At 35.3% G+C, this 72,089-nt stretch overlaps 3 protein-coding genes and 1 long non-coding RNA gene across 9 annotated transcripts in view; 3 read left to right on the top strand and 1 right to left on the bottom strand.

Moving 5' to 3' along the window:
* The first annotated feature begins 13,985 nt into the window (after positions 1 to 13,985).
* Positions 13,986 to 37,361, top strand: LOC145643152 (protein farnesyltransferase subunit beta-like). Of its 2 annotated transcripts, none has more exons than XM_081694314.1 (15): positions 13,986 to 14,161; positions 14,586 to 14,709; positions 14,802 to 14,888; positions 15,827 to 15,932; positions 18,884 to 18,919; positions 20,490 to 20,572; positions 20,934 to 20,987; positions 24,471 to 24,522; positions 26,003 to 26,067; positions 26,225 to 26,281; positions 26,384 to 26,456; positions 27,572 to 27,658; positions 27,746 to 27,887; positions 35,596 to 35,723; positions 36,739 to 37,361. In XM_081694314.1, the coding sequence occupies exons 2-15, from the start codon at positions 14,588 to 14,590 to the stop codon at positions 36,973 to 36,975; spliced, it is 1,329 nt and encodes a 442-aa protein (XP_081550440.1). In that variant the 5' UTR covers positions 13,986 to 14,161; positions 14,586 to 14,587; the 3' UTR covers positions 36,976 to 37,361. The 2 variants fall into 2 exon arrangements, with proteins under 2 accessions (XP_081550440.1, XP_081550436.1); XM_081694310.1 differs by having other exon boundaries at positions 13,987 to 14,161; positions 14,568 to 14,709.
* A 6,638-nt stretch (positions 37,362 to 43,999) lies between these two features.
* On the top strand, positions 44,000 to 49,825 carry LOC145643147 (phenylacetaldehyde reductase-like). Its single transcript, XM_081694305.1, has 3 exons — positions 44,000 to 44,552; positions 45,551 to 45,900; positions 49,311 to 49,825. Exons 1-3 carry the CDS (start codon positions 44,055 to 44,057, stop codon positions 49,456 to 49,458), a joined length of 996 nt encoding a protein of 331 aa, XP_081550431.1. The 5' UTR covers positions 44,000 to 44,054; the 3' UTR covers positions 49,459 to 49,825.
* A 486-nt stretch (positions 49,826 to 50,311) lies between these two features.
* LOC145579165 (uncharacterized) lies at positions 50,312 to 53,056 on the top strand. 2 transcript variants are annotated; one of them, XM_081636448.1, is made up of 4 exons: positions 50,312 to 50,633; positions 51,035 to 51,290; positions 51,694 to 51,999; positions 52,738 to 53,056. In XM_081636448.1, exons 1-4 carry the CDS (start codon positions 50,572 to 50,574, stop codon positions 52,855 to 52,857), a joined length of 744 nt encoding a protein of 247 aa, XP_081492574.1. In that variant the 5' UTR covers positions 50,312 to 50,571; the 3' UTR covers positions 52,858 to 53,056. The 2 variants fall into 2 exon arrangements, with proteins under 2 accessions (XP_081492574.1, XP_081492641.1); XM_081636515.1 differs by lacking the exon at positions 50,312 to 50,633 and adding an exon at positions 50,747 to 50,944.
* Positions 53,057 to 70,615: 17,559 nt separating this feature from the next.
* The window catches only part of LOC145579021 (uncharacterized), a 3,308-nt gene continuing 1,834 nt past the window's right edge, over positions 70,616 to 72,089 (bottom strand). For 2 of the 4 annotated variants that reach the window (XR_014098985.1, XR_014099028.1), the window contains exon 3: positions 70,849 to 72,028. This is a non-coding gene — a long non-coding RNA (uncharacterized LOC145579021). The other 2 variants (XR_014099045.1, XR_014098998.1) reach the window with 2 other exon arrangements.

Here is a 72,089-nt window from a genome sequence, read left to right as displayed (position 1 = left end):
TTGGATTCTTTTGTTATAGTTCTTAGGCTTGAAATGAACGCATTTGGTTTACCTGGTGCTTGTGTTATTAATGATGAAGATGTCAATATTGTTCTGTTGTAAACCTATTTGACAAGTTGCTAATACAAGGCGCCGTCAATCCCAAATTAATGGGTAGGCCAAAATACAAAGGAAATTCTGTCGAAATTTGTATTTGATCTTATTATTTTTATTATGATTTTTTTTTGTCTTGCACTATTGTATAATATCATATATGAAGGGATACAATTTGGCAAATTATAATGTTGTTTTAATGTGGATTAAATTTTTTTTCTAAGAAGCGACACAAATAGCTCATTTTCTCTTCCTCAAACCAGTCATTTGCGTCACTCGTTTATTAAAGAAGTGACGCAAATAATAGAATATATGTTATTAAAAAGAGTCATTTGCGTCACTCGTTTATTAAAGAAGTGATGCAAATAACAAATATAAGTTACGAAAAAAAAGTCATTTGCGTCGCGAGCAGTTGCGTTGCTCATAGAAGTGACGCAAATATAGCCTAAATGAGCGACGCAAATGAATGTTTTTGTACTAGTGATAGCCTCCTTTAGCTTCCAACAGCTCTCAGTGGCATGACCCCTACCTTGATGGTACTTGCAGCGCACATTTGGATTCCAACTAGGCAACCTCTTCTCAAGCGGGGGATCTTAAAGAGGTCCAATAGGAGTAATGAGTCCCTTGGCATGGAGTCGATCGAAAGCGTCATCGTAGCTAATTCCAATAGGGGTAAAATCCTTTTTTTGTTGCTTTCTAAATCCTCGACTATCCATGGCTAAGATCTCATTAAGGTCGAAAGTACCAACACTGTTACTAGAGTAGGTGTTTTCGAAAGAAGAAGGATAGTCGTTCTTCTTCCCTTTACAGCCACTGTTACTATCGTTACTAATCTTGGCCTTCTTGTCGCGCGGAGGAACATGAAGGATATTTGAATCAATGAAGTCTTGAACACGATCCTTGAGGGCGAGACACTTTTCGGTAGTGTGACCGCGACCTCTATGGTATCGACAATAGGAATTTGGATCCCAATTGGGAAAACGTTTTTCAGGTGGAGGGTCTTGACTGGGACCAATGGAGTGACTATGACCTTGATCGTGAAGACAGTCAAAAGCTTCATTGTAAGTCATTCCTATTGGTGTGTATTCTTCAATGGTCCGTTTTGCCCGTGGCTTAGGAGCATTGAGTTCTTCATTAAACCCTTGGCGAGAATTTCGTTCGATGACCATCACCCGATTTGCTAATCCTTCTACCATATTCAAGAGCATGGCAACGACATCTTGCAGTTTTCGAACGTCCTCTTTTAGACTTGACGAGTCTTCCCTGTTATTATCTATGAAAAGACTTTCATCCTCCCCAATCATGGCCACTTCATCGAGAGAGGTTATATAAGCTGTCTCGATCATGGGCTCTCCTACAGGTGTGATAAGAAGTGATGGATCGAAGGGTGTTTGATCTTCTTCAATGGCTAGAACCTCGGAAGTTTTATTGTCATCGATCAGATCTTGAATAGCTTCTTTGAGTTTCCAACACTCCTCAGTGTCGTGACCCTTTCCTTAGTGGTATTTGCAGTGTTTATTAGGGTCCCACTTGGGTGGCCTAGCCTCTGGAACTGGATCTTTGATAGGCCCTATGGGCATGACTAGTCCTTTGTGGTGTAGCTTCTCGAAAGCTGTTTCATAACTCATACCAAGTGGAGTGAACACTCTTTTTGACCTTTGGATTCGCGATTTAGAGGTGTTCGTAGCATGTACCTTATTAATGGGAGAGGAAGAAGAAGGATGGTCGTTCTTCTTTGCTCTCGCACTATTATCTTTCAGAAGGTCATCTTCAATGTCAATGCCAATATTATAGACAGCCTTGAAAGTATTCAAATTGTGTTGGTATTTTAAGTGCTTTGAATACTTCCCTTGGATATTCTTGATAAACATCCTCACAGATTCTTTTTCAATAGATACTTTAACCATGTTAGCGGAAGTTTCCCTCCATTTGTTGAAGAAAGAAGTGAACCCTTCGTTTTCTTTTTGTTTTATCATCTCAAGTTGTTTGTGGTCTGTCTCGTCTTGGATGTTGCACTTATATTTATCTATGAAAGCGTTTGTTATCGATTCCCAAGAAAAGGTTTTCTCTTTGTCAAGGGAAAAGAGCCATTGTTGACAAACGGTCTCAAGAGATAAAGAAAACAAAGAATGAAAGAATTTCTTATCGATCCCCTTAATGCTCATTATAGTTTCAAAAGCTCTTAGATGAAAGTAAGGGTTATCTGTTGCCTTGAATTTAGGGATGTCAGTGGCATTGAACTTATGCGGAAGAAGCTCCTTGTCCAGCGAGACCCCTTGTGAACTAATGCCCTGAAATTTATAGTCACTAGATAGCTTTCTCAAGCTTTCTTGCATAAGGTTCATTTGTTGTTGCTTCACAGGGTCATTGATTTTGAGGTTTAAAGCCTTTAACACCTCAGTCACGTCAGTCAATTGACTCCTAAGTGTAGACACCTAAAAATGTCTCCCCAAAACCAAACCCGATGATGAACAACCTTTCACCGCCACTATTGGTCGGGTTTAGTATTTAATCCCGAGAGTGCTTAAAAAATCGTATTTTATTAAATTCATATTTTTGAACAGTCCATGGATTAGTCTTGATGTTTGGTAAAAGCATAGTTTTAATTTCAGCCCAAACTTATTAATTAATTTTTAGCCCAAGCCTTTTTATTTTATTGTTTTATTATTTATTTTTGGCCCAAACATTTTATTTATTTTTATTTAATTATTTTCTTATTTTAGCCCGAATAATAAAAGTCAGAAAAGGCCCGAAATTATCAATCGGCACTTAAAAAGCCGAAGGAAATTAGGGTTAAAAATGTATTTAGACGGAAAATGGACTGGAAATTCCCGCGCCACGGCAGACTGCCACCGTGTCACGGGAATCCTTCCCGTCTGACGGTGGATCTTCCCGTGACACGGGAGGTCTGCCGTGACACGGGACATTCCGTGTCTTTTCCGCGTAAACCCTTAACGCGTTTTTTATCCCGTTGTCTGAAAATTTCCCGCGTCACGTCAAAAATGTACCGTATCACGGGAAGATGTACCGTCTAACGGTGGAGCTTCCCGTGTCACGGTACAGTCTGACCGTGTCACGGGATACTCTTTTAGGGTTTTTATCATTTTAGGGTTCCGTGTGCTCCCTCAGCACATTTTCCCTATAAATATCCCCTCATTTATGATGTACGGGTCACCGAGGAATTCTCTTATTTTATTTTCTCTCTTCTATGCTTTAGCCTAAACACTAGCCTACCCCTTTTCTACTTCAAAATACCTTCTTCAAGTACTCAAAGGAGTCCATACTTTACTCGTGGTTCTATCCTTAAGCCAAGGCGTGAAAGGTAGAACTGTTTGAGGGTTTGGCCCCAAATCTACCTTACTTTATTTAATTTAATTTAATTATTGCTTTATTATTTTCTTGAAGTTAATAACTCGTTTATTATTTTGTAGTTGCAAACAAACAGAATCAAAGTAAGAGTCATGCTCCTTTTATTTTTATTATTAAATTTTTCTAACGATTTTATGTTGTTGGAATTGTGATTAAATTGGTTTTAATATTAATGTTGTTCTATAATTGTTATTGATCACCATATTACATGTTTAAAGGAATATGTAATTGAAAATCACCCCTAATAAGATAATTTGGACAACCGGTTTAGGATCCTTTTAATCTTATTATTAATTGAAGTGATCACCAATATTTTAGAATTGTGTGTGCATTAATCTTAAACCAATTTAGTTAAATACTAGTTTGGAGCGAATTGAATTATTGTTTGTATGCCTTTGAGATCACATGAATGCTTTTCAATATAAGAATCGAGTAGAGGCCAATACGGGCGAATGTGACTCCATGACTCACTTCGTACCATCATCCCCGATCCTCCTTTCGTGGTTCCGAATTGAACCATATGGAGTTAGTAATCTCATGGATTATGAATGGGGTGTAACCTTCACGGGTCAATCGTTGTTGCCTATCGTTGTCCCTTTATCGTGGTTGCCTTTTATGATCCGTGAACGGTTTACAAGTTCCTTAAAAACTTGTTGGCGGCTCCCTACTTTATTTGTCCCTAATCGTAATGTCAATTCCCACTTCCTATGAGTGCCAAGCATATTCACAACATGCTTTTTACGTAGGCGCACTTCGAGCGACGCCTACACTAAGTTCATTAACTTCCTCTTGAGTTGCCATTATCTTTTTAGCCTTCCTCTTTTGACGAATCGGTTTATCAAAAAGTAAGACTTGAATAAAGAGGTTATCCTTGATTAATCGCTTCTCTCCTCGACCAAGTACTGTGGAAAAGGAATTTGGGGATATTCATTGTTAATTATTTGACTCAAACTTTATTCAACATGCAATGGATGGAGGAAGTGAAGAAATATTGGAATAAAATGTGAAGAAAAATGATGTAGATGGAGGGATATGGAAAATTAGGAATATAATGTACCCCCAACTCAAATGACGGAAAAAACCGACTCATGCATGAACCTAAGACATGGTCATGGTGATATGTACTCAAAGTGTGTGCTAAGACTAGTGAGTGCAGGTGACATACTTGGACTCGTGTCACGACCATGTGGCTAGACTATGTGACTAGATTCAATTAATGTCTTAACAAGGCATTATTGACAGTAAAATTTAACCGAATTAATTAGTAAACTGGTTAGTTGGACACACAGTGATGACTCGATCAATAATCCGAACTGTCGTCAAAACGACAGGACTGGCGTCTCTCTTTGTAGTGTAGCGCCAGACGACAGAGTTGTCGCCAGGCGCCACACTCCACAGAGTGGCGCTACAGTTCAGACTTTGGCGCCATTGCTGGAGCTTCAATCTGGAACTGTTTTCGGAGTCATTAATCAACAGGGGTATGCCTAAAGTCGTACTAGGTCGATTTTGATTAAAATATTAGACTTTATTTACTCAAATTAATTAATTAATTAATTAGGCAAAGTTCTTTTAAGTCATTAATTTATTTAATCTCAACACAAGTCAAACAAACGGTTAAGAAAACATAGTATATGTACAACAAATAATGCACAATTAGTCAAGTAGACACAATATGATGCAATGAGTTTGCAACCTAACCATGACTCTAGTTCTCTAAAGTTCGGGATATGGTTTAGTCAATAGAGGGTCCATGGTTAATTGTCCAGATGCACCGCGCGGAAGCCTAACCATGAAGGGTTGGCACGAGTGGATGGGACACCGCGAATTTAGAAAAAATTCGCTTCCTTGGTTTGGTGAATTCAACAATCTCGGATGTACCCTTTGTTGCTCAGAGCGTTCAATCGGGTAGATGGAGCATGAATTCCCAGAGGGTTATGTCCATATGTAGAACACATATGGGTTTCAGAAAAGTGAGAAAAAACTCAATCAGGAAGTAGGATCGAGCAAACAATGCGAAAAACTGGTCGAAATTAGAACGCATATTTCTGGCTCGGTATTGGATGAATTTGGCGCCAGCAAACGGAGATTGGCGCCAGGTTTTAGCTGTTAAACGTCTGGCGCTACAGTTAAATGCCTGGCGCCAATACTCTGGTCGCTGACGCTAATTCCTACATGCCTCAGCAGCTTTCTGTGCTCGATAAAATTTTCCAGTTTCACGCAGTGTTATTTCGATCCTAGTTGTGAAAGATATTTCTCAAATTTCCTACGTGTACAAATCCTATTTTTTAACTCATTACGGATGGTCTTTCCAATGAGATCTTTTTTATGCATATGACAATAATGTTAATCAAAATTACGCACATGAAATACTTAGAACGTTTCGAGTCTCATCCACTCATTCTAAATCATTGCCAAAACAAATTCAGGAATTAAAATAGAAATCCTCCCCAGCAGAGTCGCCAAAAACTGTAGGGAATATTTCAAGCGTTAATCCCCTAGCTTGAACCCCACTGTGATCATACACTAAAGTACGGTGGCGTCCAAAGGGAAAGAAGATAGAGCAAAAGAGTCGCCAACAAGTTTTTTAGGAACTTGTAAACCGTCCACGAGGTGAAGGTTACACCCCTTAACGATCTAAGAGATCGTCAACTCCATAAGGTCTTGAACCAAATAGGGTTCGGAGATGAAGGTACAAATCCAACCTAAAAGAGATTGAACCTGCCCTAATAATAGGTCTCTACTTTATTTTGATCGTATTCATGTGCGCTTTCTAACTAACATGCAATGAATAGGTTTACCCTAAACCTGTTTAATCTATGTTGGTTGAATATTAATGCACAAATAAAACTATTATTGGCGATCGCTTGAATTATAATCAAATTAACCCTAACAAGATTATTAATTATCTTATTAAGCGTGATTACAAGTACAAAATTCCCTTTAAACATGCATAAAAGGCGTGATCAAGCAATAACAATAATAATCAAGCAACATAATAATAATCATCATCATAATAATAATAATAATAACAAATTATAATAATAATCATACTCATCATAAATCATAACAATTATAATCATAATCATATTCATGTTAATATTAAAGCATAGCAAGATCCTAGGCATGATACTAACAAGATTAATAAAAAAATCCTAGCATGTCACTAAGCAATAAAAATCATATATTTAGCCCTAACATGATACTAACAATCATAAATATTAGGAAGAAAATAAAAGGCATCATAGCAATCATACTTAATATTAAAGTTACCCTAGACATGATACTAGGAATATCATAATAACAACCTAAGCATGAACTCTATATCATAACATCAATGCAAACCATTAAAGTACTTACTTTGATGCCTCGTACCTCTTTCTAATAACAAAATACACACGTTAGTAACTTCAAGGAAAATAATAAACAAAACAATTAAATTAAATAATTGAAAGAGAGATTTGGGACCAAACCCTCAGAAATTAAACCTTTCACGTCTAGGGCGAAGGCAACTTCGAATGTGGCTAGGTGTATCTAAATCTAATGAGTGCGGAATTTTAATATTTGAGAGAAGGCTAGTTTAGAAAAGAGAGAGAGAGAGAGAGTAAATAAGAAAATCTGATGAGAGTTGGTGAGAATTAGAAAGAATAAGAACTGATGATGAAAACGGAATTTTTATAACGCTATTTATAAAGAAAATCAACCAAAAAGATAAAAAATCAAAATAGAGTTCTGACGCAGATAAAACTTGATTAGCGTCGACGCCGGCAATTGGCGCCAGACGCTAACATTAGCGCCAAACGCCAACGCTAGCGCCAGGCGCTAATGTCTGGCGTTAGGCGCTAATCCCGTTTTTAACGCGTTTTCTAAAATCAGATATAATTTAACCGTATAGGAGGATAAAATCGTATTTTCTTCAAAAACATTCTTTTATTCTGATTAAAACTCTAAAAAGTCAACGAAAGTCAATTTATCAATGCTAATTGAATTATGAATGAAAAGAACCTTCTAGAAGAATTTAGAAGACTAAAATCATTCCTAATTGCATTAGGAATGATAAATCCATATTAGACCCTCCTCTAGATCATTGGGCCGCATATAAGGCTCAAACCAGGTCCAGTTTAGTAATTTGGCCATAACTTCCTCAATATTCATCGGAATTGGGCTTATAATATATCGTTGGAAAGCTCTTTTCAAGCCCCATCCAAATACACTATTATTGGACCTATATCATGGACCAACCAAACTGGATTGGCTGTTCTCTCAAAATAGGTTTTCAAAAACAGAGAGAAAAGAAAAGAAATTAAAACTATCCGCAACACTAAACTTTCCACACTTTCACTTCATTCGATTATGATATGATTCGACGTGAAAGGTACTCATCACTGGGTTTGGTTTTAGGGAGACACAAATGGGTGTCTACAGTATGTAAAGACCATTATATGCTTATTATTTTACTTTATTCATTAATCTTCCTAATTTACCCTTAATTATTATAATTCCCAATATTTTCAACCTAATTAAATTATATTTATTTAATATTTATACAGATATTTTTTATTTTTATTTTATAGTATGAATTATTTTGATGAAAGAGTAACAATATTTTCATTATTAGTGAGCTAAAACTACTAAGTTTCAATTTAGTTTATAAGCCTCTCTTAACTTAGTGGCCCAAAGTTTGATTCCTACTCAAGGCCAAGTTACACAAATCCTACTCCTAATGAAATTAGGAAACAAAAACCCAAATAAAAAATAAAATAAAATAAAAAAACCCCTCACCTATTCTTCCTCTTCCTTTCACATAAAAACACACAAAAAAAAAGGAAAAGAAAACCCTCAATTCCTTTTCTCCTTTTTCACGGCATTCACAAAGAAAAAAAAGTTCAAACTCCTCACTACACTCGCTGCCAACCGACGCCACCACTCTAGCCTGCCGCCTGCTGACAGCCGCCGCCGACCACCAGCCCAGCACCTGTCGTTCGCCCCTTCTCTCTCTCCTTTTCTTTACTCTTCTTTGTTTTATTAAATTGATTAAAAGCTTCAATCTTTACTCAAATTTTGTTCTAAATTATTATTATTATGGTTTGATATTATACATGGGTTATAAAACATAATAAATTTATGAAGTTAATATGTTTTATTTACAATATAAAAATTTTAGATTTGTTTAATTGGGAAAATAAGGGTTTAAGTATTAATGGTCCATGTTTTAGGGCTTGAAAACTTGATAACCAAGTTATCTAATCATATTATGTTTAAATTACATTAAAGTATAATTATTTTGATTATGTATAAAATTTCTGATTATTAAGTTCCAATTTTTATGAACAAGTTGTGTTAATTTCATTTTTTTATGCTTCTAATCCTATAAAATAATTATTGTGGGTATTTCATGATTAAAAAGCTTTGAACTTTAAAATATAACCTCAAGAATAAATTTTCAGATTTCATACTTTTTATTTTGAAGCCTCTAATTGCATTGAATTGGTATTTTTTGGGTTTTTAACACACTAACCTACTATATAATGATTATTTCAAGTAATTATGTTTTATGGGGTTATTTTATACACTTAAACCAAATTTTCAGATTTATTCACTTACTTTAAAGTTGCTGGAATTTTATAATATAAGTTATATTTTTATGATTTTAGCACATAAACTTATATTGAACTAATGAATTATTTATTTTGACTATTAAGAGTAATTTAAAAGCATTATTTTGAAGGTTTAAGAGGTTTTAGAGTATTTTGGTATTGCTGTAAATTTACTTGCTTGGGTGTTGATTTAATTCTTGTTGTTTGGTTTAGGAGAGGACTTTGGAGAAGGCGATTTCTAGTTCCTAAAGTGGCCAATCGAATTGTTTACACAAGGTACGTACGAGTTACGAAACCTTGCTTTTAGATGCATGTTTAGGGACGGATCGAGAACTTAGTATCATGTGTAGAGAAGACTAGGCTAAATTGTTTGGTTATACATTGTGATTTCCGTATGTTGTGCCCTATTCTACATTGCAAGTATTGTTTAAGCTAATTATGCAAGGTGCGCTTAGAGGAAAAGGTATGTGATTGGTGAAATGATTCATTTATTACTCGTTCATGATCATGGAGATAGAATAAGTAAAGGAGGAAATTTAAGTCTTATATGACGAGGTTAAGATTGTGGGGTGCTTTATGCACTCAAGGTGTTTATACACCGAGGTAGTTAAAGGAATAAATAATAAATGTTTCTTGTCACTAATAAATAAAGAATTGAAATTGGAAACTTGCTTTACTTGATTGAATTGATATTGGATTGATTGTATTGTTTTGCAAATGAGTCATCACCAAGTCTAAACTTGTAAATCACGTAAAGTGCAAGATGGATGAGCAATAAAACTCTAGATTTGTGCACATCTGGAGTAATGACAATCAAGGGTTGGGGTACACGGGGTATTAGCCGTGCACTTTTCTTGAGGTCGTCTGATCCACGAATCTCTTATTTCAAATACTTTTCAAAAACTAGGAGTTAGATGAGATCTCATACTAGCTACGGTCACGGAGTCGTGCCCGTGGTCGTTGGATGTTTTATTGATGTTTCTAAAAGGAGGCATGGGGTTTTTCTTTTATTGATGTTCCAAATGGAACATGGGTTGGACAACCTTGTCTATTGCTTAATCTAATGAATAAAATGATGAGGTAAATACTTTGAAATAGTGAAGTCTTAGTAAACTGATAGTTGATTCGTGTGTCGAGTCTATAGTTCGATAATGTGTGATGATTTAATATTAGTAGCATGTTAGGGATTTCTTATTATGTTTTGCAGCTTGTATGTACTCAGCTTTGCTAATTGCGTGCTTTGTGTGTCTTTCTTTGGTCATGGTCTTCGCCTTTCAATGACCCTGTGACGATCCAATTTTTACACTTGTAATATTGGGGAGCAGATAACCATAGGTTGTTACACATGCAGCATTCGTATCTAGGTGGTGGGATCTTGAGTGGAGTGTTGGTTGCTTTTCTCATTTTATTTGCTATTTACTTAATTACTTTTGAAGTAACTTAAACTCGATTTCATATTTATACTACTTCTACTGGTTTGAGTTTTAAATAAGGGTCTTAATGGTTCCAAGTTGTAGGACTTAATTTGGTTTTGTTTGTTAGTTTTAAAACTTATTTATAACTGATATAGCCTTAACGTTTGAACACGTGGCGGTAGCAAGCCATTAATTCTCTTGAATATTGTTCAGGGTACTTACAAGTTTAAAGAAATAATTATTGGGGTGTTACACTTATCCACTTGCATTGTACTTTTTTCACTTTATCTCTCTAACTTTTGTCTATGATTGTACTTTTCACTTTTTTTCCCCTGAAATTATCCACTTGCTTGCCTTGTAATTTTGTCTAACTTTTGTCTAGCTTTTTACGCTTCTCCTCCCATTTCTTAAATACCGTGAAAAAAGCACAATAGGAACTATATTATGGGACAGAGGAAGTATAAGATATGATTTTGTCAGATCGCAAAGAAATGTGATTGACATGTATGTAGCATAGATCTCAAGGGATTTTATCCATTTGAATTATTTGGGTCCCTTAGGGTAAGGCATACTGATTTTGGTTGTCTCCGTCATTTCAGCAACATTCATAGACTTTTAATTGCATGTTAGAAAATACCTAGCACAACGTGAAACACCATCACCAACTTCCCTCGTTCTATCAATAGTCCCATCACATGTTTAAATGTATATTGGTAAACCTTATATGTGTTTTCCTCACTTGTTGTAATAACTTAAAGGTAAATATCGTTAATGACCTTAATTAGTATTGTGTAAGGGCTTCTTATGCCAATAGTAACTTATGTTACTTTACTGTCCTTTTGTTTGTTGAAAATTCAGTTTAATTACTCCTTTCGTGTTTTAGTAAGTGTTATAGTTTGACCGACACATAATTTTAGGCAATCTAATTGACTTAAATAAAATAAGAGGTGAGTGGGGTAGTTGGAGTATTAAAAAATTATAAAAGAAAGATAATGGAGTTAATATTTTATTGAAAAGTAATGAATTTGAGAGGAAATATATAATAAAAAACTAATAGTGGGTTTGAGTGAGGACCGTGAAAGGAGAGAAATATTATATTTAAAAGTAGTTTTTAGCCTTTTTTTTAAAAAAAAAAAAATCTAAAAAACTTACAAAGAATTGATACAAGCTCTGGTGTATGGAAATATTTAAAACATGTTTACTTAAAACCTTTACGGGGCATTTGGTTGAAGGGATGGGAATAAGAGGAATAAGAAGGGAGGATAAAGATAGGGGATTGATAGGTGGGACAAGGATAATTAATTTTTATCCCATGTTTGGTAAGTATGGGAAACAAATTAGGGATAAGCAATAAATTTATAAAAATACCCTTACTAACTTCTACTCTTCTCTTTACTCTTTCAATTTCATTAAGGGTAATTTGGTCTTTTAAAATCCTTTTTTTTTATCCCTTCCCCTTATACCCCCCTAGTTATAGAAATGGAGGGATAAGTGGGTGATTTTATCTCTATCCCTAACCCCCTTCTAATCCTAATCCCTCTAAACAAACACTACATTTCTTCTATCCCTATTTTTTATCCTTGTCCCACCCCTTTTATCCCCCTAAACTAACACCCTCTTAAAGTCCACCTGTCTCATAATTAGTCGATCACTAGGTTAGATTCCGTGCTATGCACGATAATTTCTACCATTTATCATTAGTTTAATTAAAAATTTTAATGTAATTGCAAAATAAAATGAAAGTTTTGTAATTACAAAATAAAAATAAAATTATATCATACTAAATAAATACACTAAAACTTAAGGAGTATTACATACACAACTAATAAAAATAATTATGAATTACATACATCAAAAAGTTATATATAGAAAAATATTATTGTATGGTATATAGTACTTGTATTAAATATTTCTGGTTTTTCATTTAGTATATAGTTATATTTAGATAGTCAGTCATTGATTTTTTCTATGTAGATATTGATCATCAAGGTAATTTACTTGGCAAAAAAAATTTATATGATATTTTCCTAAAGATGTGATTGTTTATTATTCTTTCTATAATTAAAGATTTGGACAATAATTAATTTATTACAGTTAAATTCGTTATTTATAAAAGATTTTCTAGAAGGAAATAAAAAAAAAAATTATTGTTAAAAATCTTATGTTGATAATCTATATGATATTTTCCTAAAGATGTGATTATTTTTTTATTCTTTTTATAGTTAGAGATTTAGACAATAATTAATTTATTACAATTTAGGTTGTTATTTATATTTAAGTTAACTTTTTTTATTTTTTTATTTTTTTATTTTTACCTCTTTAAACTTTACTCATAAAATATTTACTAAAAGAAAATAAAAAAAAAAATCATTGAAGGACACACCTGGGTAAAAATTATTTAAGTCAACTTTTTATATTGGCAAATTTGTCAAAAAAAAAAAAAGAAAAACCTTTTAGATGCAACATTTTGCGAAAATAAAACCTTTTAAGAGCTTTTTGGCAAAAGAAAACCCAAATTTTAACATTTTAGCAAAAGGAAACCCGATTGTGAATTTTTTTTTTTATTGAAGACAACCTAATCCCTCTAATTCACTTAATTAAGTTCTAATTTCTTCTAATTATTCTCTAACTCTCGCTTAGCCATTTATTAATTAACTTAATTTATAAATAATAATAAAAAAACCAAAAACCACCCCCCCACCATACCAGCCAGCCACTCCCTCCTTTTCCCCCTCCTATGGCAGCAGCTCCTCCCCTCAACCGAGCCGCCGCCTTGAAGCCCTTACTCCCAGTGACCCACCTCAACTCGACCTCCGGCAACCCTCCTACCTTTCCCGTTTTCCCCCGTTGGTCGCTGCAACCTTCCCCCTCCCTAAACCCTAACACCGAGCAGGTGCCTCACGCTTCTTCTCCCTCTTCATTTTCTCTCCTTGACTCACTCTCTCTCTCCCTCTTTCTCGCCGTCGTCGCCGAGGATCTTCCACCACTCGATGTTGTGCTATCATCGATATCTCAGTTAGAGAAGAAATCATCAATGTTAGGTGATTGGTCGAGGTTAGGGTGGTTTAAGGAAGGGGGAGGGTTGTAGCGGGGGTAAAGAGGAAAGGGAGAGGGCCCGCCGGTGGTTCAGGGTCACGGCTCGGTTGGGGGGAGGGGGGATACTGCCACTCTGCCAGAGGAGGAGGAAAGGCTGGCTGGTGGTAGGGATGGTGGTTTTTATCATTATATTTGTTTATAAATTAATTTAGTTAATAAAGGGCTAAGTGAGAGTTAGTGAATAATTAGGAAAAAATTAGAGCTTAATCATGTGAATTAGAGGCACAAGTTGTTTTCAACAAAAAAATTAAACTTTGGGTTTTCTTTTTCCAAAAAGCTTTTAAAAGGTTTTTTTTCGCAAAATGGTGCATTTCAGAAGTGTGTTTTTTTTTTCTGTTTTTTTTTCAAATTTACCTTTTATATTTATTGATTGATTGATGATATAAACTTATAAAGACCCGCCCAATTTATTTATCAGACGGATCTAACCCATATTATAACTATGGCGGGTCATGGCTCTTAAAGGCCTCCGTTCCTATTTCCTACCTCTCTCAGACTCTCAGTTACGTTGAAGCGCACTCAACGTTCTCCATTGAAGCGTTCTCCGTTGAATCTTATCCTTATATCCCATCCCCCATTAAAGCAGCTTCTAAGGTAAGTTGTTTTTTGTTGTCATCATCATATCAATTTCACAATCTAGGGTTTATATTTGATCTAATCTAATTTAATGATCAGTGCTTTAATTTTAGGGTTCGTAAATTCTTAGATTATGAAATATAAAATCCAAAAGATAAGAAATTTATGACCGTAATTTGATTATTGAATCAAATATCCCTAAAATTATGTATTTTTCAAGATAATTCAATATGAAATCAAATCTCTTTACCCTGGGCCTAGGGCGGCTACCCCTCCTGCCCTGCCTCAGGGACGGGCCTGGGTTATTCTAATGTGGATTATATGAGCACCTAATCAACAGAGATTTTCTTCCTCTTTGTTGTCTTTGCTGTCGAAGCTATCTAGCGTCACATACAAAGCTTTACAAATGTAATTTTTATAATAGGTTGTGAGTTTTCCTTAGCAATGGATGCGGCACCGGAAGCGAACGTCACGGTGACAATGAGAGAGCAAGGGATGGTTGAGTCTAAAGTCTTTAGCATCTACCAACATTTCAATGATCTCCCCAGGAGAGCTCAAACTGTCATGTATTCTTTGCTATTTTTTTTTTCTTTTTTCTTATGGAGTATATATATATAAATATATATGATTCTCAATTGATTATTGCCTCTTTTTTCAGGATGGAAATCGCGAGTGATAAGCACGCCGAGTATCTCACCAATGGCCTTAAATGGCTTCCTGCTTCGTTCTGTGTTCTTGATGCCAAGTGTGTTTTCTTTTTCCCCTTGATACTTATGCACTTTTAAGTTTTAATTTTATGTTTAGATAGGTACGGACTACGGAGTAAGAGTTAAGATAAGTTATGTTAATACTTCAGGATATGGTCTTGTTTTTTAAGTAACGGTTGAGGTTTGATGAAATATGGCTGTTTGGCTAAGCACTCCATAGTGTTTAAGGTGGTGGTTAGTCGTACAAGTTGTGTTTAAACTTTTCTTGTTATTGTTAAAGTGGCAGTGCTGCTATTTATGTAGTATCAAAATTGAACTGGAAAACAAAAACCTCTAGAAACTTAGTCTTGGTCCTTCAACTAAGTTGCCTCCCTTTGCAAAATAGTAGGTATAAAAATTGAAAAGAAAGGTACCCATGGAAAGAAGTACGATTTGGGTATAGGTGCCATTGAATAGGAGTCATGTGGCAAGTAGAAGATAATGGCCAATCTCCATAATTGGTTTTACTTTACATTGGAAAATTTTGCCACAAAATAATTATCATAATGTAAATTCTCAGTTAAAGTACATGGAGGATGAAAGTTAACGTACCATAATAAAAGTAACACACATATATTACAAAGTATACAAATTCAACTTCTAATCTGCCTGACACTCATATTTTGAACTGCTAGTTTTATAGCTAACAGTCACCACTCACCAGCTAGTATAACCTACTCTTGTAGCTTAAAAAACCACAACTGCTAATTTAAAGACTGATGCCGAAATGGTTAATGTCTATGATCTTAGGAGCTACTAGAACGAACTGACAAAATAAGCAAAACCAACAACGTATTATAGACTACAGAGTATCGCTTACAGTGAAAAATCTATGAGAACTAACTCATACCTTCATCATCCTTCTCCCACATCCCACAATCTCATCCAATGGCGCCACCTATGGAAAGTTTTGAAAGATGATACCTTTGTTGTGCAGTCGACCATGGCTTTGCTATTGGATCCTTCATTCACTTGCTCTTTTGGGTGAATCTTTTGATGACAACTTGGAACATGATGTTGTTGCTTTTCTCAGTCAGTGCCAGGTTTGGTTTCATTTCATTTCATTTCATTCTTGTTCATTCAATTTGTTACATAGTTTGGGGGAACTTTTTAACTGATAATGGTGGTGTGACTTAACAAATTGTAACTTTTCAAAAACAGTTTACAATTTATGCAAGGTTTACTTTTTCACAAGTTTTTGACTTTTCGTATTACTATTGTTTTTGTTGATTTTTTTTTTCTTAGATTATTCCTAGGTTATTATGGACTACAAACTCATTGCTTTAAAATTCGATATGAACATTTGAGCCAAGCTAGGCCTTTTTTTTTTTTTTTTTTTTCCGTGGCCCTCATATTGGAGATATGTGTATCTTATAATATGGATTGATGTGATGTAACAAAGACACACATGTTTCATAGATGATTTGCTGTTATTTCTTTTCTTAGGAGGATATTGCGGTTTAGTTTTGAACGAAGTTCAGAACGCATATCTTTAAGTTCAGGAAAGGATTGGATTATATCACATGCGTTGGTGTCCAAGTGTAGGTTGCGGCTTTGTTTTTCGATGGTATTGTTCTCATAGATATGGAAATTGTCTCATTATGGTTCGGGTCCTTTGTGCTTAGAACCAAAGCATAGAACATACTCCCTTTGTCCCTTTTTTGTTTATCATATACTTCTTTTTGAAATGTCCTTTTGAAGTTCCATTACAATATTTGATAAATTTTACCACTTGTAACTTCACTTGCTCTCTCTACCTCTCTCCTCATCAATCCCACTCGTAAGTCGTAACCCATGTACATACTTTTACTTTGCTTCTTAGAAAAGTGAACTTTGCTCTATGGGGAACCTTGTTTGGTAAAGTTAACCACTTGTAACTCCACTTGCTCTCTCTTATCTTTCTCCTCATCAATCCCACTAGCAACCGGCCGTGTGCTCAATTTTACTTTGCTTCTTAAAAAACTGAACTTTTCTCTATGGGCAATTAAAAACGGATGGAGGGAGTCTAGTAGTGCATAGTTGGCATGTCCCTACAAGAACATATCAATGGCTCACAGCACAAGAGGCACACCAGTTGGCCTAGCATGGACTTCATTTTAAAATTTGGCATGAGCTTGTTACGAGCATGATGGGCTTGGTTGGCCTGACTAGTATTCTTCTGTTTTAATTTTAATCGGTTGATTAAAAGTTCAGAAGTTCTTAAAGGAGTTGGCACCTTGATTTGCATGACCCCTTTTTATGGAAGATCAACACGAATTTGGCAGGATACAAATATTGCTTGCCCCTAACCTGGTACTGTTGTACCATGCTATCCAGCTTTGCGTGGTGTATACTGTTCATTTTTAAATTGAAGATTTGTTATGATAAATTTTTTTAATCCGTTCATGAGCTTACCATTACATTGTAACTTTGGCATTGCCTTGGTTATTAAATGGTGAAACATCCTAAACTTAACTGTCAATCACTCTAATAAAAGCAAAGTGACGAACCTGGTTTCTCTAACTAGGCTCCAATTTACGGCCATGAGTTAGGGGAGAGGGCTGAGAGATATTTATAGTTTTGCCTCCATGTGGAGGAGTCATGGAGAACATGGTTCATCCTATGGTGTTTGGCATCAGTTTATCTAGGAATCTCTTCTTCCGTTCGATTGCTATATAGATTGGTTGGTTGTTTATTTTTTGTTTATTTATTTTTGTTTATTTATTTTTTTATTTTGTACTTACTAGGGTTGGAGATTTTAGATGCTTATGCTGTTGCGGATAGAGTCACCTCAACGCTATCTTCCAAATTTCTTTAGTAGGATCATACATGCATTTCATACTCTCTAAGTAACAATTTTTTGTGCGTTTTTCGCACTTCAGGTATTTGTGGTTAATATCCCATTTAAAATTTCTTTACTTAGGAACTTTCGATTTTAGGAACTTACTGATATAGAAATTTGCTAATGTAACAAGCTCAAACATGGTCTGAGTTAATGTACATGGTCAAACATAGCAGTGAAGGTGGGAGCATGGGTAAATATCAAGTTGGATGAGACTTTAAAAACTTATAGTTGAATTTCATATCCTTGAGTCACTAGAATCGTAGTTAGTTTAAAATTTTGTTGAAGTGAGTTCTTATCTTGTTGAATTCGGATTCGATATGATTAGTTTTACTGTTGGAATAAGGAACAAATCCTAGGCTTACTAGGAGTTTGTTAGACTTGAATGGTTTTTGATAAGCTTATGCCATCTCAGTTTAAGACAATAGATCATATACAACTGCAACTTGTATGAACCCTCTGACCATGAGTTTTAAGATCTATCCAGTTACATGATAAAATTCACAAGTACGCAGACCAAATCCAAAAGTTTCTTATACTACGTGTCTGGAGACCATGGTACTGTGTTTTTTTTAAACTAGAAAGTATCCTTAAGTTCAATTTAGAATGAGAAAAGTGAGGAAATGTCAATTTTATTTAAGCTGATTGTAAATTTAGGTAGTTCTCCTCTTGCTTTAGGCGTAAAACTAGGAACAAGTTGGTTAGATAACATTTTGACACTGCTTAACTCTCATACTAGGAAACATATTGCAATTAATGTTAGAAGCTTTTTGTTATATTTGCTTCTCCTTACCCTCTCATGTTTGTTATTGAAGACGACATTGTAAAGAAGTTTTAGTAACAAGAAGTGTGGTGGATTAAATTATGAAAGGAAAGTGGGAAGTGGAAAATGGCAACCATTGAAGACAATGCAAATAGATAATTCTAATTTGACATAAGTAGAGGGTTTTTTGAGGCTAAAAGATCACAATTTAGATAACGGCCTAGTGCCTCTAAATGTTTGTCTTTCGTGTTTTTTTAACTTCTAATGTTGCTTTCATGAGTTGAAATTTTGGGTCACCACTTTTGATTTTCATGTGAACCCCAGCTAGTGAGTTAACATAGCAAGTCTTTTGCTGTCTTTCTTTGTTTGGCTGATACTAATTTTATCATTTTTGTTGAATTTGGATGCAGGACCCACATGGTGGATATGGTGGTGGACCAGGACAGGCAAGTATCCTTTTCAAATTGCATATAGCTTATCAATCTATCTTGATCATTTTAATTTGTATCCTTTTTCAACCCAACTAATAGTTATAAAGTCACTGAGCAAATAGTTACAAAATAATGAGCATATAGCTCAAATCTTATGAACATATATACTACTTACATAATTTTGAGCTAAATGTTCAGTTTCTTTGAATTGTTCATAATTTTAAACTACATGCTTATTTTCTTATGAATTGTTCTTATATATTGAACTATACAAATTATATGCTTGTAATATATGAACTGAATGCTTGTAATCTATGAATTAAATTCACAGAATCATAATTTTGAGCTATCAGTTCATACGAAACAACTTGTTTGTTCTGAGGTCGTGAGTGCAGGAGATAATTCTTAGGTATCATCCATATCATCCATATGCAAAAAATTCTTGTGCCAGTGAGTCGTTATGAACTAATATATCTTCAATCAAGAAAAGTCAAGTAACACCCAACTTTGTTATTCCCACTCCATTTTTCCCCAAGTAGCCTTGTCAAAAACTCTCTGAAAAGTTTATGAAATGCTTAAATTAACCTAAGACACACTATCTTGAAATACGTATTTAAGTGAAATCAAAGTGGGAACAGATGATAATTTAATGTGAAATATATGCTTATAAATGCTTTGGAGATCATACGAGGCCTGGAATACTTTTTATGAATGTCTTGTCCTTGCACCCATTAAACTTAGCACGGCCTGCTACAGAAAATATAAACCCTAATGTGTCTAATTCTCGAACAGTTGAACATGTATCCTTTTTAATTTTTTATTCCTAGTGTGCCTCCACATTGCAAACAAAATCTTTATCCTCTCTTAAGCAAGCCAGTATTTTATCGTCCTTAAGCCTATCAAAGCTCTTCCCAAACAAGGCTATAACAGTACAAGCACCAAATAGAAAAAAACATGGAATAGAGAGTAAATGATTAATGTAGTTTTCCTCCTTAATGCACAACTCCAATGTCTTGCAATAAAAAACTCTTTCTTAAGAATCCTGAGTCGAGATCTGCTCTTTTACAACTGCCCAACAGAGAATCAAAATATTTAACGATGAGTTTTCGAACGACTGTGAGGTTTCTATCACTAACATAAGAGGAGGACTACCTATGTGGATATTTTTTCTTCTAGGAGGAGAAAGTGTTTAATATTATTTTATATTAAACACTTATTATTTTTTTTATTCAGAAAAACAGCTTGTCACTTGCTACATACTACCTCCGTTTTTTTTAGTTGACACGTATTCCTTTTTAGGAAGTTTTTTTTAGTTGACATGTTTCCTTTTGGGGTAAGTTTTTTACCTTGCATTTACAAGTTACCCCACTTGTTTTATCATTCTCTCTCATTCTTTCTCCTCTCCTTAATATATGTGTCTAAATCAAACGCGTCAACTAAATAGAAACGGAGGAAGTATTTCTCAGTACTCTTCTCTTTTATCTATTTATTAATTAATTAATTAATTAATTAATTAATTAATTTATTTATTCATATATGTGTCTATTTACATACGACTGAGTGTCTTAACAATTCCAATTTTCAGATGCCTCATCTGGCAACTTCATATGCTTCTGTGAATTCACTTATCACACTGGGAGGGCGCAGTGCATTGTCATCTATTGACAGGTGGCTATTTTACTGAATTAGAACTTTGGTTTCCATTGTTATTATTTCATGCATACACATGAACGAACACCACACACATTCCAAGACATCTAACTTGTGAAATAATTGGCTCGCTAGCGTAAGTGGCCTAAGTGCTTAATTTTTTTTTTTTTCATACATATGCAATGGGGAAAGACTTTTTTCTTTCACTTCTTTCTTGGAAACCCAAGTATACTCCATAAATTAAGGGTATCTTGGGAACCTGTGACCTAAAGACATGATATCCAATTGTGGAAAAGTGCATTAACTTGTGCACACACTCATGCGCATAGTATCAACATCAGTTATCAAGGATACTAAGACTATATGTTTTATTATGCAGAGATAGATTGTATGCGTTCTTGCAGCGAATGAAGGACCCAGGTGGGTCGTTCAGGTATAGTAACTATTATCTTCTTTCTCAAAAGCTTCTCTGTTCGTTGCTATAAATTATGTCCCACCCCTCTTTTTTTTTATGACAAATATAGTTCGATGGCTATTTTGTTCCCCACCCTCCCCCTTTCGTGGTTTTTTTTCATATTTTTGTCCCACCCTTCCTGTAATGGTTCATCTTTCATATGCAGTTTCATTCCTTTTGCATTTGAGAAAGAACACTTTGTTTGAATAGCAAAGTGGAAGGGAAGGAAGAGGAGGGGGAAGGTGGAGCTCCATTTCACCTCTAAACATCTAATTTTGGAGAGATAGAGCTATAGGGGGGGGGGGGGGGGGGTGAAGGAGAAAGGGGAGGGGGAAGGTGGAGCTACATTTTCCCTCCAATTTTATTTATTTATTTATTATTATTTTTTTCTAATTTTGGAGGGATGGTGTTATAAAGAGGGAGGGGAAATGGTTCCCTCCCATTCTCTCCCCTTCTCCAAAATTACGTTCATCCAAACAAAGTGTAATGATTACATGCTTCCATTAGTGTCATAGTGTTTTAATGGCTGGATTTTTTAGGTGATCATTGAGTTAAAATATAGGAAAAATTGGTAAATCTAATCCCAACTTTTGCCTGTTGCTCAAAATAATCTCAACTTTGTATTATTTTTAAATAATTCGAACTTTGGGGGTTATTCGTTTTAAATGGTCCCAACCGGTCACCCATTGTATCAGGTTACGGGACACATGGCACCACATGATTTTTTTTAAAAAAAAAAAAAGAAATAAACCCAGCCCTTAGGCCCCGCATCCACAACAACCACCAGAATAAACGAACTATAAATGCAGGTCCAAGACCGAATCCAAGTCTGGGTTAATAACCCCCGAGTCTGATTCCGATGGATTTTCGAACCTCCAACCTGCCAGCCTTAGAATCCAAAACCGGCAGACTTACACCATAAGCTATAATATCAACAAACAAAAATGTATAAATTTATATTCAACCTTAAAATTTTATAGCAAATGCAAAAATATGAGTGTGTATATGAAATCATACATATTGTGAAAAAAAAATTCAAACAAAAAAAGTAAAAAACATCCCAAGTTGGAGATTATTAGAAGGCACCCAAACACAATAATCTTGTTAAACTGCTAAGTAGTAGTGACTTTGATTCTTCAAAATATTATGATAGATATTCTCTTGGATTACAGTGAGAAATTAAGAAATTGAGAGAGGAGAGAGGAGAGAGAAAGAGTTTAGATTAAAGGAAAATGAGTAAATGAAAGAGGGGTGGCAGCTACACGTGAAAAGTAAGGAAGGAGGGCTGTTAGGGTTTTAATATATGTACAATATTTAAATAAAAAAATAAGTGCATGTCTTACTCTTTGTCGGACTCTAGTCAATTGGATCGGACCCTACATAGGATCCGAGTTCGATTCGGCTCCCATTTGTAGTCGGACTTTATTTGATGGATTCGGATTTTTGTATATTAGATTCGGATCAAACTTTTTTCTTTCGATCGGGTCAGATCCGAATCAGAACTAAATTACCATCCCAAACTACCACGCACCGTCTGCATATGGAGCCCCTAACCACTGCTGTCTACCCTCCCTCACGTCAGCGCCGACTACCAGACCCTCCCTCCCTCATGGCGATGCCGATGCTTCCCTCCTCTTCCCCCCTTAAATCACCTAACCTCCACCGCAAAAAAAAAAAAAAAAAAAAAAAAAAAAAAAACCAAGACAATGTATAACTCGAGCCCCATCGCACAATCCCCCCAATCGGTGCTCCCCCACCCTTGGAGCCTTAGCGCTAGGGTTTCGAGGGTGGGGAGCGCCGATTGGGGGGGGGGATATGTGGTGGGTTGGTTTTTTTTTTTTTAAAAGGGTTTGGGTTTAGACTAGGAGGTTTCACGGTGGAGGGTTTGGTGGTTTAGGGGGAGGGGTAGCACCCGCGTCGGTGCGGTGTGGGGGAGGGGGGGACTGGGCGCAGCGGCGAATAGGGGCGGAGGAGTAGTTGGGAAGTGGGAGAAGGGGGTGCCGGAAAGTTAGGTGGTGGCTTGGTGGTTTTTTTTTTTTTTTTTTTTTTTTTTTTTTTTTGTCAAGCATCACATGGTGACACGTGTCACATAAACAAAAAAAAGAAGTTTACCTCTTTAAAAGGCCACTTAGGTTCGTTTAAAGCGAATAACCCCTAAAGTTCATTATTTAAAAATTATCCAAAGTTGGGATTATTTTGAGTGAACAAGCAAAAGTTGGGATTATTTTTATCAATTTTTCGCAAAATATAAAGGTAAGCTAAAATTTATAGGAGCATTTGAAACTTATTTAAATTATTTGTTTCCAAATCCTACCTAATGTGATTTTAGGTTATTTCTAGTACCATCCCACCTAATATGAGATATATTATTTGATTTAAGGCTTCATTTTGTTGTCTAGAACCTAGATTAAAAGTTGTTTTGGGCTATTTTACATGGACTTGACACTTTGACTCCTTTGTTTCTGTTTGTGAACACGACATAACCCGGTTCGGGTATGAAAACTGGGGTTAAACCCGACATTGTCCATTCGGACACAGTAGAGAGAATAGAAAAACTTATTGCAAAATGAAGAGAGAAAGGGAGAAAGGTAAAGACCAAATTGCAAGATAATAATAGTTATCACGGTGTGGGGGTAGTTGAAGATGAAAGTTGGGTGGGAGTGTGGGATAACTATTATGTAGTCACATGTTGACTTTGGTATCTTTTAGGAATTGAAATTCATTTTTATAGCTTCTAATTTAGACGCTAGTTCATTTTTTTTTATTGGAAATTGAAGATATTTTAGTTTTTACACACTATAAGCCTATAACTTATTGAATTTTAATTTTTTGATAGATAAAACTAAATGAATTAAGTCTGCATCTTTATTGTCAAATTGCCTTTGTAAAAAAAATTCTTAGAAGTAAAGATTTTTGTTGTGCTCCTTTATCCGTGTCCAAATCTCGAATAGAGATCCTGTGCTCTAAAGGATTGATTTATTGGACACTATTAGATCCTTCTATCCAAGTCCATGTAAAATAGGTCTCGGCTTTTAAGTTATATGTTGTTGTCCCTCTAGATATTGGACTATGAACTATAGGGGAATGCTTACCGTTGTAAAAATCCGATTTGGAATGAAAAAAGAGTTTATCCTGATTACCTTGTTAGATCCTTCTTTTTTGGAACATCCTTTATTTTGCTGGTTCTTTCTTGACTCCATTAATGTCTACCATCTGCATTGGTTAGTGAGCCTAGCTCTTGAATCAAGGGCTTTACGGTCATTGTAAATATCTACCATCTCCATTAATATCTACCAACTTTGTAAATAAGAATAACATGAGAAAGCCAAAAATGTGTAGTCAAAGAGGCATAAGGATGGTGACAATGTGACATTCTTGTAGGAATGTTGGAATTGTTATTTAAAATTTTCTCTTGTAATCGATATTTTATGTAGCATGCTTAGTTGTCTTTTGCCTTTTCAGAATGCATGAAATGGGGGAAATTGATGTTAGAGCGTGCTACACTGCAATTTCTGTAAGATTTATCTTATTTTGCAATTTGACCTACATTGCTTTTTCATTGTGTGATTTAATATACAAGTATCTTTATCTTACTATAGAGAACCTAAAGTCAAGTGTTAAGACCCTCTCCAATGGTGAGACTCAAGTGAGTATTTTTAGGAGAGAGAGAGAGAGTATTTTTTGCAATGTATACCAATAAGTTGGGATCTAAACTTAGCAACTCCAAAAGAAAGTTGCTAAGTTTAGATACTCAACTTTGAGTCTTATTTGACAAAAAGTGTGGGCCATTGTCAATATTCTAATATATTTTGTAATTTATTTAAGTTTTACCTTTTTATTTTTTTATTTTTTAATCTTACAATAATCGATGGGTCATAAATTGAAAGTGACATTTGTATATTTTAAGAGAGTCTCAGCATTGAGAAATTAGACTTTACATGAGTTGCTAAATTGAGAAGTGGGTATGGTATCACCATTTGAGGTAAAAAAACAACTCATTTTGTATTTCAATACTCAAATTTGAGTCTCACCATTGGAGATGGTCTAACTTAAATGATTGTTGGTTGAATGTGGGAATATTATTGTCCACTACTTGGGTATTAGGAATTCTATTTTTCATTTGTGATCATAGGCTATCTCAAAATGCATTAGAAGGTTAATTTATGCTTCTCACATTCGCTATTTGGTGGCTAATTTGGTATTAATAGATGGTTGTTATACTCTATTTTGAAAAGATGGGATCATTAATTTGTTTTAAGATGTGAGAACTTATATCTTATTTAAGAATAGTTTATGAGATAACTATGGAATTTCTTGTGAGATAACAATAACAACTTCAATTGTCTCTTATTGTTGCAGCCCATGTTACCTACCTCAATTGTTCAAACTTAAGGAATAGATATAATTGCCAATATTTAGGTTCAGTTCTTTCATTTATGAAGTTGGGAAACACTTTTGAATTGGGGAGTTACATATTAGCTTTATCTTATAAGATAACGGTTTCAATTGTTTCTTATTATTGCAGCCTATGTTACCTTCATCAATTGTTTAAATTTTAAGAATATACATCATAATTACTGTAATTTAGGTTTAATTCTTTCGTTTATAAAATTTGGAAACACTTTTGGATGGGGGAGTAAAATATTAGCTTGTAAGAGGACAACTGGAGTGTCTTATAAGATATTCTGATTGCAAAGTGATGAAGCAAAGAGTCCTAAATACTCCATAATTACAAATGATTAATCAATCAATCAATCAAAGCTTTAGTCCCATAATTACAAATGTTCAAGTGGCATGTAAATGGATGGTTGATGTTTTAGTTGAATCATCCAATGAATGCAGGTAAGGAAAGCTAAGAGGTACTCATCATTGGAATCAAGGCTTTGTAATTGTTTTTATTGATGCTATCTACCTTGATAAAAAGTAGTTTCTTCACCATGCCTGGATTATCATCGTGATTTCGTCTGTGTCTAATAAATTCTTTTCCTTCCAAGGTTGCAAGTATTTTGAACATCTTGGATCACGAATTGGTGCAAAATGTCGGGGATTACATTATGAGGTTTGTTGCATCTGGCTTTTGTTTTGTTTATTTTCAAGTTATTTCTGAGTTCATTCCTGTTTCCTCTTTAAATAATTAAAGATTGGTATATACATTAATAAACAAATTGTGGCAGACTACATTAACTTTTCTTGATGTGGTGTGGATGTTTCTCCAGTTGTCAGACATATGAAGGTGGCATTGCTGGTGAGCCTGGTTCAGAAGCCCATGGAGGGTAAAGTACTATTAATGACTATATGTTGTTGATTTTAACTCTGCTGTTTTTCCCCTTGTTCCTTGTGCTTGATATGACATAATGTATTTTGGCTTGCAATAGGTATACCTTTTGTGGATTGGCCACAATGATTCTTATCAACGAGGTTCATCGATTAGACTTGCCTGCTCTAATTGTAAGAATAATTCATATTAAATCTATTTTTTTTTTATCTTCCTCCCGTTGGTGAACAAAAGGAGGAAGATACTGCCTTTTCCCTTTGAAATATTATTTTGATTAACGCTTTGTTTGGATAGCAAAGAAGGAAAGAAAAGAAGGGGAGGGATAATGGAGGAAGGGAAGGGAAAAGAAAGGGAGGGGGGAGGTGAGCTCCATTTTCCCTCCAAATCTCTCCAATTTTGGAGAGATTATGGTTATTATAGAGAGAGGGAAAATAGATCCCTCCCTCTCCTTCTCCTTCCTTCCCCCAATCTTTTACCCAAACAAGAGATTTTGTCCCTCTCCATTTCTCTTCTCTTCTTTTCCTTCCATTTCTTCCTATCCAAACAAAGTGTAAATATCTTAAAAACAAAAGTATCCTTTTACAATTTAATATGTACGATTCAAAAGTTATCATGATGAAGACGCAAACTTGAGGCCTATGTCATTGGATAGAAAGTTTGTGTATTTTGGGAGAAAAATAATAAGTAAGGAGTGGTTTATCTTTTTTTGTTGGTTGGACAGTCTTTTAATTTTGTTTCCTCTCTTAAATTTATTCCTCATTCCCTATTTTTTGGAGAAAATAAAAATTAATTTTTATGACTGAGAAATTTTGTCAATCTAGTGGCAAAATTGTAAATAAGCGTATTTTTTTTATTGTTCATGGACAAAACCGCTACTTGAATTAGCGGTTTTAGGGTATAACCGCTACCTTAAGTACGGTTTTGCCCATGAACAGTAAAAAGTGCACCGATTTACAATATTGCCTCTAGATTGACGAATTTTGTCAATCATAAAGACTAACTGGGTTTGCCTTTTTTTTTTTTAATTTTTTTTATCTCCTTTGAACTACCTTACTTTATTCTATGTTCTATATTTTCCCGAAACTAGTTGGGATATGTTGCAGCAATGTTTTAATTTTTTTTATTATTGAAAAAATAAGAGAAATCAAGATATTTGATCAAATCTTATAGAGGATACGCATGTGCTGAAAATAAAATAAACTGTACGTTTTTTTTTTCAGCCAAGTGTTGTGATCTTTAGTATGTATAACTCATGTATTTAGTGCTGATTTAATGAATCTCTAACCAGAATTGGGTTGTATTTCGTCAAGGAGTTGAGGGTGGATTTCAGGGGAGGACAAACAAATTGGTGGATGGTTGTTATTCCTTTTGGCAGGTGATGTTTTATATGTTGATCTGTCTTTTTTTTTTTTTTTATTTTTTTTTTTCATACAAGGAACTGACATGTATTATCTGCTTCAAGGGAGGTATCTTTCCACTAATTCAAAGGTTGCTGCAAATTATTGAGAAGCAGCTGGGTATGATGTCAAATGGTTCTTCCAAAAGAAATCTTAACTTACCTGAGGAAATATGTCAAATGGATAGTAGCCACATTGGACAAAAAAGTGAGGATATTACTGGGTTTGTTTGTTTGTTTTGTTCTGTTTTTTTTTTTTTTTTTTTTTTTTTTTTTTTTTTTTTTTTTTTTTTTTTTTTTTGGTTTTTATGGTCACATATATAATCTTTTTGTACTATCATTTCTGAAAGTTCTTGAAACCGCTCTTTCACTATAATCCATTTTTGGCAAACCCCTATTACTTACCTTATCCCTCTTTACACTTGAATATTATCACCTTTCTACTCACTCTCTTCTTTATCTACATTTTTTCCCTTAACCCCTCCCCCCCACCATTTTACACACACATTATTTACCTTTTTTTTTTTTTTTTTTTTTTTTTGGGAAATTCTCTTTGGTAAACTTCACTTTTATAAAATTCTAAGTGGTGAACAAAGTTTTATAAAATTATCTTTGGTACTCATAAACTTTTTATAATTATCAATGGTGTCATTAATTATTATATTTTATTAAAAATTTAACTATAGTTAGGTTTTTTTATATTTTTTTAACAATAACATTTAACTATAGTTAGGTTTTTAATTATTTTTTTAATAATTTAATAATTATACTAAAATTTTTAAAAAATAAAAAATCAACCACCTCTTCCTCCCACCCACTGCTAGCTCCCCCTCCCCCTGCCGGTGGCCCTACCCAACCCCCGGTGCCGGCGACCCTATCCAGCTGCCGGTGACTGGCGACCCTACCTTCTCTCTTTCCCCCCATCCCAACATCGCCCAAACCACCACCTCCCAGCAGCCACCCCGAAATTCCAAAACCTCTCCCCGTCCTTCCACCTTAGCCGGAAGCCCTTCGTCGGAAGCCCAGATTCCCACCCCCACGTCGTCGCCCACCATAGCCAAAAATACCACCCTGAAACCCTTAAACCCCAAAATCAAAACCCTAAAAATCGATTTGGGGCTTTTAATTTTGGGGTTCAATGTGGTGTTTCGGAGGGTGGAGATGGCAGGGCTAGGGACGGTTTGGATTCGCCGGTGCGGGGATGACAGTTTGGAGAAGGGTTTTCGAGGGAGAGAGGAGGTGATTTTTCAGATTGGGGAGTTGGTGGTTCATGGGAATTGAAGGTCTCCCGCTGGTGGGTTGTCGCGTCGGGTTCTGGGTGGCGCCGGTAGGGGGAGGGAGGTCAGGCGTCGCCGGCAGGGGGAGGGGGGGTTGCTGGTTGGGTTGGGGAAGGGTTTTTTTTTGTATTTTTTTTTTGAATTATTAATAAAAACTAACTATACTTAAGGTTTTTTATTAAAATAACACTTCTCAATGGTAAGCAATAATTTAAGTCTACCATTGATAATAAATTTTACGGCTATTTCATCAAATGCCACTGACAAATTTAAAAATTCATCAAATGCCATTGCACTTTTCAGAATTCACCAAATGCCACTCACAAATAGTAAAATGTCACATCGTGCCATTAATGAGGCCTGGACGTTAACAGTCCGTTAATGGGATTCCTAATTCACCAAATGCCACTGAATATTTACTAATTTCACCAAATGCCATTACTTATTAAAGTTATTACACAATATACCTCTAAAGTAACGGCTAGTTTTTTTTTAACAATTTTGAATTATTGATGGGGCAAAGTAGCCGTTGCACACACATTCTTGTATAAATGTAAGACTTAGAACACACATTGCATCCCTCCTACTTGCATAATCATGAGTTTGATATCAAACACATCTTCCTCAACACACGAGTGTGCATATGTGCGCGTTCCAAACAAATTTTGCGGTTGTGGCAGAAAACACGCGATTAGAAGTTCGGAGTCAACATTAAATCCACAAAGGCTATACTACAAGTGTGACTCGTGTAATAGCTTCAAATGGTGCAAAGTTTTGAAGGCACAAGAAGGTCAAAGTACGGGAAGCTACTATGATAGGGATGGACTGGGACATAGCAATTTGCATGATGAATTGAAGCAATTGAAGAAGAAAGTGAAAAAGCAACACTTTTAAATTCTGTTTTGAAATTAGGTGTATTGATGTGTGTGATATTTGTGATTGTAATGATGAAGTGAACAACATGTAATTGAGATGAAATTGAATAAAGTGTTTACTTAAACATGTCTTCCATATATTTCTTCCTGTTTCAATCATGTTCATCCAAAAAATAAGGCCACTGTTCATCCAAAAAATTAAGGCCACTGTTGCCAATGTATTTGTCTAAAGTTTACACAAAATTTTTCCCAAAAAAATACATCACAACACAGCACACATTGGAATTATATTGTTCAACAACTAGACTACATTAACCTAGGTTGCTGTGCAGTCAAAAGGGTAGGGCTTTGGAGCTCAAGCAGCTTTCTTTGCTCTCTTCTTGGACCTTGAAGTGCTTGCTTCAGCTTCTGCATTGCTGTTGGTTGCTGCAGTTGTTGCTTCAGCTGTTGCAATCTTTTTCTTTGGAGCACATGTCAACATGTTGTGCCCCAACTCCTTGCATAGGCTGCACTTAACTGTGCTATGCCTCTTCCCTTTTCTTGCTTCACTTGCACCTCTTCTTCTCTGCTTTTTAGGTCTGCCTGCAGATCGTTTCACTGGGGGTGGGGGTGGTAGTATGTCAGGTAGGTTGAAAGAAGGCCACTGGGTTTGGTCAGGCATTGGGTGCATATGCTCAGCATAAGTGCTTTTGTATGCCCTCCCTTTGAAATAAGGTGACACAAAATCTACAGCCTGCAGCCTTTGGTGGTAAATCACCCTAAGCACATGCTTAAAGTTGCCACTTTCCACAACCACAAGTTCCAGCCCCAAGTTTAATGGGAAAGTACACATGTTGATCCACCTCAAACTCATCACCCCCACATGGTGTAGCATAGCAGAACCTAGACTCATCTGATCTTGTTTGCAAGATCTTAGTAGCATACTCAGTGAGCTCCCCATCTCCCATTGATGTTGCTTTATCAAACCTTGGAGCCATCCTTTTCATGCACCATTGCCTAATAGCTGCAAAATAGAAATCAATATAGAAATTATAGTAAGAAAGGTAGAAATTGCATTTTGAAACTGACTTAACAACAGAGCAAATTCAATTTTAAACCTTCAAGTAGCTTTAACACAGGTAGATCTCTGTATGGCTTGGTGCAAGAGTTGAATGATTCCACAAAATTTGTTGTGTTATGGTCACAACAAATTGCTGGCTCAAACTGATGCCTTGACCAAACCTCAGTGGTGCTGTTCAAGTAATCAACAGCCTTTGGATTGTAGGCATGAATCTTCTCCATTGCTTTGTTGAAGACATGGATTGTAGGCATCAGCAGCAACCCAAAAGAGCTTGTGAAAAGTTGTTCCACTAAAACCATTTGTTTTGCAGTTGTTGTACAAGTGTTGACAGCATATTCTTCTACTGGCTCTGGGGAATGTCTCCATAATTGGTGCATCAACTCCCTGCATAGGAATGTAACAAGTGAGAAGGGAGAACTTTGCCCTTTGAAATAAAAAATTCACAGAAAATTGAGAGTTACCTTCATCCTGTCAGAGATAAAAGTCCAATCATCTCTGTTGCATCCCTCTTTCTGAAAAAGGCACTTCAAATTCCTCATAAAATAACCCCAAGTCTCAACACTCTCTGTGCTTACTATGCCATAAGCAAACACAAAGATCTCATTGTTCACATCAATTCCAACTGCTATTAGCAGAATCCCCTTATAATAACCACTTAGATGGGCCCCATCAATGCCAATGATAGGCCTACACCCTCTCAAAAAGCCTCTAACTTGGGCAGCAAAGGAGAAGAAGCATGCCTTGAACCTAGGTTGGACATTTGCAGATAATTGTGTCCATGTCACTAGTGCATAACTTCCTGGATTGGTCTCTTTCACCATCTGAGCATATCTTGGAAGAAGACTGTATGCCTCTCCAAAGCCACCATGAATCATCTCCTTGGAAACTGCTTTCACCTTGTAAAACAACCTTTTTTTCACATGAATTATGTACCTTTCCATACAGATTCTTTGCAAAGACTCTACTGGAATGTCTGGATTGGCTTGAATATCTGACTGCAGATGTCTGCAAAGCCAATCACAGCTAACAACAGGGTTTACCTCAAGCCTACCACAGGTTGCATGCTCCCCTGTCAATGTCTTGATTGCCCAACTGACTTTGTCAAGGCATTGTTGAAGCATGAATTCTCCAGTTGCAGCCATCAATAGCACATCTTGCTATAAACCTTTGAGGGTCACTCTTTTCAACAAAGACTCCAAACCCTTCTTGGACACAAAAATCCTTAAAAACTTCAGTGCAAAAATCAACCATGGCTCTAGTTTAATGCTACCAAATTCACAGTGTCTCCAAACCTTGCCATTCTTGTATGTTTTATCCATTGCTTGGCTCCCATCAAGATAATCTTCAAATTGTTTGTCTAGGATGTCATCATACAAGAATTCATATTGTTCCTCTTCTTCTATGAAGTCCCTTAGATCATCAGCATCATCAAAGTCTTCACTACCAGATTCTATGTAATCTGAGTCCTCACTGTCATCATCATCAGATCTATCATCCTAGCTGGATCCCTCCTAATTCTTTCAGATCTCCTTAAACTGACCCTCTCATTGCTTCCCCCAACAACCCCTTTCCCACTCTTCTTTTTTGTTCTGAACCCTGGTGGTCTTGACCTACCCACCTTTTTGGATTTCTGAGGCACAACATTTCCAGTTGGTGGAGGTTCAGATGTTGCTGCTTCAGGTGATTGAGGTGGTGGGGTTGTTCTTGGTTCAGGTGAAAGTGGTGGTTCAGGTGTTGGGGTTGTTTGTGGTTGAGGGGAGGGTTGGGGTGGTTCAGGTGTTGGGGTTGTTTGTGGTTGAGGGGAGGGTTGGGTTCTTCCGGTTGACATTTTTTTGGGTGTTGTTTTTTTCCTTTTCTGTGGAGTCCTTTTTTTGCTTGCACTTGAGGATTTGGGCTGGTTCATAGGAGAAGTTTGTTGAGGGTGTTTAGATGGAGTGGAAGGCTGAGTACTCTGTTCAGGCTGGAAAACCTCATCAGCTCCTGGAGTGTCAAACACTCTAACATACTCCATATCACCACCATCAACATTAGCAACAGGCACCTCAACTGCAACTTTAAAAGGTTGCTGTTCCTCCGACTCTCTCTCGGCCTTTTCCTCCTCCAATCTAGCTTTATCAGCCATGGCCTTAACCCTTCTTTGCCAATTAGCCTCAGCATCAAACATCTGCCTAGGACTTTGCTCTTCCTCCAAGAATATTTCTACTGTCTCCTTCCCTTGAAACCACTCCCACATTTTAAGCATGTCCCTATCCCCAGCTAACTCCAACTTCCTATTAGTTCTAGGTGGCAATACATTTGGGAAGGATCACATTTTGTTTCACAGAATCCTCAAACATAAACTCATACAAGTCCATTAGACTTGTTCTGTCAGTATCATCAACCAACACATCAAAGCCCTGATCTCTGTAATGGACATCAAGCCGCACTCTACTCATCCTATCATCAACAAATTACACATAACATCAACACACATCATTCAAATTCACAACCACATACCAACACATCAGTCATATCACAAAACAACATACCAACACAACATTGACCAAATTGAATTTCAAGCACTTCAGAAACCCAAAATTCATATCAATGCAAAATCAATACCCACAAATTACCATCTGTAACATGAATTTTAACAATAAATCACACAGGTCAAGTCAAATAAGCGCATAAAACTGATCATTTCATAAAACCCTAACCCTAACTCAATTTTCGATAAAAAATTCAGAATCAAAGCGCGAAATGAAGATCGAAAGGGAAAATAATACCTTGATTGCTATTTCCAGCACCCCGAAAAAAATTTGAACTCAACTGTTTTCCTTCTAGTACCCCGAGTACAATTCACCGATTTTCAGGTTCGCCCAAGTTCAACAAACGATAAAGCGTCAATGTAGTTGCGTCTGTCGTTCAGGTGTTCGAAGAAAGCTTCTTCCTTGATTATGGTTTGAAGGTCTGTGTGTTGCTGAAAGCTAGAAGAACAGGGGAAGGTTTGAGAAGAACAACGAGGGAATTTTTTTTTTTTTTTTTTTTATCTAAATTTTAGAAGTCAGAGAGTCAATGCACTTTAGGGCGCCATAAAAGACAATAAGGGCATAGAGGTCATTTCGCGATAACGGACTGTTAACGTCCAGGCCTCATTAATGGCACGATGTGACATTTTACTATTTGTGAGTGGCATTTGGTGAATTCTGAAAAGTGCAATGGCATTTGATGAATTTTTAAATTTGTCAGTGGCATTTGGTGAAATTTCCGTAAATTTTAAGAATGTTTATCACTTAGAATTTTAAAAAGTTGGAGTTCACCAAAGAGAATTTCCCTTTTTTTTTTTGGAAAAATGGAAATTAAAAATCCAACCTTTGCACTTTCTTCTCTAAAAAATCCAACCTTAAATTTATTCCACAAAAATCCAACCTTTATACCCCATCTTCATCTAAAGATCCATTACCTAGTGGTGACTTGTTTTTATAAGTTATATACCACGTGTTAGCTTTTTATTGGTCTATTATTTTTTAAATAATTAAATAAAAAATAATTAAAAGAAAAATAAAATCAAAGCCCACATCCCCCTTTTACGGCCAAATGACCACCTCTATGCCGTCGTCCCAAACAGAACGAACAACCCATCCCCTGTCGTTTCCCTTCCCCCCCTCACCTCTCCTTCCCCGGCAACCCAACCCGGCCTTCAAAGCCCTAACAACCACTCGAATCCCCAACAAACCCCCACCCCCTTAATTTGAAATTGGCTGAATTGGATCTTTTTGTTGGCTGCTCTGCTTTGGCGAGGGAGATGGTACGGTTGTCGGGATTGTTCGAGTGAGGGAGATGCGAGGGAGGTGTGGTTGTCAGGGTTGGTGCGGGAGATGCGAGGGAGACGGTGCGGTTGTCCGGGGTTGAGTGAGGAAGTGCGAGGGAGCAGGGATTGGTGAGTGAGGGAGATGCGAGGGAGCAGGGATTGATGAGTGAGTGAGATGCGAGGCAGCATGGGTTGAGTGAGGGAGAATGGGAGATGTGGTTGTCGGGGGTTGAGTGAATTGAAGAAGATGCGGCTGGAAGCTAGGTGGGCTGGGTTTCTGGGTGACAGGCAGAAGGGTGTTGCTATGTGTTTAAGGACGATAGAGGTGTGGGACGGGGTTTCAGGCAGGAGGGTGGCAGCAAGGGGTGAGTGGCAGTTCAGGTGTTTTTGGGGTGGTGGTTATGGTGGGCATGGAAGGAGGATGGGGAGGTAGGAGGAGAGTGAATAACAATAATAAAAAAAAAAAAAATTTTACCGATTTAACAGGTTTCAGGTCAATTGGATCTGTTGGTGAAGATGGGGTATAAAGGTTGGATTTTTGTGGAATAAACTTAAGGTTGGATTTTTGTGGGAAGAAAGTGCAAAGGTTGGATTTTTAATTTCCATTTTTCCTTTTTTTTTTTTTTTTTTTAAAACACTAACTCACTCTTTCTTTCCAATCTATATGTAATATAAGCGAGTCTGGTTGCTCATTTTTTAGAAGTTCTTGGGTTCAGTACTTTTGCTCTCAAGCCTGAATTTGATACATGCCTCACATAGGCATATGTTTAAAGCCCATATATATGTCTAATTCTTGAATTAGAATTAGTTTAGGAATTTTTTCGTAGTCAGTAGGCTTTCCTTAAACTTGCTGTAGACGCTCGTTATTCTAATTATAAGCTTGTAAGATTAAACTGGTGGTTTTATATCTGCAGGCCTACAAGATGTTCCTGATGTTGCTAATTTGTCTGACATCGGTTTTGAATTTGTCAAACGTTCAGTCAATATTGGACCCCTCTTTCACAACTTCGCTTTGCAGCAATATATAATTCTTTGTTCTCAGGTAGTTTTTAAATTGGGGAATTTCTTGGTACGGTTTAATCAATGATTTTATTTTTAAGTCAGTTGCTGTAGGTACTAGAGCATGGTTGCCTGGTATTGGGATATATTTTTTAGCATTTATGGTAAAATAAGGAGTATAATATTTTTGATTGACAACTCATAGAAGTAGAGTAACTTCCATATATTCAAACATTATAACCTTTTTTTTTTCCCTCTTTGGGCCTTCCATAAATAGTCTTTCTCTTGTGCTTGTACAGGTGAGATTGCAGACATTGCTCAAGGCAGGATTATTGGGTTATTATTTTTGCACTGCATAAATCACTCCATCTATTACACAAGTCCATCTATGTATCACAAAATCTAGTTACGTAAAGTTTATGGTATTAAAAGTCACAACGTGTCAACTTAAAATATTTAGTATAGCTAAAAAAGAAAATCACTGTGTGAATTAGGAATGGAACATGAAGGTTATGATGCATTTAATGAGAATTTAAGGTGCATCTATTTGACATGGAGAGGTTAAGTGCATGTCACCTATATGAACAAAAGTTCTAACTTGAGCTCACCCACTTGGAATTTTGGGATGCCTCTCACTTGTTTGAGGTAGCTGCATATAATTAGTTTTATATCTGTGTATTAAATCAGTGGAGAATTTTGCAGCTGATGCTTTTATGTTGATCAAGGTTGTGTCAATGTGTCATGATGGTAGATAGAAGACATATATTTTGATAATGTGAAATAGTTTTGTTGAAACCACATCCATCTGAAAATCATCAATTGATCTAGTGATTTGGTAAAGCTACCTTCTTTTTCCACTCCTCCGGGAGATGGAAAACAGAGGAAAGGAAGAAGTGATAATATGCCTGCTTTTCATGTTTGTTATTTATTAAGATATTTTTAAGTACCTTTAACCCCTTTGATCATCTTAAACTTTTCACAGAGGTGGCATAATTAATTGTTGAAGCGATTTTTTCTATTTTTTCCCTCAAATAAGTGAATGTGATTAATTGGTGCAGATTATGGATGGAGGATTTAGAGACAAGCCTGGAAAGAGCAGAGACTTCTACCACACATGTTATTGTTTAAGTGGTCTCTCAGTGTGCCAGTATATCAGTTTGAAGGATGCTGACTCTTTGCCTACGGCGCAGGAAGTGCTTGGTCCATATTCAAATCTCTTGGAACCAATACACCCTTTGTATAATGTTGTCCTTGACCGTTACTACAATGTTCATGAGTTCTTCTCACAATTGTAGAGTATCAAGTGATTATCTTCTGAATATTAGAAGCCATGGAGATAAGAGGGGCGAGGGAGAGAGGTTTATTGCAAAATAGTTTTAGTTCATGTATAACTAGGCGCAACCCAGCGATCTAATTGTAAGTTGTTTGTATATTTTGATGAATTGATGAGTATGGTTATTTACCAAATGCTTGATGCAAGTTGTTTTAGCCTTTTTAGGGGTATTTTAAGTTATTGAAAATATAGGGTATCTGATAGACCAATACCCAAGATTGGATTAGAGTGTCCACTATAAGAAATAGAATGGTGAATTTAACCCAATTGAGAATGTTAGACCAAATTACTATTTAACAACAACAATGATCTGGTTTTCACAATCTGGTACTAACAGAAGGTTTTATGGCCATGACTTCAAAGTTTATAAGTATTTATTTTGACAATAATGTTTATAAGTATTTGATTAACTAGATTTGCTTAAATGACTTAGTGTGGCACCTGGCACTATTTATTATTTTATTGCCCATAACAAAAATAAATTAATATTTATTGCCCATAACAAAAATAAATTAATATTTATGTCTAACCATGCTTATTAGGAGGTGTTCTATTTTTATGTAGAGTAAAATGAATCTGAAATGCAAAATGAAACCCTGATTATATGAGGTTGGAACATGAATCTGAAAACATGTTTATTTGTTATTAATTATGAGTCTTTCCGGACACAATGTTTGAGGGGTTCATAGGCCTCCAGTGAAGTTGGATCTCATCTCACTTGAGGAGGATAGACCAATTGTACCCTTTTGAATGGCACCTGAGTCACATGGAATTGTGACTCAAATTGTAGTATTGAGCCAAGAATCCTTCTTGACTATTCTAAATTTGGATCATAGGGATTGCTCAATTTGTGAGCATTTAGTCTTACTCATAAGGTTTTCTCAATCAGGCCAAGGATTTTCGTTCCTTTTGCTACTTCCTTCCTTTGTCAAGCTCTATAGGTGTATAAGGGTTTTATCTCAAGCTTTCTGCCCTAGCTTCTACACTTCCTCCTATAACATTGCAACCTTCAGATGTTATGGGTTGATGACAATGCAATGCACAAGTATAATTTGTTTTGACAGGTCTTAATGGTTTCGTTCGTGGATTCCATCTAACACCCAAGGGCTCCATCAAGCGCACATTACCAAGTTATTTGCTTTTGTTTTTCATGTGTTTTGTCCAAGATAGTAACGAGTTTTTAGTGTATGTTGTAATTTACTTTCTTGTATTTAGTATAGGTTGTAATCGTGCTTTTCGTTGAATGAAGTCTTTGAAAAAAAAAATCTTTAATTTGATACCTGAATGTTTGTTATGAGCTATACCCAACCTATACCGAGTTATGGAAAATTTAAATCCATACCGTATTTGGAAATCTTGAGGGGGTGTTTGGTCCACATGCATACTTAAGGCATAAGGTATTTGTTTATAATGGTTTAAACCCAAATCTTATGTTTGTTTTATGATTTTAAAAGTGGTTTAAACCCAAATCTTATGTTTGTTTTATGATTTTAAGAGTTGCAAACCCATACCTCAAACCCCAAAGTATGGGGTTTAGAAACCTAGGGGGAGGTGGGTTTGGTCTAGGGTCTATTCTGATTTACTAAGCTGAACTGAACTGAACTGATTGGAGGTGAGCTGAACTAAACTTAGTAGAGCTGAAATGAATTGTTTATTAGAACTGAACTAAAATTAGGTATTGAACTAAACCAAACTGATTGGAGCTCAAATGAACTGAACTGAAATTAAGATGAAGAGAACGGACCCTTATTCCCATACTTTTAGCCTTTAGGTATCAAATAAAAGAAAAAAATTGCATTCCACAACCATATCAAATATTTAGTATTAAGAATCAAGTTCTAAGCCCATACCACTATGGTTTCATTACTGATTCCAAACCATACCAGTTTGAATTGAAAGAAAGCAATTTTAGAATTCGAATTCTTGAAATTTCAATTCCAAAATATCGTATTTGGGAAATTCTAGAATCTGTATACTAGCATTTTCAAATAGAAAACAAAAATACATGAATATTTTGGTCAATTTTTTTTTGGAAAAGTGATGAACCCTAACTTTAGAATTCCAAAAACCAAAAAAAAAAAAACTCTAAAACAAAGCCCTAATACAATAGCAATAACAACGCGTGTTATGAATCACTCTTATTATTTCATAATCTCCAATAATTTCAAATGATTAACTAGGGCTAGAAATTGTTTAGGAAAAGAGGGAAAATGTAGTATATATAAGAAAATGAGAGAGATTAGGGTATTTTTCTTAGAATTTCTTTCGTGACTAATTTTTTTTTATTTTTTGTTGTGATTTTATGTCTAAACAAGACCACTAGTTATAAATGTAGGGATCTAGTATTAGTGTCACGTTAGCTTGGTTAGTAGAACTTTGAGTCACGCTGACATGGTTAGCACAATATGTTGCACTCTTTTTTCAAGGGTTAAAATTGTTGTTTTTCAAACTTCCATAATTTTTTATCCCGTTCTCAGAAAAAAGGAAAAATAAATAATACATTGTTGAAAAGCTCTTGAAGTATACCTTCCAATGCAATTATAATTAGGTCAAAATTGATAGAGTTAAATTATGAGAAAGAGAATGTTGGAAAGTTTGATTGTATTGAAGAGTATACAAGAGCATTTATTGTACGTACATAAATAACCAATAAACTATGACTAGATACATTAGAGTATATGTCTAGGTACATTAGACAATAGTTAGGGAGAACTTTGAAAATCAACCTAATTGTGTAAATCAAGGGATATTAATATTGCTAATATCATTATCCTTTACAAGCACTCGCAAGACGGAGATCTGGAACGAGAGATCGATCTTGGATATAATAACACAAATCGATCTTGGTCAATGTACGAATTGGAGTGTAGTTGGTGAGAAGGGTTGTATTGCATTGTCGTTCTCCGAGAGGGTTTGGAGAGAGTTTAGGTTTTTTTTCAAAAGCATAGAGAACTAGGAGTTGCGTAATGGGTGTTTTTCACGGTTGTTGTGACATGCGAACCATACTGCAATATTAAAATGAATAATTTTTGCTAGCATGTGCTTGCAACGTATGGGAGTAGAATAAAAATATAGGGATTCCTTCACAACTATTGAAGGTGAGATAGAAAAAAAAAATGTAATAGTGTTGATGGTGGTTTTGAAAAGAAAGAATGCTATGTTTCTCCATAATGGTTTTGCAGAGAGAATTTCATGTTTAACAACACTTGGTAGGTAAACTACGGGATGCCGAAAATGGATTGTTTCTCTGTAAGGGGTTTGGAGAAAGAAAAAAAAAATATTTGACATATCTTGGTACATGAAATACGAGGTGCTAAAAAAGTTGATCTAAAAGTGTGATTTTGGTTGAAGCTTTCTGAGAAGGAAGTTTGGTATATGGTCACCATCATTTGTTGGCATCAACAAAGGGTTTTGACAATGTATCCATGGTAGTAGCAGAAGCTAGAAAAGATGGATCAAAAGCTCATGATATCATGATAGAGTTATGAAAAATGAATGTTGGAAAGGTTGATTATATTGAAGAGTATACAAGAGCATTTGATGTACATAAATAAGTAATAGTCTATGACCGGATACATTAGTGTATATGTCTAGGTACATTAGAAATAGTTAGGGAAAACTTTGACTATCAATCTAATTGTGTAAATCAAATAGTAAATCAAGAAAAAATGATGTCGCTAATATCATTATCCTTTACAAAATTATTTTTTGACTTTTGATATATATATCCGAAATGGTGAAATAGTTTCGGTTTTGGGCCTAGTTTAGAATTTTATTCACATCTCCTTTTTTATTTTTTATTTTTTTTATTTTATAATTAAAAAAAACAGCTGATTTGAGATTCATAATATATCATTAGAAAATTTACTAAAAAAGCTATCCATGTATATAGGTCTTACACAAAAATTACAAGGTTTGGACATCCAATTTTTTATTTTTATTTTTATTTTTATTTTTATTTTTATTTTTATTTTTTTACCATGAAATGAAATACCTATTTGACCTAAGCACCTCTTTTGAAGAATTTTGGTATATTATTAATTAGGATTTAAACACGTGTTCGCATTTTATAATAAGAGGATCTAGATTTATAAAAGGTTTGTGCTCAAAAAGAGGATTCAGATCATCTTATATTACATTTGAAATTCATACACTCTAGTTTTAATCTAGGTGCAAAAGTAAATTTTCATCTTATCATTACACATTTACACTTTTGTTTCAGGACAGTTTACCAAAAGTAGATGTCTATACTCTATAGATCATATGATTTGATGTGTATATGTTGAATTGGATATTAGCAACTCGATCTGATTTGTTTGCTTTTAGGGATTGAATTTGTTGTTGTTGATTGTAAATCCCAAATATATCAATTAATTAACTGATTTTTTTTAATTAACCGTATACTTAATCAAACTATGTCAATTACTCTAAAATAATTTATTTAATTTTCATGTTTACATGGCTAGAAGATTAACCTTATTATTTGAAAAAATTTAACAAATAAATTAATCTATTCATACACATTATAACCTTCTAGAATAACATGGACAATTAAATTAAAAGACATTTATACATGGAGTATATTTGGATTGTAATAAGGGAGTGTTTGTTTAGGGTTACAAAAAAGAAAGGATTATAGAAACAAAGATAAAATGTTAGGGATAGAGGAAATCTAGTGTATTTTTAGGGGATGAGGATACAATAAAAAAGCACATTATCTCTCCACTTATATACGAGAATTATCAGAATCAATCAATACTACATACTAAAAGTGAGATTGGAAGTGACACATGTCATCTACTGGTTAAATTTTTTTCCTCCAAAATGACTTTCTTTTTTTTTTTTTTTTTTTTTTAAAACCTACTTTAAAGCTATGGTATATTTACATAATTATGTACCTTTATGATAGAGATTTATAAATCATGACAAACTTGTATAAGGTAATATCTTTAAAAAAAAACTTATATACGGTAATATATATTAAAATAATATGATTAACTAGGATTTTTATAATTTTTTTTAGTCATAAAATTCAAGTTGATTTATTTTTATATAAAACTACTATTCTTCATTACTTCGTATAAATTATTTTATGTATAAACATATAGTATTATATATTTTGGCAAAGACCGTGTGTTGCACGACTCTAAGCTAGTAAGAGATAAAAAAATGAGTTTTAAAAGATTAAAATGTTAAAAACTATTATCCTTTAATGAAATAAAAGACTAAGGGTGTGTTCTATTCACCTAATTTAACTAAAAAATATTATCTTATCTAAACCTGTTAGAACTTATCATATAATTATAACTAATATACAAAGCTAAACTTTTAACGAGGTTGTGAGACAACGACACTTGGCGTTCCAACTTTTTGCCAAGTATCACACCATGTTGGCGACAAATAAGATTATTTTGACACGCATGATTTTAATAATTATCCTAAAATATTTGGATAGATTTTGTAGGATATAAAAGTTAGCTTAAAATTTTATTTTCAATCAAATTTGGATAGAATTTAGGATAAAAATGTTTATTTAGAGTTTTATTTTTGATAAAATACCATATTTCATATATACAAATTAAAGTATAATTTTATTCAAAAAAAATAAAATAAAATTAGATTAGCAAGTTCAATATTTATCATATAAATTTATTTTTTAGTTCCAAACGGACAACATCTCTTATAACATATCCTAATGGATTGTAGACCTGTCAATCGGGTCGGGTCACGAGTCATTTTGAGTTGATCACTTTATGTTACAGGTAAAAAAATATTCAACCCTAACCCAAAGTTTTGGGTTCAAATCAACCCAACGGGTTTAGAACAATTTTTTTTTTAATTTAATTTATTTTAGCTAATTTTTAAAAATTTATAATATTTCAAGCTTATTTTGATATATATATATTTTTTTATATAAGTTTTTGATATAACATTTTTACCAATATTATTTGTCATGCCTATTACGTAACTTAAATTGTCACAAAAGCAAATCAATTCCTAACTAATTTTGTATATATGATATTTTTTAAAATTTGACATATATGTAGTAAATAAAAAGTTTATCTTGAAATTTAATAAATAACGCAACTTATTTTTCCTAAACAAATCTAATCTAATATATATAAATTAAGTAGGCATTTTTCGAGAGCATTCGACGCGCCACATAAGAAAAGATATTATTTTGACCAATGAAATTTTAGATTAATAATTTATTTTAGAATTAAAAAATTCACTCGCCACCTAAGAAAAAGTGACGAATAAGATTTAAGAATTTTTCCACATAGATAAAAATAACGAATTGAGAACAATTAAAATTTAAATTATTTAAAAAAACTAATAATTATCTTTTTTTACATATATGGATGTAAATCTTTGATCATAAATATCTTTAATCTCTCCCTAGAAAATATTATAAAAATTAGATGTTAAAAATGTACTCATCGAAACGAATAAAACTAAATCTCATATCACTATGTTTTTCCTTATATACAAAGAGAAATTTAGAAGATTCCCCCTTATTTTTTTAATAGTTAAAAGATTTTAGATGACACTAATATTTTGAAACAAAATGAGTATATAAAAAAACGCATTTGCAAAAGACTTATTTTAATTGTCATTTATTTTTTATTAAGCAAAATTGAAGAATAAGGTTTAAGATTTTAAATTCAAGCGCCACGCAAAATAAATAAACCTACAAAAGATAAGTTTAGTGTTAAAATTTTTTTTAAAAAAATTATCTTATGATATTAGAAATTTTATTCAAATATGATGAATAATCTTCATATAAAAAAATCTTAAATTAATAAAAAATATTTACTAGAACCGTGTATCAGGATAAAAAAAAAAAAAAGTGAATTTATCCTTATTGTTATATACTTATCTTCCCTCGTTATATCTCTTATCCATATTCCTCATATTAAATGCCTCCTCCCGTAAACATCGAAATAATGAATACATTACGTGGAGTTTCCGTGAAAGTATTAACCGTGCCAAATTCCACATAACAATTTACCCACCAACATTCAATTTACCCACCAAAAAATGTCATCTTCTTCTCCCAACTCCAACAAAAAACCAGCAGTATGCGTAACAGGAGCAAACGGTTTCATTGGCACATACCTTGTGAAAACCCTCATTGAATCCGGCTACACCACCATCAACTGCTCCATCTTCCCCAACTCTTCCTCCTCCCACCTTTTATCTCTCCTCCCTTCCTCTATTCCTCCTCCCACCATACAAATATTCGAAGCCGATATCGTCGACTTCGACGCCGTTTCGAGGGCTGTTGAAGGATGTCATGGGGTCTTCCACGTGGCGTCCCCGTGCACTTTGGAGGATCCTAAGGACCCACAGTCTGAGCTTGTGGACCCTGCTGTTAAGGGTACTCTGAATGTTCTAGAAGCTTCTAAGAAACATGGGGTGAAAAGGGTAGTGCTTACTTCTTCAATTTCTGCTATGGTTCCTAATCCTGCCTGGTCTCCTTCTTTTCCTTTTGATGAGTCTTCTTGGACTGATCTTCACTATTGCCGTTCTAATCAGGTTCACTCCATCTTCTCGAATTTATTTTTAATTATTTATAAAGTTCGAATAGGGTAGGCAATACAAATTACAAATGGAGGTGAGTTTAAATGATCTCATTAGTAAAAGAGTTTAATAGTTTATTGACGTTTATGTGATTGATCTCTCACGACTTTAACCAACTAAGCTTGTCGTAAAATGATGAAGTGACAACATTCTTTGTTTCAATTTGTGGGATATAACTCATTTGTTTAATTTATTTATCAATTAATTTGTGGAATTTGCAATAATTTATGCTAATTGGGATTACAGTTAGCTGTGGTTGCACGTGCACCATCCAAGGTTCTAATGTATGTCGGAAAAAGTTGTATTAGTATGTGGTTATTTTAAATTATTGGATTTATTAATCAAGGAGTTAGAATGATTGAAGCTTAAAACAATAGAAAAATTAAAGTGAGGAATGTCTTGATTTTTGTTGAGAAAGGGCCAAAGGGGGAATCTAATTGTACTCATTCAGTCATTCAATTGTGAAAATTGTTACTTGGATATATCCCCTTTAAATGTCTAATTGATTGTACACATTGGATTAGTGATATCTTATTAAGGTGCTATTTAACTTGTTTGAAGTATTTTTATTTGGTGTGAAAATGTAATAAAAAATTATTCTATCTACAACCATCTCTTCTAAATTGATATGAAGTTAATTTTCCTAGACTTATCTGAGTTTGAATTTAATTTGTTTTATACTTCGTATTACTTAAATCCCCTTCAATTTGACCATAGAGTTTTTATAGCATAAGTTTTTATAGCATAAGAAGACAAGTGATATTGTGTATGATGTTTTTAGATTTATCTCAATTACATTTTCAACATAATGATTTTTCATAATTTAACTAATACTTTTCCTGCTTATGCCAAATTTGATGGATCTGATGACCTATACACAATCAAGCTGATGTTTATTGTCTGAATTTCATTGTGATTGTTGAGTTGGTAGTGTTTATGTTTGCGTATCACAGAAATGGTACCCAGTATCTAAAACATTGGCAGAAAAGACTGCCTGGGAATTCTCTGAAAAGCATGACCTAGACGTGGTGGCTATTAATCCAGCTACGTGTCTTGGGCAGCTGCTGCAGCCAGGTTTGAATGCGAGCTGTGCTGTTCTGCAGCAGCTGCTTCAGGGATCAGAGGAGACTCAGGAGTATCACTGGTTAGGAGCAGTGCATGTTAAAGATGTGGCAAGAGCTCAAGTCCTGTTGTTTGAGACCCCTTCTGCTTCAGGGAGGTACCTTTGCACTAATGGAATCTACCAGTTTGGTGATTTTGCAGCTAAAGTCTCTGCACTCTTCCCTGAGTACCCGATTCACAGGTCTATTTTATCACCTTTCTATAGTTATTATTATTTGTTATTATGTTTTTGGTATGTTTTATTCTCACTAATAAAACTAGTAATATAACCTAAGAAATCTAGAAAGATGACAAACTTACTACGAATGATCCCCTTCCCCTCAAGACGCTTAAACAACTAGAAAGACAGAAGACAAAAGCAGACATAGTAGAGAATAAATAACAAAAAGACCGAATAGCAGAAAGCTAAAGAGTATTAAGCCAATCTCTGTAGCCTCCGGCTGCTTTCTTTCATATTATGTTTCTCACTCTTGATTTCATCAACACTTCTACCTACAAAGAAAAAAAATTGCCTCTTTTTGTTGATGAAAGCAATGAGCATGATAAAGAATCAGTTGTGTTGTGGTCTGAGGGGCAAATAGTTGAAAATCTAACCCTTAAGCTTATCTAGTATTCTAAAACAATGCCATGTGATTGATATGAATGTTGTTTGGATTTAGTTAACCTTTTTTTCAATAATGGGAAGTGATTAGGAGATTGAAGTACATGGCTTCTATATCTTGAAATATTTCCCTATTAATCAAAATTCAAAATCCTGATTCTTTGTATAAGATCAGCATGACTTTAAAATAATATCTAGTACTTTGGGGGGTCCTCTTAATTTTGATGGAAGGCTTTGCAGTATGGATCGTCCTTCATGTTAATTGAATAGTTAAATGGTAGTTTAACAGTTATTTATTCCCCCTTTTTCTCATAGTGTTGTCAGAAGTCAATGGTGCTTGTATACTGGAGATATAAGGTTCTAAATATAAGCCACATGTTAGATTTAAGGGTCGTTAATGATTTTCTGTTTGTTAATCTTATGGAAAATCGCGAATTGTGGGCATACATATCTTTGTTTAGTTGATACTTGATACTCACCATCTGTAGGGAAGGTTGTTTAGCGGTGCATTCTGTGATGTTGGTTTTCTGGGTACATTAGTATCTCCTTAGGATCTACAAGTTTGTTTTGACTAAGATCAAGAGAAGATGATGCAATGTCAGATTCCCTGATATATGTTTTGGTGCATATGGTTTAATAGGAGATCAAAAAATGCTGAGATATCCACGGAGAAGTTGTTGCTAATTGTTTACCTGTGACTGCGTGGTCTGTTTTTTGTTCCTCTGGTCTGTCTGTTGGCCTATTGTATGATTATTCGTGACTGACACAAGGTGCGATTCATGTTATTAAGCCTGTATTGTTTTGTTCAGGGGAACAATGGTTCCACATGTTTATTTCTTCCATCTTGTATATTCTATTACAGATTCTGATACATCCGTTCCCGTCTCTTTCTGTTTTTTCCCCTAAGCAATTCATGGTGTTTTTAAAATTATTATAATTAATATTATTTTTCCCTCTAATTTTAAATGGCAAGAAGTAAAGATATGGGCATGGCTTTCCTTTCAGCAGTTTCATTATGTTTGTTAGTGTAGAGCTCTTGAGATTTTAGGATCATTCTACCCAGCAGCTTAGTTTCTTTGCTTTTGGCAAGCCACTACACACCAGATATCATGTGGTCACTGCACAGCACCACCAACATCACCAGAAAGCGAAAACACACAAAAAAAAAGTTGGATTACTTTATGGACCATGTGGAATGTTGCAAACCCCTTCCTTTTTTCAAGATAGAAAATATTAGTTGAGTAAATGATGTTTGAAATTGTAGTGGTATAGTGCTTTTCATCAAAAACACTCATTTGACTTCGTCAGGAATTTTGGGCCTTATGATGATTGATGTTACCATTACAAATAAAAACTTTTCGTTGTTCCTTTGAGTTCTTTCGTAACCTTCCTTCCTTGCATTTATGGTTCTAATAAGGCTAAATTAGTATTTATTATATCTAATGTTCACTGCTGCTGATTTGGTCCTTGTTCTAGTACTACTCATTAAATCATTTAATTAGGAAAGAAAAAGACCAACAATTTACAAGGGTAACACTTTTCACATTTCATGTATTTAACTCTGTTTTTGCAGTTGTGAGCCTAGCCTAAAGCTCTGGTTTTTTTAGTCCTAGTGGATAACATTATAACATCATCCAAAGAATTCGACCCTAATTTTCTCTACATTATAACATGTCTTCTAAACTTTTAAATTCCACTACTTATCTAAACTGTCCTATAATACGTGTTGTTAATACAATAACCATGTTGTAACACTTGGTTAGCAATATGTGATTCTGTAAAACTAAAGATTTTAGCTGACTTGACAATTTTATCATTTTCAGTGCTGCTGTATTAATATATACTTTTATGGATAAATATTTGAACTTTTTCTCTCTTAATCTTGTGAAAACATGTAGCAACTTGATAAGAGGTAAATTTTTTCTAATATCTTACCTGGAAGATTTGTTTGAAAGAATTATAGGAAGACAATAAAATTAGATATTACAGAAATTTTGTTGGTAAGACCATCTCCATTGGTGAGACTCAACTTCGAGTATTGAAATACAAAATTTTTTTTTTTTTTTTTTTTTTTTTTTTACCTCTAATTAGTGAGACTCAACTTTAACACTTTCTTTTGTAGTTGCTAAATTTAGATACCAACTTATTAATATCTTTTGCAAAAAATACTCTCTCTCCTAAAAACCTCACTCAAGTCTCACTCACCATTAGAGATGGTCTAATGCATGAGGTATTATGCATGGGCGTAGAATACGGAGTGCAAAGTGCTCCCTAGCACAGGGCCCCGATTATTAGAGGGCCTAATTTTTTATTTTTTTTTCAATTCTTAATTAATTTATAACACTTTCATATTCTTCTATCAATTCAAATCAGTATTTTACAATTACATCAATTCCATTCCATAAAATTATAATGTATATTTCTACATTCCAGAATTATCAACGTAAAAAAGTTAATTTCAGCGAAATTAAATAAACGATTCATATTCCGTAACAACGACAAAGCATTTAAGCAATTAATTTTAATTTTTCATAATTATTCTTATCAAGCTGCTAAATACCTTCCCAATATATAAGGGTTATCTAATTGTGTATGGCGTAAATAATAGGTTAAAAATTAAAATTTTGCATGTTTTTAAATTATTAAGGGCCCATTTTTTCATTTTAGAACAGGGCCCCCAAAATCATTGCAACGGCGCTGGTATTATGTACAGTAAGAGAGTGTATAAATCATTTTAATGGATTTTCACCAGGAAGTAAACTCAAAAGTAGTTGGGAAAGTTCCACCCTTATGGTCTGGAAACGGCTTGAAAAACTCAAAAACTAGGAAAGTGCAAAAAGGTGTTGAACTAAGAAAAAATATGTTGATGGAAAGCATTGTTACTTGCAATTTATGTACTGTTGTTGCTTTACCTCAATATCTATCTTTTCAATTTTAGCGTTTGAGGCTTAATAACCTTTGCTTTTAATTGAACTGCTTCGAAATGTCAGGTTTACTGAAGAAACCCAACCAGGTCTGGTGGCATGCAGAGATGCAGCCAAGAGATTGATCAATCTTGGCCTAGTTTTTACGCCACTCGAAGAAGCAATACAGGAGACAGTAGAGAGCTTGAAAGCCAAAGGTCTCTTGGATATATAAAAGCCAGAGTCATAGTTGCAGTTAAAAATTTATACTCTTCTGGGATTTTGATGCAGTTAGAAGCAACACGGAAGACAATAATAGTGGGCTTGATGGCCTAGGATTCAAGGATGAAAAAACTCCAAGGTCGTCATATATGCTTCAAAGATGTAAAGTCTCCGTAGTTTCAGAAAAGGCAACTAAAATAATCAACTTGTAGTGTCTTAGTCTGCCAGTCTATTTTCTATTACTATGCTAAGAATAATAAATTTTATTTGTGCTAATCATTAGTTTGATCTGTTTCATTTCGATTCATAATCATCCAGTACTAGTGATTTGTTAATGGCAAGCTACTGACATTACTAATAAAAATGGTATTTATCGATAATTGTTCTATGGATTCCTATTACTGTACTTATGTTGGTTTTATTCATTGCGCAAATTTCATGTCCAGTTTCATTGAAATCTAGGGCTTCCCACATGATATCCCTGTAAGAGCATCGCGATAATCAGCAGATAGTCCAAGCCTTGGTTAACGGTCAGTTACCCAATTATTAATGACTTCTATGAACCTCTGTAAAAAACACATGATATTAAATCAATGGCAGAAACTAAGGTTAAAAATGACTATGGAAAGTACATGATGGTACTGGTTAGTTGTTACTCCAGTAAGGAGCTTTCCCAAAGAGATAGATTGCCTGTTTTTGCTGTCATTTCTTGTTTGTAAACTTTGGCTGCTTCTTAAGCACGTGGTTTTGGGACCTTTTGATGATTTTATTTGGTAGGGCCTTTGTTCACCCATAAACAGGCAAATTTTAGAGTTAACTTATGCATATTATACTTCTGGCTTTAGCATTTATACTTGTTTCTCTTTCCTGTTTTTTCTGTGTTCAGAAATTAAGCAGCATTCCATGTGCTCTCTTTCTATCTGCTTCTTAAATTTTATGCTGCTCTTTTATAAAGAAGGAATCTTTTCTTTTTCTGATAACAGAAAGTCTATGTGAGACTTGAATCATTTGTTAGTTATTCCTCCGTCGATCTAAATTACTTGCAACATTCTGACTTTGACGGTCTCCTACATCAATTACACATCTTTAAAAAAATTGAAAAGATATATGGAAAAGGCATATAGAGATGAATCTAACAAGATTCCACGAGACTGTATTTTTCTTTCCTAAATTGGTGAATCGATCAAGGTAAGGCTTTCTAATCATGCATCTGTTTTTTAATTAATTTTTTTTTGGCTCCTGGCGTTTGCATGTGCATCAAATGATTTTGGCCCACCTTATAATATAAAATTATTCCATGATCCTTATGCCACTCAAAAACTAATCTTCAACCCCACCACCATTACCTTCTCCATCTCAATTCTTTTTCTTGATGGTATATAGCCTTCTTTCTTTTCTAAAGCTTGTGTGATATGCAAAAGAAGTGATCAGAATATCTAAAACAGTGTTTTAATTATGCCTGATGATATGAGTAGCCCAGCACCTTGTAACAGCTCATGGTAACTTTCTTTCCTTCTTTTGTTCTGTTTCTTTCTTCATTGTCTCGGCCTTGATCATTCAGTAATAATTTGTGTTCCGCCTGTTGCAAGGTCTATTAGCGAGGATTCGCTAAGGAGATACGTACACTATGCAAGCGAGAACTGTATACAGGAGCTTCTTTCAGCCTCAGACTCGTGCAGGAATGGAAACGGGAATGATGGGTGGAAGATTCTTTCATTAGATGGAGACGTGGAAATATCAAAGCGGCGTTCAGGATCATTTCATATCTTTCGTAGTCGCTGGCTACTCAGATCAGTCTCTTCTAAGCAGTTCATTTCTGTTGCCAATGCTATTGATGCTGCAAAGGTCTGTTTTTCTGTTTTGTCATATGAATTTAGTAGTTGAACTAATACTTTGACCTTCTCAACCCCTCAACTAATTTCCTAGGAAACAGAAAAAAATATATAAAACTGATACTCCCTCGGTCTAACGTGAATCTATCCTTACATATACGAAGTACTATATAAAGATGTTCGGAAAAAATTATCACCTTTCCTTATATGTTATATCATACAAGTACAAAGTAATGGTTCATCTACTTGTCATTTCTTCCAAAGAGGGGTTGATGTTTGTATTATTTTCTTTCTGTTGATTTTGTCAGTCAATGCATCTTCTAATTAGATGCAAATTAAAAGTTTTAAGTATGTGAAATTATGTTGCTACTGTAACCTGTATAAATTTATAATAAAAATTTGAATTTTCAAAACAGCAATGGGATCATGACTTGGTAGAGGCAAGATACATAAAAGATCTTGAGGACAATCTAAGCATAATACGTCTAAGGTTCGGGGATGCCTCGAGGCCTTTGTTTAAGAACAGAGAGTTCATTGTATACGAGCGACGTGAGACAATGGATGATGGCACCCTGGTGGTAGCAGTAGCATCACTACCCAAAGAGATAGCTGCTGGGTTATACCCTAAACAAAACAAAGCTATTAGAGGTTTATTGTTGCAATCTGGGTGGGTTGTGGAGAAGCTTGAGGATGATTCTTGCATGGTCACCTATGTTGTTCAGGTATTATTCATCAGCTTTTAAAAACAGGAAGCAATTTTTAATAAAATACAAGAATTTTGAGAAAAAGAAATTATAAAAAATTGGTAGAAACACTTATATTGGCTGTTATCTAGAATGTAATAACATGTACAACATCTCATGCGAGACAGTCTTATAATAGAGACCGTTCTAGTTTCTCAACATTAGAAACCAAATTTGTTTCTCAATAGGCTAATTTGTAAAATTACAGGCAAAATAATTACTTTAGTAGCGGTTTATAACAAAACCACTACTTTCAAAGACCAATAAAAAAAAAACTTTATCTACGATTTTGCCATTTAAGAAACATAGTTTGTTTCTCATATTGAGAAACTTGGAATTTCTCCTTATAATTTACTTCATAACAATTATTGATTAGATAAAGGGTAACAATCATCAAAGCAAAAATGGTATGCAATTAATTTATGAAAAATGGGTATTATTGATAAATAGTTAAGATGTCTTATAAGTGGTCTCACAGTCACATATATATAAGACCGTGATTATATAAGACTTATTCTACCACCTCAACAATGTTTATGCACCATCATATTTTCAAAATAAGTTGAATTTAGAAATAAGATGAGAATGGTAAGCTCAAAAACATTATGATTAAAATGTTATTTAGAGTTTTATTTTTTTATTTTTTGCTTTATTTTTCTTTAATTTCAAGAATGTCTTACTTATATTTAATTCTTTTTTCTTTTGTTTTCTATACAGCTAGATCCAGCAGGATGGCTTCCCAAGTTCTTTGTTAATTGGCTAAACACAAAACTTGTAATGATTATTAAAAATCTAAAAAAATTAGCACAAAACAATCCACTTGATGATGCTATATGATTACTTGTATAAAGAAGTTTGTTTGGGATTAAAAGGGGGTAAGAGTAAGTGTGGGACCATTTTAGTGGTAAATTATTTTGAATCATAGTGGTAATTATGAATACTCGTATGTTATCTGTACTAACCAATCATATTAAATTTTTGCCTTATTAAGAGCTCTTTATGCTTAGCTTAATTCAACTTGATTAACACTTTTAAACCAAGGTTGTTTTTCATAGTGCTAATGTAATCATTGCATCACTGAAATATGAGATATTGAGATTATTATGTGTTTTAATTTTTAATTACTTTATGCCTTTTCATGATTCATTGAATTTGAAATTCAATTTAACACAATAAGAAAGTAGACACACGATTGATATCCTAAACCTTTTACTAGAACTAGTATACTGTCCGTGTAATCTATAACTATATCTATATTAAAACACAAATATCTTAAAACATAGTTGACACAAAAATCTCACACTAAAATTTTTTCTGCCCATTTCTAAAAGGAAAAATTGATGTTAATAATTTCAGTTTTGGCCGATATGCTATTAATAATCCCACCTTTAGAATATTATTTAATAATTCTACCAGGGAACTTTTTTTTATTGGTCCCTAACTTGTTGGTAATCGATTTTGATAGGTTTAAATGCCACATGTTAACTTGTAAGTGGTTAAAAAATAAAAAAAAAATATACTAGTATAAAAATTACAAATGAAACAAAATTAAAAAAAACAATGTACCAACCACACCCACCCACCATGAAACCATAATTCTTACCCTAGTCCCACCAAAAACCGGCTGGCAGCCACCCTAAACCCCTGAAAATGGCTAGCCGGAACCCCCAATGCCTAAAACCACCCCGCGGACCAAAAGCCACCCCCAAAACCACCAAAACCACCACATCCACCACCTTGAAACCGCCGAAAACCCCCCGAAAATCGCAGAATACCACTCAAAACTCCTACCCAATTTCAAACTCACCATTTTTCTCTCCCCACTCTCGCCTTACTCTACGCCGCTTGGTCCTACACTTACCTCTTCAAACCCTCATATCGTCCCCTCGTTTGCTGCTGCTCCTGCTTTTCCCGCTGCTCGTGTTTGTCTAGGTTTGAATCAGATTAATGTGGGTAATTTCGTTGGGGTTTTTGGTGGTTTTGGGTAGGGATTTCGGGTTTGGGGGGGCGATTTCTGGTGGTGGGGCTAGGTTTATTGGGATGGATCTCACCGTCAAGGGAGGAGATGGCTACTGGCAGAGGAGTGTGGCTTGGTCGTCGGTGAGGCGAGGGGAGCTGCATGCCGGCACAAGAATGATGGCAGGGGTGGATTTTCTTTTCTTTTCTTTTTTTTTTTTTATAATTTTTTTGACAAAATTTTTTTAATTAATTTTTTAATAATTTTTGGAAAATTATTTAGTGACACGTGTCACTCAAATTTTTTTTAAAAAAAGTTTACTCAATGTATAGGTAACCGGTCATAAGGGATCAATTGAAGAAGATCCCCTATTAAGGTGGGATTATTCAATAATAATCTAAAGGTGAGATTATTAACAGCAAACCGACCAAAGGTAGGATTATTAAAATCAATTTTTCCTTATTAATTTAAATAAGTAAAATTTAAAGTTATAGATATGGAATGATCATAGTCCTCTCCTGTGACAGCAGTGAAAGCCGTAGTGTAATTTATCCTTAAAATCTTAGGGATTTATCATGTTTGCATTTGGAGATTCTGATTTTGTGTAATTGAATTAGAAATTGAATTTTTTTTTTTTCTCTTTTCAACCTCTGTTGCAATTGCTTGTTTTCCTACCATCGTTATTCAAAAGCTTAATGTATAAATTTCTGTGTAAAAGAGCTTAATTTCTAAACTCTGTATGTGAAAGTCAGTTGATGAGTGTTCTAACACCAAAGTTCTAACATAATATGAAGTTTTGGATTTTGAAAATGAAAAATTATACTAGTAGAAAGTATATGTTATCTAAACACTTATTGAAATCAAATTTTTAAAATAAAGTGTGTGAGTAAATATTGTAGTCATCGGATATCAAAATGTATGTCAAGTATTGATTTTTGGTTATCAGATTTGAAACTTTTTATCAGACATTTAAAATGTTGTATCTTAAATTAAGTTACTATATCAGATGTTGATTATTTATATTAGACATTACAATGTTTCTCTTGGCGACAGGTTCGGGTTAACCTTGTTCCAATTCACATAACCACGTACACGTACAATTTCTACTCCCAGAAACCAAGTGAAACATTGGTATCCGGGTTTAGGTGTTACTTCGCACAAAAACAACAACAAAAAAAAAACTCCAAAGCGAATCCAAGGGATAATTACCATATATAAAACCAAGGGATTAATTCTTGTTAATTACTATAGATTAAATTGTTTAAACCCTTATCAAACTACTACTAGCAAGTATCCTTTTGATCCTACAATTTATTAAATAGTCATTTGTAGTCACAAAATGGGTAACTGTAGACACCCATTTGTGTCTCCCCAAAATCAAATCCGGTGATGAATACCTTTCACGTCGAATCATAATCGAATGAAGTGAAAGTGAGGAAAGTCTAGTGTTGCGGTTAGTTTTTATTTAAATTCTCTCTTTCTGTTTTCGAAAATCTATTTTATTTTATGAAAATAGTCAATCCAGTTTGGTTTGGTCCATAACAAGGGTCCAATAATAGTGTAGTTGGATAGGGCCCGAAAAGAGCTTTTCAACGATATATTATAAGCCCAATTCCGATGAATAATGAGTGAAAATTTTTAGCTACAACCCCCTGTAGGTAAAGCTCCCTACTCCCTCAATGTACTACGTCATTTTGCTTTTTATTTATTTTTTATTTTATTTTTTTTAAGTTCCTTTCTTATCCTTCAAGCCATGTATATATACTTGATTTATACTCTAATTTTTTGCTGTTTTTATTTTCGTTTTTTTTTTTTTTTTTTTTTTTTTTTTTTTTTTGCATTTTCTCTCTCTTGTCCTACATTGTTTCTCTCTCATTCAAGGATGAATCATTGATTAGAGTTGTTGATCGTGATTGATTATGAAGTTCTACATTCTTCAATTGTCGAATTGTCGATTTTGAACGTGATAGTGAAGTTATTTTTCCTTGTGTTGTCTGATTGCGTGATTCGTTTGTCGATCAATGTGAGTTATTTTGATCGATTTTGTCTCTATTTTAGTTTGATTTGTGTTTGCTGTTATAATTCAAGTTAATTTAAGTAAAATTTTGATTAAATTTGTCTCTGATTTCGATCTATGTGAGTTAGTTAGCTGTGTTTTGTTTATTGATTGCTGATTTTGATTTCTAATTTACGTTAATTTGTATTACAATTTCTGTATTTATCCGATCTCATATATTGATTGTTATTGTACTAATCTATAATTATTTTGTAGTTTTTATTTCTTAATTGTTAATAAGTAGGTGTTTTATGTGGTTGATTATATTTTATTGCTATGAACAACAATTATGTTGTTAATATGTTCTATAAATTTTGTAGATACATTTTTGTATTTTTATGCAGTTTTTAATATTTTGATCAATTTGATAATGCTAAATGATCATGTTCATTTATGCTAATGTACATGTTGTGGTATTATTATTTACATGAAATATTTTGATAATTAGTAATTTATTTTTATTGTAATTACTATAATTTGCTATTTTTTTATTTTGATAAATGCTAAATGATCTTTAAGATTTTTATTGTTTATTGTTTTGTATTTGTACATATATGTTACTAGTTATGTTCATTTGTGTGCTGTGGGTAATAATGATGAAATTCTTTGTAAATAATTGAAGTAACTAAATCTGTGTTGCTTGGTAAGGAAGAAGAAGTTCATGAAAGGTGCAATGATCATTTTGAATCATATTAATCAACATCCTCCAACGGCTCCAAAAAAGGCCAAGTATCTTCAAGTGATTCAAGAAATGTTTGTGCCAAGTTCCTTCAAGAGATTCAAGAAATATCAAGTTCCTTTAAGTGTGCTTTCAAGTTCCGGCCTCCAAATGTTTCAAGAGATGTTCAATTCAAAGTGTTTAATTAATGTGGTAGTTTACATATTTATTCTAAGTATGATAGGTTGTTAGCTTTTTTTGATACTAAGGTAGCGAATAGGTTGGCAAACAATAATAATTAAGAATTTGGATGGAAACAATATACTATATTGTTAGAGCTTAAACTTTTTCTAATAACTGATATGTAATCAAACATATTTAGTTTTAACAATGAGCATTTGTCTTTTGGTTATGAACATTTTATTGCATTTTGTTATAGTTGTTATGTAATTGAACATAAAATATTCTGGTAATGAACATATGACTTCTTGTTGAAGAACATTTCATTCCAATAATTATACTAATGAATTAAAAAAATATGAATATTAATGTACTTGATCATTTAGAAATCCATAAATGAACATATATTTGAAAAGATCAATATTTTTAGTAATTTGTGCTTCCATAAATCTTCTTTGCTCTTCTTCTATTGCCTTTAGCTTCTGTATTTTCCGGAAATAGCATCAATTAAGCATTGTACTGTATTCTCAGCTTCCTGATTTGTTTTATCTGTAATCCAAACAAATTACAATGTCAATATAATTATAAGTATGGTTTAGAATTTTCATCTCTAAATTTTAGTTTATGTTTCGATCACCTACCCTATATGAAACATCACTACAATATAAACAGTGTTTGTGTGTGTGTGTGTGTGTGTTATATTGATATTACATATTTAATAAATGTTTAATTGGCATAACAAAAATGTACATTATTTTTTTTTTTTTTATATAAATGACACTACAACAAATTGACCTTTGTGCCACGAGTAAAATCGTGGCACAAGTGTAAAATTCCCGTTGCTATGTAATTTAGCCACGGGAATTTTAAAATTTATTCCCGTGGCACAAGAGGTCGTGGCTAGGAATTTGCCACGGGAAAATGGATGTCGTGGCAAATTTTAATTTTTATGTCACGGGTATTCACGTGGCAAATAAATTCACTTGCCACGTATATTTGACAGGGTAAAGTCGTATCCCCTAATAAAAAATAATTACCTAAATCACTAACTAAGGTAGATAGGGAAGTAGGGTCGAACTCCACAGGGAAACAAGTCTTTTTAATTCTAATTAATTATTATACTCTAAATTATCCAAGTAACCAATGTTTTTAAGTATGAATTCTATACTACGAAGAATAAGTTTAGGGAGAAAAGAATCAATAATAAGGAAACCTAGGGTCACAGGTTCACCAATAATTAATATTCCGGGATAGAACGAAGTAATTAATAATTAACAACGCATAGATAACATGATTAACAGGCTCTCGCAATTTATTAATCAATATAGATCTAACAGGCTCTCGCAATTTACTAGACCTAAGTTCCTATTAAAAATAGCCTTTAATATTAAATCAACATCTGCTCGATTCATCAATTCAATATTGCTAAACATTCACAATCAAATTACATCTGCTCGATTCATAATCTAATTGCAAAGAATTAAAACAATTCAATAGGAAATTATCATGCAATATCAACAATCAATAATAACAAACTATCCCTTCATATTAATTATGGATCCCCATAAACCCTAGAATTAAACTACTCACTAATCATCATAACTAAACCAATCAAGTAAATAATTAAAAACATAATCAAGAAAACAATTAAAATAGCTGAAATTAAAAAGGGAAGAAATTGTACCAAAGTAAATCTGGAATTAATGAAGGAATTAAGAGAAAAAGTTTAGAGAGAATTTAAGAGAGAGAAAAATGCTAAGTAGAGAGAGAAAGTCTAAGAAAAGAGATCAGTAATTATTCCGTACAAAAACGTATTTAAACCTTTCCTAAAACACAAATTAAAACTAAACTAATCAGACTCTAGGAAAAACACGCGCCCGATCGGGCCCGCCTTTTTTTACAACGCCTTCACTGATGTGCCGCGCCCGATCGAGCCTACGCTCACCCAATCGGGCGCGCCTCTCCCTTGAGAGTGCCTTTGCGCGCATCCGCCCGATCGGGCGTATGCTTGCCCGATCGGGCCCGGTCTTCTTCTTCGAGGTTTGGACTTCGATTGGGCTAGATTTCTCGGCTCAATCTATATTTCCTCTCGGGTCTCGAATACATGGTCCAAATGCCTCGTGATCCCAATTACCGAGCCCTTAATCACCGGCTCTCACCGATCTTGGGTTCCAAAAGTGGTCGTGTCCCTCTAGCTTCCGTAGTCGATCCAATAAAGCCCGAGAAAATGCTCCAAGAGTGCAATTTCCTGTAAAATACAACTAAAACTACGAAAACACTAGAACACACAAATTAGTAATAAAAGTGGCCCGAAAGAGCCAAAAACACTACTAATAACGACCACGGGACGGGGATAAAACACTATATAAAATAGACATATCAAACTCCCCCAAGCCAAACCTTTGCTTGTCCCTAAGCAAAGAGCTCATCAATGAACATATAAAACATATTTCACCCCAATAATCAAATCAAAGACCAACGATTCAAGGTGAAATTAATGAACATGCTTCAACATCAATCAATCTTATTCATCTAATCACCCTTCCTCCCCAACAATTGTCAAGTAGAGCAAACCACAAGAGCATATAGAATTCAAGACTAGTGCTCACACACTCAACTCTCATTTATGTGGCGAGTAAAGAATGTACTCGATCACTCTCCAACCAACCCCTTTAATGTGAATAATGCCCTCCCAACTCACACTCTCGTGTGTATAAAAACATTGAACGCTCATCCTACTAGTCGACTCGAAATATGCCAAGTCATAACTTGCATTGAAAAACAACACTTTCACATTTACATAACTTCTATGCACAAGGTCGGAAGGTCTTTTAAGCTTGTAATGTAAGGCTAGGGTAAAGGTAGGAAAAAATTGGGATTATGTGAGAGAAAAGCTATGCATTAAGGGAGCCAAATCCTAATAAATCCATGATAAAAAATAATGATCATACATATCTCCAACATAACCAACTCCAAACAACAATCCACCAAATATACTCCAAACAAAATAAACCATCCCAACACTTACAATTTCACTCATAAAAATATGATAATGTAGAAATTTGAGTGAAAAACAAATTTTGAACTCATTCTTTTTTTTTTCTTTCAAACTTGAATTTTTTTCCTCTTTTTTTTTTTTCCTTAGAACAACCTTCAAATAGAACATTTGAGCATTAATTTTTTTCTTTTGCTCTTTGTTTCTTTTTATTTCATATTGGAATTTTAAACTTTGAAACACAACATCAATATTTTCCAATAAAAAATCAAAGAACAATAACTCTTCTTTTATTCCCACATTGTGCAAATAATATGCACACCACAACTCCCTCACCTTACCAACTAATAGCTCCCCCAAGCCAAGCTTGGGACTAGTAACCAATGGGGCTCATATAGGCTTGTAATGTGGCTAAATAAACAATAAAAGGGCACAAGCAACAACATGGGTAACAAGAAGGGAACAAATGTATCTAATACTCTGAAGGCTACCTAAAACAATGAACGCCTTCGTCCTCCTCATGTGCATAATAATAAGTCATGAAACACTACTCATAGTTGCAAATCAATACTCAAATTCATTGACATACCAGGAATTATGGAACTATCACACATTTCCTAACCAAATCAACTAGTCAAGCACTATATCACAAGTAGTTGGGCAAAATTGATGCATGTTTGGGAATCCAAACAATTAGACTTCAAATCATGACCAACAAATCCACAATATTCATCATCAAATACCAAGAATCAAAACAAATTTTCTCAAGTATGGGGCACAGGGAAGTATGATTTACAATCCATTGGAACGTATTTTTTAATTTTTTTTTTAATTTTTCAATTTTTTTGTATTTTTCATATATAAGAAAGCAATAAAAACTACACTAGGAAAGCAAATAAAAACTATACTAGAAAGCAAATAAAGAGAGAAAAGGAAGAGAATTTCCAAGTGAAAGAACACCCCCCTAAGCCAAATCAAGCAATGCCCTCATTGACTTGGGAGAGTAGCCTACTCCTCATCCTCATCCATCCTAGAATAGCCCCCGCCATGGCTAGAACCGGCTCCTCCATGGCTAGAGCCACCACCTCCATACCCCGAACCACCCGCATAGTAGTTAGGGTCTACATTCCCACCTATACCCCCATAAGGAGCATCACCCCCATATCCGTGGACCGAAGAGTAGTCCACGTAAGTACCATATGCACCGGGGTGAGAATACCCTCCTTGGGGGTATTGGAACCAATCGGGAGTAAGTGAATCGGGAGGAATAGCCCCCCGACGGGCATAATCATCATACATGGGGTAAAGGCCCCTCCCTAGGTTCCTCTCTATAAGACCAACCCGCCCATCTATGGTGCTTAACCTAGAGTCTAGGTTTTGCATCATACCCTCAACCCTCCCTTGCCCCGTCTCAATGCGGTCTAATTGGCTCCTAAAAGCCGAAAAGTCATATGGGGCATTGGGGTCGACATTGTAATCGACCGAGGAAGTGCGCATGCCATAGGTGAAAGGTGGGGGTGGTTGGTAGTGTGGTGAGTGGTGAATGGGGGATTGGTGGGGTTGTGGTGAGGGGTGAGGTGGTTGAACCTCACCTTGACCATTTATCTCGAAAGTATAGGAGGGCTTCCCCCTCTCAAATTTGGTCAAGACGGGGTTGGGTAAGGTAAAGGCTTGGTCTCTCCTACCCGATTGTCGGTGGACAATCCTCCAAGTATCACTCCCCACCGGTTGCACCCAGTTCAAGCTCCCTAAATAGGGTAAGTCCATGAGGTTCGATCCCACAACTTTCCTATGTCCATCGGGGTTCCAACCTAGGTGTTTCCTAGCAATATGGGTCACTAACCCCCCAAAGTAAATAGGTGCTCTAGACCTACTAGCCTCGGCCGCATTGGCCGCCCTTTGGAAGTGATTGGCTATCCTATGGGGTATGTTCAATTTTTCAGCATTAGGAATTATATAGGATGCCAATAGTTCCAATTCATCTCTCCTAACATTTGCCGGTTCATGCCTCCCAAAAATAGTGAGGCCGACAACAAAGCTTTGGGACGGGATGTTGAATCCACGTCCCTTTGGCATGTTGGAGGTTCACTAAATCCTCCCCAGTTAACCTCTTATAGACCACGGCGGTGTGGTCTTGAGAGGGCTCAATAGGTTTATCCGATTTTAAATCAAACAACTTTCCAAATTCTTTTAGAGTTAGTCTCACATCGTTGTTTAATAATCGGAATTGTACATGAGTGATTAGTGCATTCATTTTAATAACATTAAAACTTGAGATAAATTCCAATGTTAAATAATCATATGTATCATGGCACATTTGAAAAAAACCACTCATGCCTATACCCTTAAACAATTTTTCCACATATTTATCAAGGCCTAACCTAGCTAATGTGGGATGATGAATAAAACGGGTAGAGATTACCTGACGATCGATGAGGTTGACCATCCTAACCCGTTGCTCCTCCGAGGTGATGACAACCTCCTCCCATCCCGGAATTTGAAGATCCGGGTTGATTGTTGGTTGTGGTGCACTTGAGCTCTCACCCCTTTGGTTCCTTGAACGCTTTGAGGCCATTTCTTTGTAAAATATTGGTAAATTTGAGGTTTCTCTCTCTTAGGGTTTGAGAAAATTTGAGAGAAAATGGGGGAAAATTAGTGTAGATTGTAGAGGAGGATGAGGGGAGATGGAATATGTAAGAATTTTTGAGTTTGGATGGAAGAATTGGAAGAGATCTTGGATTGAAGTGTAAGTTGAAGGGTTGAAAATGGAGGTTTTAGAGAGAGAAAGTGAAATGAAGAAGATGAAATAAGGAGAAAGTGAGGAAAGAAAGAAGAGAAAAGAAAATAAAAGAGGGACGGACTGATGGCGCGCCCGATCGGGCGAGCCTCGCCCGATCGGGCGAAAGTGGGAAATTCCAGAACTCAAGTTGCGCGCCCGATCGGGCGAGCTCCGCCCGATCAGGCGCGAACGCGAACAAAATTTTTGCCCTTTGCTCGCCCGATCGGGCGAGCTTCGCCCGACATATCTTTTCCTTTTCACTCGATTTTCCAAAAAAAGCGCCCGATCGGGCGAAAATAGTCCCTGAATTCAACCTTGCTTTCGCGCTCGATCGGGCGAAAATGGTTCCGATTTTTAGCATGCTTGCGCGCCCGATCGGGCTGCGTCGCCCGATCGGGCGAATTTGCTGCTAGTTTCTGGGTTGCTTGCGCGCCCGATCGGGCGAGCCTCGCCCGATCGGGCCCGAGCAGCCCTTTTTCTCCGATTTCTTTTCTTCTTCAAATTTTTTCTAAGTCTTTATGCCTGTCAAATTCATACCTGTACAACAACACTTAAAACTGGTGAAATATCACTCTCCTCGCCTCTCTAAAAAAAAACAAAAAAAAGGAAAAAGGAAAACTAGTCTAGAAAGCATGAAATACAGGTTGCCTCCCGCAAAGCGCTGGTTTATCTAGGTCCCGCACGACCTTCTTACCACCTTGAAGCTCATGTTGGAAGTGGAGTTAGGAGAGTCTCCTCCACATCTCTAATGGTAGCACCTTCATGATACACTTTCAACCTTTGGCCATTTACCTTAAACTCTTCACCTTTGTCATTTACCAACTCTACCGAACCAAATTTGTTCACCTTTGTGACAGTGAAGGGACCGGACCACCTAGACTTCTACTTTCCTGGGAAAATCTTCAATCTAGAATTAAAGAGAAGGACCTTATCACCCGGTGCAAACTCTCTTGGTAAGATCCTCTTGTCATGCCACTTCTTGGTCTTCTCCTTGTAGATCCGCGCACTATCATATGCCGACAATCTAAACTCATCCAACTCATTGAGTTAAGAAGTCTCTTCTTACCCGCGGCCTTAGAATCCATATTAAGCTCTTTGATCGCCCAAAAGGCTTTGTACTCTAATTCTACGGGAAGATGACATGCCTTACCATAAACCAATCTATAAGGTGAAGTACCAGTCGGTGTCTTAAATGCTGTTTGGTATGCCCAAAGTGTGTCATCAAGCTTCATGCTCCAATCTTTCCTTGACTAGGCTACTACCTTTTCTAGGATCGCCTTGATTTCCCTATTAGAGACCTCGACTTGACCACTAATTTGAGGGTGGTAACTAAGCCCTGTTCTATGATATACGCCATACTTCTTGAGGAGGTTATCCAATTGTTTTTCATGGAAGTGGGTACCCCCATCACTAATAATAGCTCGTGGAACACCAAACCTGGGAAATATGATCTTCTTGAAGAGCTTGATGACTACCTTAGAATCGTTTGTTGGTGAAGCTATGGCTTCTACCCACTTGGACACATAATCGACGGCTACAAGTATGTAACAATTCCCATTGGAAGATGGGAACGACCCCATATAATCGATACCCCAAACATCAAATATTTCAACTTCGAGAATCCCAGTTTGGGGCATCTCATGCCTCCGCGAAATGTTGCCAGTCCTTTGGCAAGAGTCACAAGCCTGCACAAAAGTGTTAGCATCTTTAAACATAGTAGGCAAAAAGAAGCCCGACTCATTGATCTTGGCCACCGTTTTAGTGGGGCCATGATGTCCACCGTAGGGTGAGGTATGACAACTGGTAAGGACGTTGTGAACATCCCATTCGGGAACACACCTGCGAAATAATCCATCTGCACACTCACGAAACAAAAAAGGATCATCCCAAAAATAATGTTTAACATCATAAAGGAATTTCTTTTTCTGTTGGTAGGACACGTCAGGAAGTAGAGTACCACCCACTATATAATTAGCAAAATCAGCATACCAAGGGTGATGTTCTACAACTGCATACAAGTTGTCATCAGGGAAAGAATCATCTATAGGTAAAGAATCCTTACCCTCATCATACCTGATACGAGACAAGTGGTCTGCCACCACGTTCTCTGCTCCCTTTTTATCTTTTATTTCTATATTGAAATCTTGGAGCAGGAGAACCCACCGGAGTAGCCTTGGCTTTGATTCCGCCTTGGCTATCAAGTATTTCAATGCTGCATGATCAGTAAAAACAATAACTTTAGAACCAACTAGATATGATCTAAATTTTTCTAAAGCATAAATAACAGCAAGAAACTCCTTTTCTGCGGTGGCATAGTTGACTTGGGCGTCATCCAATGTTTTGCTAGCATAATAAATAGCATGCAAAACCTTGTCCTTCCTCTGTCCGAGCACGGCTCCTAGTGCAAAGTCACTTGCATCACACATGATTTCGAAAGGAAGGTTCCAATCGGGAGCACATATGATGGGTGCCGATATCAAAGCCTGCTTAATCCTGTTAAAAGCCTCAAGACACTCGTCAGTAAAAATAAATGGGGCATCCTTGAGCAAAAGCTGTGTTAGTGGTTTAGCAATTTTAGAAAAATCTTTGATAAAGCGGCGATAAAACCCCGCATGACCCAAGAAGCTTCTAACTCCCTTAACATTGACTGGGGGAGGTAATTGCTCAATCACTGATATTTTAGCCTTGTCTACTTGTATGCCCTTATCAGATACAATATGGCCAAGGACTACTCCCTCTGTCACCATAAAGTGACATTTTTCCCAATTAAGTACTAAGTTGCACTCTTCACATCTTTTCAAAATTTTAGCGAGATTTATTAGACATGAATCAAATGAAGAACCATATACGCTAAAATCATCCATAAAGACCTCCATAATAGACTCTATGAAATCAGAAAAAATGCTCATCATGCAACGTTGAAAGGTAGGAGGTGCATTACATAAACCGAAGGGCATTCTACGATATGCAAAAGTGCCATAAGGGCATGTAAAGGTGGTCTTTTCCTGATCTTCAGGGTGAATCGGAATTTGGAAAAATCCCGAATACCCGTCCAAATAGTAAAAGAATTTGTGATTGGCTAACCTTTCAAGCATTTGATCAATAAAGGGAAGAGGGAAGTGATCCTTTTTAGTGGCGATATTTAATCTACGATAGTCTATGCACATACACCACCCTGTTACATTTCTAGTGGGAATTAATTCATTTTTCTCATTAGTTATCACAGTCATCCCACCCTTCTTCGGTACTACCTGCACAAGACTTACCCACTTGGAGTCAGAAATAGGATAGATAATAATACCTGCATCAAGTAATTTCATCACCTCCTTCTTGACTACTTCCTGCATGTTGGGATTTAATCTTCGTTGGGGTTGAATGCAGGGCTTGTAATTTTCCTCTAGATGAATCCTGTGCATGCAAAAATCAGGGCTAATAACCTTGAGATCATCAATACTGTACCCTATAGCCTTCTTATGGGTTTTGAGGACCCCTAGAAGTTGGGAAGATTGTAGGTCAGTGAGTGCAGTACTGATGATCACGGGGTGTAGTTCCTGCTCATCTAGAAAAACATATTTTAAATGAGAAGGGAGAGGTTTTAGCTCAGGTTTCTTGACCTCTCCAGGTTTTGATTCCTGAACTAAATTTACTACCTTCATTGTATCCTTGGGGCTTAACTCTTCTAAGGAAAGAGCCTTTTCAATATCTTGTATCTCATTACCCCAAATGCTTGCATTGTCGCTAGATAAATTCCCGCAGAGAACTTCCTCTAAGGGGTCCTTCGCAAGAACCTGTGGCAAGCTATCATCACAAATATCGTCCATTATATCAATTGTATCAATATAGCAACAATTTTCCTCTAACATAGGCCCTTTCAAAACCTTCCCTAAATTAAAGGTAACATTATCGTTACCTACAGAAAGGGTTAGTTTACCATTTTTCACATCAATAATCGCTCCTGCAGTGTGGAGGAAAGGCCTACCTAATATAATGGGTATTTGTGTGTCCTCTGCCATATCTAAAACAACAAAATCATCCGGAATAAAAAATTTACCAACTCTGACAGGTACGTCCTCTAAAATACCTAAGGGATATTTTACCGAACGATCTGCCATTTGCAAAGTTATATTAGTAATTTTTAATTCTCCCATATTTAATTTAGCACAGATAGATGATGGCATGACACTGACACTAGCACCCAAATCACGTAAAGCTTTATCAATAAAAACATTCCCAATGTGACAAGGGATAGAAAAACTACCGGGATCCTTTAATTTAGGAGGGGATTTATTTTGCAAATAAGCGCTACACTCCTCTGTGAAAGCTACAGTTTCTACTTTATTAAAGGCCCTTTTCCTAGTCAGGATGTCTTTCATGAATTTAGCATAAGCGGGTACTTGAGTGATTAAATCAGTGAAAGGGACTGTTACCTGCAGGTTTTTCACAACCTCTAAAAACTTACCGAATTGTTTATCAAGCTTACTCTTCAGTTGTCTATTAGGGAATGGAAGCTTGATAACTAGGCTCTACACATCTCCTCCCTTATCCTGCAATTTACCCTGCACAGAAACATTAGTAGGGTTAGTATCTATTTGTAGCCCTGCAGGGCTAGCAGGATTACCGTTTGGTGTAGAGGAATCTAGATCAAGAACTGGTCCATCTTCCTTTGGCATAGGAGGTCCATCATAATGTGAACCACTCCTTAGAGTGATTGCATTAGCATGATCTGTAGGATGGATAGGTTGTGATGGTAGAGCTCCCTGCTGACGGGATTGTAGGGTAGATGAAAGTTGTGCAATTTGATTGTCCATGATTTTATTATGGGCTAGAATAGAATCAATTTGCGCATCCCTACTCTCCATATGCTTTTGCATATTGGCAACCATTGCTCTAATTTCTGTCATGGCAGGGTCAGAAGATGATGAGGGTGATGCTTGGCTTTTCTGGCTGGCATTAGGATGGTAATATTTTTGCTGTGGTGGTGTTTGCTGTTGTGGTTGTTGTGGAGGTGGAGGGTTTTGTACATTGGTACTCCGGTATGAAAGATAAGGATGATTTTTATAACCGGCATTGTAGGAATTGGAATAGGGGTTATTTTGCCTATAGGTTTGGAAGGAATTAACTTGTTCCATAGAGCTCCTACAATCTTACTCCCAATGACCTACAATTCCACAATTTTCACAAAAAGCTTCATGGTTAGCAACAGCAGAAACATTAGCTACAGAGTTAGGAGCAGCAGTAAGATTATCTAATTTTTGACAAATAGATGTTAATTGAGCTTGCAAAAAGGATACGGAATCGACATTATGTTTTCCTTTATTTGCAAACCCCCTCGGATTCCCATATTGGGAATTGTGTATTGCCATGTCTTCGATAACCTGTCCTGCATCATCCACATTTAAATTCATAAACCTCCCACTAGCTGCCGAATCTAGTACTGATCTAGAAGAATTTCCAAGTCCATTATAAAATGCTTGGATCAATTGCCATTGTGCTAGATTGTGGTGGGGGCACTCTCTCTGTAGATCCTTGAACCTCTCCCAAGCCTCATATAATGTTTCGTCGGCCTCTTAAGCGAAGTTCTGAATAACACTTCTTAGCACTGCTGTTCTCTCTGCAGGATAATATTTATTATAGAAATTCAAAGCAAGAGTTTCCCAGTCAGTAATACCAAGTGCAGTTCTATTCAAACCATTAAACCATAATTTTGCTTTGCCACATAATGAAAAGGGAAAAAGAATCTCCCTGATTTGGTCTTGCGTGACCCCGGCTTGCCTAATGGTATTACAATATTGGCAGAAATCTGCGATGTGAAGATTAGGATCTTCACCCTCAGCTCCGCTGAACTGCTTCCTCTCTATCATAGTGATAAATTGGGGCTTGATCTCAAATTGAACTCCATCTAGAGCCGGAGTAGGAGTAAGGTGCGGGAAATCTGTGAGCTTCGGTTGCGAATAATCACTGAGTTTCTTCTGGGCCGTCATCTCTGATTCTGAATCTGAAGGAATATCTGTATCACTAGAATCAGGGGGAGGATCTCTTCGATCGTTGTCCCCCTCAGAACCCGCCAGAATTTGTCTATAGAGTCTCCTTTGCCTATGAAAAGAACGCTCGATCTCAGGATCAAAAGGGATGTCACCTGATCTAGAACACCTGGGCATAAACAAAGAACTAAAGACAAATATGAGATTTGCCTCAAAGAACTAATGTTCTCTGAGGCAAAAAGGGGGATAATCTAGACTACAAAAATATAATCAGAAAATAAAAATAAAACCGTCTCCCCGGCAACGGCGCCAAATTTTGACAGGGTAAAGTCGTATCCCCTAATAAAAAATAATTACCTAAATCACTAACTAAGGTAGATAGGGAAGTAGGGTCGAACTCCACAGGGAAACAAGTCTTTTTAATTCTAATTAATTATTATACTCTAAATTATCCAAGTAACCAATGTTTTTAAGTATGAATTCTATACTACGAAGAATAAGTTTAGGGAGAAAAGAATCAATAATAAGGAAACCTAGGGTCACAGGTTCACCAATAATTAATATTCCGGGATAGAACGAAGTAATTAATAATTAACAACGCATAGATAACATGATTAACAGGCTCTCGCAATTTATTAATCAACATAGATCTAACAGGCTCTCGCAATTTACTAGACCTAAGTTCCTATTAAAAATAGCCTTTAATATTAAATCAACATCTGCTCGATTCATCAATTCAATATTGCTAAACATTCACAATCAAATTACATCTGCTCGATTCATAATCTAATTGCAAAGAATTAAAACAATTCAATAGGAAATTATCATGCAATATCAACAATCAATAATAACAAACTATCCCTTCATATTAATTATGGATCCCCATAAACCCTAGAATTAAACTACTCACTAATCATCATAACTAAACCAATCAAGTAAATAATTAAAAACATAATCAAGAAAACAATTAAAATAGCTGAAATTAAAAAGGGAAGAAATTGTACCAAAGTAAATATGGAATTAATGAAGGAATTAAGAGCAAAAGTTTAGAGAGAATTTAAGAGAGAGAAAAATACTAAGTAGAGAGAGAAAGTCTAAGAAAAGAGATCAGTAATTATTCCGTACAAAAACGTATTTAAACCTTTCCTAAAACACGAATTAAAACTAAACTAATCAGACTCTAGGAAAAACACGCGCCCGATCGGGCCCGCCTTTTTTTACAACGCCTTCACTGATGTGCCGCGCCCGATCGAGCCTACGCTCACCCGATCGGGCGCGCCTCTCCCTTGAGAGTTCCTTTGCGCGCATCCGCCCGATCGGGCGTATGCTTGCCCGATCGGGCCCGGTCTTCTTCTTCGAGGTTTGGACTTCGATTGGGCTAGATTTCTCGGCCCAATCTATATTTCCTCTCGGGTCTCGAATACATGGTACAAATGCCTCGTGATCCCAATTACCGAGCCCTTAATCACCGGCTCTCACCGATCTTGGGCTCCAAAAGTGGTCGTGTCCCTCTAGCTTCCGTAGTCGATCCAATAAAGCCCGGGAAAATGCTCCAAGAGTGCAATTTCCTGTAAAATACAACTAAAACTACGAAAACACTAGAACACACAAATTAGTAATAAAAGTGGCCCGAAAGAGCCAAAAACACTACTAATAACGACCACGGGACGGGGATAAAACACTATATAAACTAGACATATCAATATTAACGTGGCTAATAATTCATTTGCAACAAATTCCACCGTGGCTAATAAGCATTGTTATGTCAAATATTATCGTAGCCAATAAGCTTGTTTGCCACAATATAAGCGTGGCTAATAAACTTGTTTGCCACAATATAAGCGTGGCTAATAAGCTTGTTTTCCACAGATATTATAGTGGCTTGCTTTTTTTTTTTTTTTTTTTTTTGAAAAAAGAAATATTATAGTGGCTAATATATTATATTTTGCATTTTTCCACCCAAATTGACTAACAGACATAGTACATATATACACATAAATCTTAGATATTTTCATTAATAACTTGTAAATTACACTTTTCAAGTTTTATCAAAAAAATAAAAAATACAAATAGTCAATAAGAATACACTATAATTGGAGCAGAAACAATCATCAAAGCAGAAGCAATCTCCAGCAAAGAGCAGCAGCAAGTGTCTAACTACATCAGTGGAAAACCCTGAAACTTCTTAAACACCTTGCTTTCTCCGACCAGCACACTGCACATCACGAACTTCTTTAAATCAGCCAGCAACCACTTTTTTCTTTCTGATATTTTGTCATTATAAGTCTAAAAATTAGCTCACTGCAATTTTGAAGAAGCATATACTACGACTAGCGTAGTACTAAAAATAAGTTTGAGCCAATGTAACAGAGTTTTGCTCACTAAGAAAGAAAGTCCAAAGTACACTTCTATACAAACAATATTGGCTCGAGCTTGAGCTGCTCCAAAGCGATTTCAACAAGTACACTGGTATGACTAGTGTTGACTTTACAATTATAAGAGACAGAACTAATGATATATTGTAAAGAAATAGCCTTTTTATACCCTAAATTCAACCCTGATTTGACACGAACCAGGCATTCTTACCCATATTCCTAAAAGTTTGTTACATCGAAAACAGATAGAACATTAGAGTATACTGCAGAATTGCACCTCAGTAAAACATCCACGGTATATGAAAATGTAGAGATAAACTATTGTTCTAAAGTTAAAAGTCTCAGAAAGAAAATAAGAGAAGCTATATGAGCACTTTGAACTCATGCACAATTCTGTTGCAGTTCAGGATATTTCAGAGACAAACACCAAGTAAATGCTGAAAAAAAAATCAACCCAAGAACCATTAAAACCCACATAATTTCACCTTAAAACAATATAAACACATATTAATCCAGAAAAATTACGCCAAAACTCACAAATTTATTGAAACATACGAAAATTCAGCATCAAAAACATAACGAAATCATGTAAGTATAGTGTGAAGGAACATTGAGGTAGAGCCAGCAAACGTGAAACTTTTCAAGCTAAGAGAACCCCGTTTTTCATGATAACAAGAGCTAGCAAGCATGGAATGAGGGTTAACATGTAAGCGGTTTTGTCTTAGGTGGTTCAGTGGTCGACGCCCAGTTTGTATTTTTAAATCTGGGAACCAAAGAAGAACAAAGTCAACTTGCAAGCTTCCTAACTGTACAAACAACACAAGATAGTCGAAGAAATAATGAAGATATATTATATGAGTAACTAGGAACTACTTTAGTAAGAAACGATATGATGCAGATAGTATACAAAAAGAGTAATATTGCAGGTCCAATTAAACATTGTCAGATTCACAACTCCTTTGTTGATACCTTTGATTTCAAAACTTGTAAGGCCTGCTCCAATCCATTTCTATTTCGGCCCTACAGACTAGAGGTAAAATACACTTAGAACCCTAGAAAGAAGAGTAGAAATTAATAGACAATCATAC

Source organism: Chenopodium album, chromosome 1, assembly GCF_948465745.1.
Source record: "Chenopodium album chromosome 1, dcCheAlbu1.1, whole genome shotgun sequence".
NCBI classification, from domain to species: Eukaryota; Viridiplantae; Streptophyta; class Magnoliopsida; order Caryophyllales; family Amaranthaceae; genus Chenopodium; species Chenopodium album.
This window is presented reverse-complemented; position numbering and strand designations above follow the sequence as displayed.

Coding starts and splice junctions, on each gene's coding strand:
- LOC145643152 (XM_081694314.1), top strand. CDS start 14,588: ATGGATGCGGCACCGGAAGCGAACGTCACGGTGACAATGAGAGAGCAA. Junction 24,523..26,002: donor CGTGCTACACTGCAATTTCT/GTAAGATTTATC, acceptor TTTCCTTCCAAG/GTTGCAAGTATTTTGAACAT. Junction 27,888..35,595: donor TAGCCACATTGGACAAAAAA/GTGAGGATATTA, acceptor TTATATCTGCAG/GCCTACAAGATGTTCCTGAT.
- LOC145643147 (XM_081694305.1), top strand. CDS start 44,055: ATGTCATCTTCTTCTCCCAACTCCAACAAAAAACCAGCAGTATGCGTA. Junction 44,553..45,550: donor ACTATTGCCGTTCTAATCAG/GTTCACTCCATC, acceptor TGCGTATCACAG/AAATGGTACCCAGTATCTAA. Junction 45,901..49,310: donor CCTGAGTACCCGATTCACAG/GTCTATTTTATC, acceptor TCGAAATGTCAG/GTTTACTGAAGAAACCCAAC.
- LOC145579165 (XM_081636448.1), top strand. CDS start 50,572: ATGAATCTAACAAGATTCCACGAGACTGTATTTTTCTTTCCTAAATTG. Junction 50,634..51,034: donor AAATTGGTGAATCGATCAAG/GTAAGGCTTTCT, acceptor GCCTGTTGCAAG/GTCTATTAGCGAGGATTCGC. Junction 51,291..51,693: donor ATGCTATTGATGCTGCAAAG/GTCTGTTTTTCT, acceptor TTTTCAAAACAG/CAATGGGATCATGACTTGGT.